Below are 72,089 nucleotides of genomic sequence, written 5' to 3' on the forward strand. Positions count from 1 at the left end.
GCAATGGCTTAGGCACCGCCCAACTTGGGTTAGGAAAAGGGCTAGGCGCCGCCCAACCTGTGTTAAGTAATAGGTTAGACGCCGCCCAATGTGTGTTAGGCTATTGGCTGGGTGCTATCCAATTGGTGTTTTGCGGCTTAGGGGCTCCATTTTTGAGATATATTAAGGGCAGCCAAGTTTTTTTATGTTCCATAACCATCCCTAAACATCTTATCACAAAATTAAAGTCCCTTAATACATTTTAACTCAATCAAATCCCCAATTCATTTTCTAGAACATAAGTGGAGAAAAACAAACTTAGGGTTTGCACATTAAAGCTTAAAGGGTCAATCTTTTCACGATTTCTTCATCATTAAGGTATGTGGAGCTATCCTAAAATCATTGGGCATAAGATTTTATGATTTTTATCAAGTTTTGAAGATTTAAAATCATGTCTACAAAGTGGGTTTTCAACATGGTTTTGAATAGTAAGTATTATGAACCTGTTTGATGAAAGTAAACGTTTGTCTTGAACTCCTTTTTAAAGAATTGAACTATAATCATGTATACATATGCATTTTTATTTTTCCAAAGAATATATAGAGAGTATGAATGATGAAACCCTTCTCTTCTTATGATACCTCTTGATTTTACATGTTATGGGTTGTTAAATTATATGTTTTAAAGCATGAGATAAAATTTTACTTTTGTTATGGACTTGATATTGATTGTGAATTAAAGAGAGGGTCTTTAATTGTTTAAAATGTTCAATGTGACAATTTAAAGAAGTGCATGGATTGTTATAAGGAAAATTGACCATCATGTGTTGTAACGCCCTGAGTCTGTACCCCGGATGCTACTCTATGCTTACGACCCCGAAGGACCACAAGCTAACCCATGACTGATATCTGTTGTGAGCACTGAATAATCACATATTAGTAATAATAAAACTAAAATGAAGGCAGAAACTAGGCTGAAGTTGCCAAAAGGTTGACAACTTAAACAAATACAGAATACTGATAAATGAATATTGAAAACTAAATATCTGTCTAAAATACTCTAGTCTGAAAGCCTGTAATTGTCTAAATATGGAGTTGATGGGACAAGACCCCAACTAAATCTATCTACTGAATGTACTGAGCTACTAAAATACTAAAAGATAATATCATCCTCGAATTATCAGGACTTACCACTAAATCTACTGCTGATAATCTGGGATATTAAGTGTAGTCAGGAGCCCCTGCGTCTGAACCTATGATATAAGACATCATAGAGAAAAAGAAAAGTATGCATCAGCACTTTGAATGTAATGGTATGCTAAGTAAGGTGGGATAATATGCATGGGTTCATATGCATGAATAATAACTGGCTGAGTAACATAATCATAACTGAATAAGAGTACATACATGAATGCATAAAATATAACTGAGATCATGATAATACTGAATGCTGAGTACTAAATATTGGTTAAATTTTATCTGAGTTTAATGATACTGTATTACAGATAGCTGAATGACTAGTTTTGACTGTCCCAATTCTGAAAAACTAATCTAAGTCCTACACTTAACTAGGTGACTTTATCTAACAGTCCTAAATTTTGTAGAACTGAACTAAGTTCTATACTGAGACTAAAACTAAAACTGAAACTTAACTGTGAAAGGTTATTATCTAACTGAGATGCCCTTCTCTGAATGGATTGGAGTCCAACCTATAACCCCAGTTGGAAATGTGTCATTACCGTGCCATGGGTACTAACACTGGTTGTGTGGATCCACTATACTGATGTATTGTATTGTACCGAAGCACTAAGGGTGTCAATCCTGAACTAACGGGTGACCCCTTTAAGATAGTCAAGCCTAAAATGTTGGGTGACTTCTTATATCATACGCTGGCTACATAGTTCTAGAGTAGAGGGAATGCAACTAACTGATGTGCGAGCTTGATGCTAGCATATTTAAGGCTTTTAATTCGGAATAATTATAAATTCTTCAGCAACTTTTGTTTTTTATGATTGTTTTCTCTGTGATAGTACAGGTAAGCTTAGATGTATAGAAACCAATGACAACTGAGTCAAAGGAGATAGATTTTGAGTAAGCAGCCATGAAAAGTACAGTTGACAACTTTTCTGATAGGTCGTCAACTTTGTGAATAGCCGTCAGGAATATCGTCACCAAAGATAGTGCATGGGAGTTAGAATGGAGAAGTGACGACATTTTCTGAAAAGCCGTCAAAATCCTGATAAGCCATCAAGAATACTGTAAGCCTAAGGCAGTGTGTAGAAGCTATAGTGAAGAGTTGACGACATCGTCTGATATGTTGTCAGCTTCCTGATAAGCCGTAAAGACTTTTCATCAGTCGAAAGCAGCAAACATTGAATTTGAAGAGCTGTTGGCAACATTGTATGAGAAGCCATCACATTTGGTGACATATGTGCAAGAGATTTTTTGTGATCTATAATTTGATTTCAGAATTAGCCTAGGTATTTAAGGACAAGTTCTAGGTTTTTATTGGGGAGGGAGGAAACTCACGAAACACAACAGCTCTAACTAGTTTTGCTCTATATTTTTGCAAATTAAGGTTGAGAATATTTTTTTTGAACTTGGAAGAGCATCAACCTCAGATTTCATGTTTTGTAAGTTCAATTGCTCTTAATGATGAATGCAATGGTTGATATCTCTTTCTTTCTCATGTAGAACTAAAACCCATAACTAGGGTTATGGGATCTATGATTATTCCTCCATGGTTTTAATAGTAGGTTAGGGTTTGAGTGATTGTGGAACATCTTAATAATTCTTTTGTAATGATTGTTTTCTATTGGTTGCAAATAATAGATCTAGCCTTATGTTTGTTTGCTCGTATTAAGAAATAAGCTAAAGGTATTGAAGTATCAACGAGGATTTGGGAATGTTAATTTTCAATCTAATGATTAATGTTGTAACAAGATTAATCAACTCGAGATAAAATCAGTGTGAATAGAAGGTTTTCCTAATTTTGAGAGAATTAGGGAGCACAACATCTAGGTAGGTTGAAAAACACTTAGATTGACTGTCGATACTGATAATTTGGTATTTTCCATAAGTCATAAGAATCTAGTACTACAACTATTATTCACTGAAGGGTTAATAATCATAGTGATCACAACGCTAGTTTCTCTCTATCATTGATTTAAACCATTAAAATTTTAGCTTTGAGTTCTGAATAAAGTCAAAACTTTAATCATCATTTGATAGATAAAATCCCTAATTAAAGGAAACCATTAACTATCAGTCATTTTAATCACAAATAGACTTGATTGACACCTTATTCCCTTTGGGATTTGACCCCAATCTAGTTGGGTTATATATTTGACAATGACCGTTTACTCTCTCGTAAGAGAGGTTTAATTTGGGATTATCAAATTTTGGCACCGTTGCTGGGGAATACAGTTTCAAATTGAGCATATCTATGATAATTGACTCATAGTAAGTTTCTTGCTTTGACTTTTATTTGTTGTTTTTGTTCTCAGCAGGGTAGTTAGTGTGTATGCTAAGTACACAAAGTTCAGGTGAACTGTTATGACCAATACATCAGGAACCTTAGTTGATCGGTAGAATGGCAGACCTACAAGAAGCAGGAAGACTAGCTGCCTTGGCTAAGGCTCAGTTAAATCAACAGAATATAGATAACCCAGGTCGGGCACCAAATCCTGATGAAGAGGACCTGGGAGATGATGATCTGTTAGGAATGGGAAATCGTAGGCCTGCAGAAGATATAGTGGCACCGGTTGACAAAACTGTAAATAGAAATTGCCCATTAAGAGCGAGGCGGCATCGTCAACCTCTGTAGTATGATCTTAATGATGATAAGGATGGAATGGATGGAGCAGGTTCAACTGGATCTATTATTCCTCCACCTTTGGCACCTGGAGCTAAGTTCCATATTACAAGTATGAAGATTCAACTGCCCCATCTTAGGGGATTATTTGGTGGACTCCCGGGTGATGATCCCAACATGCATTTAGTGATTTTTTTCACTATTTGCTATTTTTTCTAATAACCCTAGAGTAGAACAGAATGCCATTTGCTTGTGCTTTTTTCTATTGTCTCGGTCTGGGGAGGCAATATTATGGCTAAGTGAGCTGACGCCCAATTCTATAACCAACTGGAGACAATTGAAAGAGGCTTTCCTAGAAATGTTCTTTCCACATTCCAAGAGGGTACAACTGAGGGATGAGATCAGAAACTTTAGGTAGCTCCCAGGTAAAGCCCTCCACGAGACATAGGAGAGGTTAAAAAAGAAGTTGATGCAGTGCCCGAACCATAATATGTCGAATATACATCTGATGGAGACTCTTTATTGGACGTTGAACTCTATTACGAAGCCAGTTATTGACAATGCTGCAGTGGATCATTTGTGGATCTCACTTTTCAAGAGGCTTTTGAGATGCTTGATCGGATGACCAAACAAATTAGTGCTTGGCATACTAGGCATTTTGTAGTAGCAAGCACTACTGTTTCTACTGGTATGACTCCTGAGCAACGTAGAAAGAAGGAGAAACGGGATTAGGATATGGCGCACTTGAAAATGCTGATGGACTTATTGACCAAGCATTTATTATTTGCAAAGACAGAGAAAGTGAAAGTCATCAAGTCCCAAGGAGGGGTTGATTCTGATTCTGAAGAGGAAGCAAACAATCTAAATAACTAGGGAGATTCCTGATGCAGTATCCAAGGGAATCAAGGTCGAACTTATCAGGATAAATCAGGTTATGGAGATCGTGACCAAAGGACTTAGAAGAATAAGAATGACAGGAGAGGAATTTATGTCTCTTCTGGTAATCGAGACAATGCTGCTACTAGCTTAGGCAAAATGTCCATGGAGGACATGATGGAGAGGTTACTAAAAGGAGTGGAGGCCACCAATGCAGGTGTGACAACAATATAAAGTGAATTTTTATCATTGAGTCAGTTGGTAAACTGTAATACCCATACTTTTCCTAACTTGAAAATTTTTCCTAAGAATGTTAGAAGCTTTCTTTGAAATATGAATCCACTATTGTACATGAGTTATTTTTAAGATTTTCACTTTTTATCATGTGGAAAATTCAATAAGATTTCCATGATATCAAATTTGCCCAAATTCGACTCCTAGGTGAAGAGTAAAAGCCTTTTTAGTGATACAGTGTATCACTTGAGTGATCAACGCATCGCGGAGATAGCTCAAATGGAAATTGTCAATTTCCAGTGTTGCTCCGTGATAGTGGCATGTCGCACCAAACTTCCAGGTCTCAAAAAAGGTGGCAACACGATAGCTCCGCATCACGCCACCATGCTAATTCCCAATTGTTCAGTTCTAGTGACTTAGCGCGATAGTGGCGTGTCGCGCCAAGGATGAAAATTGGGAAATTTTCACAAGAATTAAAATATGTGTCCTAGGATTAAAAGTGTCAATTTCTCTGCCCTATATAAGCTCAAAAACATGGATTTGAGCCTCCATTACACCAAAATATAATCTATTATCTCAAAATCCTCTCAAGACCACATTAGGGTTTTTTTATAGAAGATTCAAGTTCAAGAATTTCCTCCATCAATCATTCATGTTGGGTTTATTTTGTAATGTTGAGAATGATTAATTGAATTCTAATGCATGTTGGGTGATCAATTTTATGTGGAATTTATTAGTACAGATGTATATTCATGTGAACTAACGATTAATCCCTATAATGATGAAATTAGAATTGAACCATGATGTCTAATTATTGTACAGTGTTGTTTACATATACCATGCCTACCATCTGTTTGACTGAATGCCTATATGAAGGAAAAGTGCCCAACTAGCATGATATAATGAAATCCTTATTTCTGAACAAGTTTATGCATATCACATATTTGATGAAGTGCTTCAGTATATGAATTATGAATTGTGTTATTGGTCATGTGTTTAAGTAAGTCATGTTATGTCAGTTTCTTTCCATCGAGTCTTAGGGTTACTTCTACCCGAAAACTTAGTTGTGTGCCTAGATCCATGTCATGTTTTCACAATACTCTCAGACAATTCATGATCTATAGAACTCAGTCAGTCATGTGACTCAGGAAATCACAAAAATCTCATTAATCTTAGTAGTTTAGTAACCTCCATGATCTCAGTATTCCCAGTAAGTCTCAGTACCTTCAGTACTCTAAGTCAGTCCTCAGATCTCAGTAGCATTCCATCGGTCAACAGAATTCAGTAAATTCAGTTTTAGCTCCACTAAATGATACCATCAGTTAATCAGTTCAGTTCAGTTAAATCAGTTTAGCTTATTTAATCAGTTCAGTGTCTATTCCGTTGGAAGTAGGATTCAGCACCGAGTGAACCCAAGGATGGGCCCTCACCTATTATTTAATGGAGGGTATGATCCTTAGAAGCAATCCTTATTTTCTAGAACTACGTAGCCAGCGTAGGCTGAGAGTCACCCTATACGTTTAGGGATATATATATATATACATCTAATTTAGGTGACCTACTAGGAGGGGTTGACGGAAGAGCTCCCTGTCAGCGAGGGTATACTCACAACAGGTCTATACCCATGGCACGGCATTGACACCCTTCCAGCTGGGTTACAGGTTAGACCCGACCAGTTTAGTTTCAGGGCATGTTGGTTAGATGATTACCTCCCATAGTCTTAGTCTCAATCTCAGTAAAATAACTCAGATAGTTCTTCATATTATAGGACTATCAGATACAGTTAAATTTAGATACAGTATGGAACTCATCTAGTTCCATCAGATTTAGGACTATCAGATACAGTCACTTATGTTATCAGTTATATTATTTCTTAGAACTCATGTTATTAGTATTCAGCTTTAGGACTATCAGATACAGTCAACCTGACCAGTTCTTTATCATCAGGACTGTTAGAAATAGTTATTCATGTATTAGTAACATAGTATTAGTCCCTCAGTATTCAATAATATAATATCAATCTTTCTTACTTATCAGCGAATCAGGGGTCAATATCAGTAGACTTAGTATTCAGTCCTATCACGATCTTAGTTACAGTTAAGTAGTCATTTATGTATTCTCACGTTCATATTAGTCAGTCAGTTAGTATTGTTCATGCATATGAATTATTTGCATTCATCCTACCACACTTTCATAACAGTATATTCAAAGTACTAATGCATTTGTGCTATGGTGTCTTATACCATAGATTTAGAAATGGGAGCTCTAGAGCATCAATAGCATCCTAGTTCAGCAGTCAGAGTCAGCTGTAAGTCCTTATCCTTCTAGGACATGATGATTACATTACTATTTTAGCTTTCAGTTTAATTCAGTTAGCAGAGTTAGTTGGGGACATGTCCCATCAACTCCTTATTTAGACTGTTTAGACGCTTTCAGACTATAGCATGCCAGACAGTTACTTCATATTTGTTTTGGTATTTGTTATACCATTTTCATACATTGTTTTATCAGATGTTTATTCATTTTAGAACCTTATGGCGGTATAGCTTTTACATATTCCACATAATTTCAGTATATTATTTAGTGCTTAGTTACAAATATCAGTCATGGGTTAGATTGTGGTCCTTCGGGGTCATAGGCACCGGGTACCAGATTTGGATCATTACATAAAATCACACTCAACTTCAATCAAACAGTTGGAGAAGAAGATGAGCCAACTTTCAGCAGCATTAAATTAGAGAAAGAGCAGAATGTTGCCTAGTGACTCAGTTCAGAATCCTTGCAATGATGGTACTTGTATGGAAATTACCACTTGGAGTTGTAAGATATTACCAAGCCCTTCTGTGGGCAAAATTGTGAGCTAATATGTGGTTGGAGAAGATTGTAAGACTAAGAAAAGTAATCTAGTGGAGTCTAAAAAGCTGGATGGCATTAATATCCCTTCTAATCATCAGCAGAGTGATGAGTTGGAAAAAGAGAAAGACCAAGAAAAGGAAGTAGTGCTAAACATTCTCCTAAAACCACCTCCGCCCTTTCCTCAAAATTGAATAAAAAGGCCGATGACATAAAGTTTAGTTAATTTATGGAAATGTTAAAGCAGTTGATAGTCAATGTGCCTTTAGTAGAGGTACTTGAGCAAATGCCAGGATATGCTAAATTTATGAAGGATCTTGTGACAAATAAAAGAGCAGTGAGCTATGAACCGGTGGATAATCTCCATCATTGTAGTGCTATTTCTACAAGGTCCTTGGTTCATAAGAAGGCAGACCCAGGAGCGTTCACTATTCCTTGACTTTTGGATCTCTGGAATTTTCTAAGGCCTTTTGTGATCTGGGAGCGAGCATTAATCTGATGCCGCTAGCTATTTAGAAAAAGTTAGGTCTGGGAGACCCCACACCCATCAACTTGAGACTAATTATGAAGGACAGGTCTATAAAAAGGCCGATCGGTATGCTACATGATATACTTGTAAGGGTGGCTGATTTTATATTCCCGACTAACTTTGTGATCCTTGATTGCGAAGTAGACTTTGAAGTGCCCATAATTTTGGGCAGACCATTTTTAGCAACTAAGAGAGTGTTAGTTGACATGGTGCTAAATAAGTTAAAGTTCAGGCTCAATGGGAAAGAAGTTAGGTTTGAAGTACATCAACCCATGAAACAGCAAAAGGAAATGAGTGTCTTCTCGATCGTTGATGTATTCTATAAAGATGGGAAAGATACATAAGCAGGACTAGGGATGAAGCACTTTTAAGGTATTTTGATGAATTCTGAGTAGTTAAGATAACCTAGTCATGCTGCGACATAAAATCATGCACTTCTTAGGAGGCAACCCAAGGTATTTTGTTGTTTGTATTTGTATTATGTGATTGACATCAGATCTCTACACCTATGGTTCCATAAGTGTGTTTCTAACTCTCTTGTTTTAGTTTGATGCATTGGGGACAATGCATGATTTTAAGTTGAGGGTGAGATTGCTTATGGGTTGATGTCCTCTTGGGGTTTTTGTTGCCGTGCCTCTTTCGCCTGGATTCTTGTTCCTAGTAGATCCGGATTATTTAGGCGTACTATGTTTTGTTTTGTGATGTTTTTTGGTTAATTGGGAGAAAAATAAGTATCTAGGGCAGTTGACGTATTATTTTTTGTGTTGATTTTTGGGAATGATAAATACCTCTCCAATTGTCTATTTTGTAAATGGGTGATGTGCATCTATATGTGAATACTATGAATCTTTTTATGGAATTGGTATTATGGATATGTGATAACACTCAACTTACACATAAATTTAGTGCAAGCCGGTAGTCTTTAATATGTTTACCCAACTTTAGAGTCGGGTTCGAAATCACGAGGAACAATGTGAATGGCGATTAAACTAATTTGAAACTATAGCTATAAATTAAATTCAAAAAAATGATACGAAAAGATAAAGTGGGGATTTTTAATGATTGAACAAAAGTTATTAACACTTCAATTCGCCTTAGAACTCAAATCTTAAACTATAATATTTCAAATCAATGATATAGAGAAACTAGAGTTGTGATCACTATTATTAGTAATCCTCCATTGAATAATAGTTGTAGTATTGGATTATCCTGACCTATGGGAAACATCAAATTATCAGTATCGACAGTTCATCTAAGTGTTTCTCAACCTACCTAGATGTTGAGTTCCTTAATTCTCTCGAACTTAGGAACCTTCTACTCACACTGATTTTATTTTGAGTTGATTAATCTTGTTACAATATTAATCATTAGATGGAAACTTAACCTTCCCAAATCATCATTGATAATTCACTACCTTTAGTTTATTTCTTATTTCGAGCAAATCAACATAAGGTGAGATCTATTGTTTGCAACCAATAAAAAATAATTAATACAAAAGAATTATCAAGATGTTCCTAGAATCACTCAAACCCTAACCAACTATTAAGACAATACACGAGTAATCATCGATCCCACAACCCTAGTTGTGGATTTTAGTCCCACATGAAAGAGAAAGCGATAACAGTAACTGAATTCATAATTCAAAGTGATTAAACTTACAAAAAATGTAGTCTGAAATTGATTTTGTTCCCAAATTCAAGAAGAATATCCCACAACTAAATCAAAGAATTGAAAATTGAAATATAATTTTAGAGACCAAAGAGAAATAAAGTAGTTTCTGAATAGGTTCAAGATGTTACGCCTCCCCTTAAAGAAACCCTAAAAGCTGTTATTTATATCCGTAACTTAAGGAAAATTTGAAATTAAAAATTCAGATATTTCTCCTTAGCTGATGACATGTCTGACAGCTTATTAGAGATCTAATAGCTTATCAAACCATGTCGTCAGACATAATTCCCATTTCTTGCCTTCTGCTTATGTGTGACGATATGCTTGAAGGCTTATCAAAGTTCTGACAGCTTATCAGAATATGTCATCAGGCATGCTTTAAATTTTTGCCTTCTGCTTCTAAGTAACGACATGCCTGATGACTTATCAGAGATCTGATAGCTAAGCAGGACATGTCATTAGAAAATATTCTGCTTCTGAGTGATGGCATTATTGATGGCTTATCAAACACCTGACGGCTTATCAGGGGATTTCGTCACACTTCTGCTCTAACTTCCTCACACTATCTACAGTTGACGATAACTCTGAAAAGTTATCACAAATTTGATGACTTATCAGACAAGTCGTCAACTACATTTTCATGGACACTTTTTCCAAATTCACCTCTTTTTATCTTATTGTTTTTTATTTTCTTGTTTCTTGACTCTCCTGCATTATCAAAGAGAAAGAAATCAAAAGCGACAAAAGTTGCTTAAGACTTTACAATTATTTCTAGTTAAAAGCCTCGAATATGTTAGCATTTTTCATAACACTCAACTTACACATCAATTTAGTGTAAGGCGGTTATCGTCAATATATTTTTTCAACTTTAGAGTCGGGGTCGAATCCACAAGGAATAATGTGAGTGGTGATTAAATTAATTTCAAAGTATAGCTACAAGTTAAATTTAAAAAAATGATACAAAAATATAAAATGGGGTTTTTTAGTGATTTAACAAAAGTTATTAACACTAATTCGCCTTAGAACTCAAAGCTTAAACTGTAATATTTCAAATCAATGATATAAAGAAACTAGAGTTGTGATCACTATGATTAGTAACCCTCCATTGAATAATAGTTTTAGTATTAGATTCTTGTGACTTATGGGAAACACCAAATTATCAGTATCGACAGTTCATCTAAGTGTTTCTCAACCTACCTAGATGTTGAGTTCCCTAATTCTCTCGAACTTTGGAACCTTCTATTCACACTGATATTATTTTGAGTTGCTTAATTTTGTTACAGTATTAATCACTAGATGGGAACTTAACCTTCCCAAATCCTCATGAAAATTCACAACTTTTTGTTTATTTCTCAGTTTAAACAAATCAATATAAGCTGAGATATATTATTTGCAACCAACAAAAAATAATTAATACAAAAGAATTATAAAAATATTCCCATAATCACTCAAACCCTAACCAACTATTAAGACAATACAGGAGTAATCATAGATCTCACAACCCTAGTTGTGGGATTTAGTTCAACATGAAAGAGAAAGTGATAACAATAACTGTATTCATAATTCAATGTGATTAAACTTACAAAAGATATAGTCAGAAATTGATTCTCTTCTCAGAGTTAAGAAGAATATCTCACAACTAAATCAAAGAATTGAAAATTGAAATCCAAGTTTAGATATAAAAGAGAAGTAAAGTAGTCTCTGAATAAGTTGAAGATGTTAAGTCTCCCCTCAATGAAACCTTAAAAGCTGCTATTTATATCCATAACTTAAGAAAATTTCAAATTAAAAATTTAGACTTTTCTCCATGGCTGACGACATGTCTGATGGCTTATCAGAGATCTGATAGCTTATCAGACCATCTCTTCAGACATGATTCCCATTTCTTTCCTTCTACTTATGTATGACGACATGTTGATAGCTTATCAAAGTTCTGATAACTTATCAGTACATGTCATCAGGCATGCTTCAAATTTTTGCATTCTGTTTCCGAGTGTCGACATGCCTGATAGCTTATCAAAGATCTGATAGCTTATCATGATATGTCATCAGAAAATCTTCTGCTTTTGAGTGACGGCATTCTTGCTAGCTTATCAGACACTTGAAGGCTTATCAGGGAATGTCATCACACTTTTTCTCCAACTTCCTCACACTATCTACAACTGACAATGACTCTAATAACTTATCACAAACTTGACAACTTATCAGAAAAGTTATCAACTACAGTTTCATTGCCACTTGTTCCAAATTCACCTCTTTTGCTTTTATTGTCTTTGTTTTCTTGCATCTTGAATTTGCTGTATTATCAAAGAGAAAGCATGAAAAATGACAAAAGTTGCTTAAAACTTTATAATTATATCTAGTTAAAAGCCTCAAATGTATTAGCATTAGCTTACACATCAGCATGATAATCATTGCGAATAATTGCATGAACCATATAGGTAGTAGATTGTGATATACCTTTGTGCCATGTGCTTGTGAGATACTACCTAGTTCCCACTATGTGTTAAATCCAGAACCTGCCCGATTGGTCTTGCCTTGGTTGTAGGAGAGTAGTTAGGAAAGAATAATAGGGCATTTTTTTATATTAATCCACTTTTAGCTTGAATGACCTTCTATGTTTGAATAATATCCCTTGAATCTGATTTTGAGCCTAAATGCCTATATATATTTTGTTGTTATACCTATCACCTTCCCACTTGAATTATAACGAGGCTATTTTGGTCTTACTCCTCCTTGGGTATTGTGCACTTTAACCTAGGCAAATTGGCTAAGTTAAAGGTGGCTATCATAGGGGTGCGTGATGTAAAGTGAGTATGAAGAAGGGTAAAATAAAATAAAAATATATAAGGATGGGTGTGGTAGAAAAATAATAATAAAAGAAAAATTGTGAAAAAGAAAAAATAAAATACTAAAGGACCACATCCAGCCTAAATTTGCTTCAATAAAGAAAGGGAGAAATAAGTTAAAGGTTGATAAGTGAGACCCCAAAAATAGTGTAGTGACAAGGAGGTTTAGTCACTTTAAATATCCTTGCATATCCTACTAGCCCCAATCCCACATTACAAGCTAAATAAAAGTCCTATAGTGATCCTAGCTTAACTGTCTGAAAGCCTTAGTAATGAAAATAAGGGCAAGCTTATGGTATTTGGCATACATTGACTGAAACTTCTTACTGAGAGTGAGTGTCTCTTGACCGTCCTTGCATTTACGTGCTTGATTTCATATATGAGTGAAGAGTGACTTCTTTGTTGTAAGGGCACATCGGTTGAATTGCTAGCTGCTTACTTATTTGGGTAGTGTAACTTGTACATATGCTTTGTTATTGTTGCTACTTTGATGCCATATCTTGATTCCTTTGTGTCACATTGTTGATCTTCATTGATATACATACTTAAGGTTAAAGTGCTTGAACTTGGAGAGTGTGATATGTTTTGAACTAAAACTAATGATTGACTATTATTTGTATTTTACATTCTCTTGGTTAAACACTGTGGTACTATAATGTGTTAGTTTCTTGAGGACAAGAAATTGTTTTAATTTTAGAGTGTTGATGTGCGAGCCTTATGCTAGCACATTTAAGGCTTTTGACTTAAAATAATTGTAAATTCTTAAGCAATCTTTTTTGTTTTTGATTTTTTTCTCTATGATAGTACAGGTGAGATAAGATGTATAAAAACCAATGATAACTGAGTCAAAAGAGATAGATTTTAAGTAAGAATCCATGAGAGTACAGTTGATGACTTCTCTAATAGGTCGTCTACTTTGTGAATAGCCGTCAGGAATATCGTCAGCCAAAGACATTGTGTGGAAGTTAGAGTGGAGAAGTGACGACATCTTATGATAAGCCAACAAAATCCTGATAAGCCTTCAATAATACCGTCAGCCTAAGGCAGTGTGTAGAATCTATAGTAAAGAGTTGACAACATCTTCTGATATGTCAGCAACTTCCTGATAAGGTATCAAGACTTATCATCAGTCGACGTAGCAAATATAGAATTTGAAGAGAAGTTGACGACACTATCTGATAAGTCGTCAGACTCCTAATAAGCCATCACATTTGGTATCACATATGCGAGAGATTTTATGTGATCTGTAATTTGATTCTAAAATTAGCCTAGGTATTTGAGGACAAGTTCTAGTTTTTTATTGGGGAGGGAGAAAACTCACGAAACACAATATCTCTAACTAGTTTTGCTATGTATTTTTGCAAATTAAGTTTTGGGATAATCTTTTTGAACTTAGAAGAGCATGAACCTCAGATTTTATCTTTTGTAACTTAAATTGCTCTGAATGATGAATACAATGGTTGCTATCTCTTTCTTTGTCATGTGGAACTAAAACCCATAAAAATGGTTATGGGATCTATGATTATTCCTCCATGGTTTTAATAGTTTGTTAGGGTTTGAGAGATTGTGGGAACATCTAGATAATTCCTTTGTAATAATTGTTTTTCTATTGATTGCAAACAATAGATCTAGCCTTCCATTTGTTTTCTCGAACTAAGAAATAAACTAAAAGTAGTGAATTATCAACGAGGATTTGGGAAGGTTAATTTTATTTCTAATGATTAATGTTGTAATAAGATTAATCAACTTAAGATAAAATCAGTGTGAATAGAAGGTTTTCCAAAGTTCAAGAGAATTAGGGAGCACATCATCTAGGTAGGTTGAGAAATACTTAGATGAACTATTCATACTGATAATTTGGTGTTTCCCAAAGATCATAAGAATCCAGTACTACAACTATTATTCAATAAGGGGTTAATAATCATAGTGATCACAACCCTAGTTTCTCTCTATCATTGATTTGAACCATTAAAATTTTATCTTTAATTTCTGAAGAAAATCAGAACTTTAATCATTGCTTGGTTGATAAAACCCCTAATTAAAGAAAACCATTATCTATAAATTATTTTAATAACAAATAGACTTGATTTACACCTTATTCCCTGTGGGATTTGACCCCAACCTAGTTGGGTTATATATTTGAAAATAACCGCTTACTCTCTCATAAGAGAGGTGTAATTTGGGCGTTTCACTAATGACTCTGCATATCTGGTGGGGAAGCCATCATCCCTGCACTCACTCAGTGCTGAATCCTACTCCCAATTGAATAGACATTGAACTGATTTCTAGACTGCACTAGGCTTGACTAAATTATTACTGATCATTCTTTCTAACTAAACTAAGTTTACTGAGCTCCGTTGACTGAAGGAATGCTACTGAGTTCTATTAACTGACTGGGTTTACTTGAGGTCTGAACTGAGACTGTGACTGGGTACTGAGTGCTCCTATTCGTGAAACTACTGATACCATTCTATAACTACTTTAGCTCTAGGTAAACAGCTAGACTTTCAGGTATTGAATACCCTCAGGACTCCACAGCATAAAAAGTAAAGCATACTATAACTTGAAAAGCATAACGATGTGCACCTTTTTCTAACTCATTCATAGAGATATTTTATCAAAAACTTTTAAGATATGAACTTGCACATAAGCTAGCATGACATGATTTTTCCCTTTTAGTTCACATGAACAATTCATCAAGAACTTGGGGAAATATAATCTATACACGTTATACTAAGCAACATGTAGGCATCATAATTTCAATCCCCAATTTACAATTTCAAGGGTTCAACATAAATTCACATGATACTAAACACTTTATAAATAATTTCACATGATACTTGTAATAACCCATGGATTAGAAATCCAAATAACATTAAAATAACGAATACCTTTAAAATCCAACATGGAATTCACAAAATCATTTAACTTATAGTTTAAAAGAGTTTCTTTAACTCCAAGGGTAGAAGGAAACCCTTGGATGAACACTTCACATACCTTGAGGCTTGAATTAGTGAAGATTGATGGTGCTTCCTTAAAGTTTGAATCTTAAATTGGAAGCCCTAGGGTTTTGTTCTTGAGTAATTTGAGAATAGAGAATGGATATTCCCTCTAAAATGGCTTAATCTCATGTTTTAAGGGCTGAAATAAGGTGGGAAAAAATCCATTTACCCATCTGGATGTGGGCTTCTAATGATTGAAAATGTGCCCAGTGACGTGCAGCCCAATGCGCTGCATCGATGGGATCGACCCTATGGTCGGCGCACTGCATCGAGTCTGCATCGGCTTACTAGAATTTGACATTGGGATCTAGAAAAAATATTTATCAACGTGATAGGCGATGCAGCGCGTTGAGATCGCATTGATCCACTTGTTTGGACTTCCAAACGTGCCTCAAATGATGTTCAAAAAATCCAGAACTCGCCTGAGAATGCCTACTGATATTCCAAATCATGAATCAACATAAAGATCGATATTTTAAGGTCATAAGGGTCATAAAATAGGATCGCCAACTTATGAAGGCTAAAATACTTCTAAGTATAAACACTTAGCTAAAATGACTAAGTCTAGGATCCCTTTTCTACCATTAATGGACTGAATTAAGCTTAGGATTTTGTCGGGTCTTACATGTGTTAAAGTATTGAAAAGAGAGAAACATGGCAAAGGTTTACACATGTTTTGAAATAAGAACTCTCTTGCACTGTATAAATGTTTTTGGTTGTCAAATGATTCAGTTGATTGAAAAATCTAAAGCAGAATGATACATGGCTTAGACATATGACTTAAAAGTCTTTGTATGATGATATAAAAACAAATAATTCCATGACAGACTTAGAATAGAACAAAATATAGATTTTTACTTAAATTATTAGAATTTGATTTCAAAAAGATGCATGTTTTGAAAAGACTAACAATGGGGTTAAAGAGAGTTAGGTGGTTACCCAAAGAAGGTGTTTGAGTGTAACGGCTCATCACTGAAAATTATGTTTTGCTGATATGGGTTTATTATGTCCCAAAAAGGGATTATACACTGGCCTAGTGCTCTGTGGCATTTAAGAATCAGAAACTCCAATCCTCATAGCAAACTTGGGTTGGGGGATTGGTAGTTGAGTCTAGGGAAGATTCCATATAGCCCATGTGATTGTAGAATTGTAGGGTGTACCACCTATCTTAGAAGTAAGACAAAAAGTTGTCATGATTTACAGAAGTGTTTAGAAGCTTAATGATTATGCCCATGTATTTTCAAATGTCTTATGTTGACATGTTTTTATGAAATACTCTCATCTATGTTGTATAAACATATATTTATATTTGGATTGTTCTACGTACTAGTACATTTGTATTGAGCCCCTATATTTCAGGTTCTAAGGCTTAGTCTATCGGTTCTGCTAAATAGTAGATTGTTTTCAAACATTCAGAGTTGGTGAGCCTCTCTTAATTTAAAAGCCATCTTGTTCACTTATGTTGATCTTATTTTGTTTTATTTCATGGTTCGATCGGGGGATTTGTCCCGGTTTCAGACAGACTGTTGTTTCCAGTTGTAGTAGAGATTTTGCATACTAGTATTAGATAGTTTGGGTTTTTCTAAACTTATGCCCATATTGATCTGTTGAAATAGTAAAATGACCATGTTTTCTATTGTTTTCTATATTTTGATAATAGATAATTATTGCATATGATTACAAGTTGAATGGCTTTCGGCCTTCATGGTTTGGGATGCCCGTTACGGATAGGGCCTCAGTTTGGGTAATGGAAAACTTTGTATCAAAGCACGGTTCATGGTCCCAGGGTATCTCCAAAGTCACGTCGGGTAAAGTCCTATTTAGGGGTGTGTAGCGCACCATACTTATATGTATGAAGCTACTAGGCATTTAGGAATGTTTCTTTTCTTCATGTTCCATATTATGCCATTGTATTGTCCATTTAGAGGTTATCCAAATTACTTCTTTACTCTTATTTCATTAGCTATATCTCATTGTCGACATGATGGAAGTGCCAAAGCTTAGAGTCTAAATGATGGGGTCCTTTCTAATAGAGTCATAAAAGATTATGTAATATTATAAGGACTTGAGAGTAGTTCGTTACTACTTCATGGTGTATTGATTCGAGTGTATACTTTATCCTGATAAAATTATGTTTTTCAGTCTGAGGTATGAGGAGTATTCAGTCCCTTTTAAAAAATGTGTTGCAGCTATCATGCTTAAGGGAAATGAGATGTAGCAGAATGTTGGAACAATATTTCGACCCTAGTAGTAGTATATGATAAAGTGTCATAACCTATGAGCTGTAAAATGGTCTAGAAGTTAGTGATATGTAAGACCCCGTAAAATCCTAGTCATTTCTGTCCTATATAGCATGCCTAAAGAGGTCCCAAACTTAGAAAATTCTAGCTAAGTGTCATGACTTAGAATTATTTTATCTTTTGAAATTGAAGGATATTATTTTCAACCTTTCCAACCTTGGTATGTTGATTTTCAAGTTGATTCACGATCAGGGTCACATGTAAGTCATGGGTGAGTTTTGAATTTTTTGGACTAGCGTAAGGGTGAGTTTAGATGTCCAAAATAGTAAGGGGTTGCGATAAGGCTGCACTGCGAGGACCAGTTGACCCAGGCTTAGGTTCATGCCGCGATGGCTGCTTGACCCGAGCAAGGGTCATGTCACAAGGGTCACTTGACCCAAGCAGGGGTCGGGATGCGATGACGACCCTATCCAACAAATTTTATCCTGGTTTGTGGGGGCAAGTGGATCATTTTCCCCTCACATTATTTATTTGTGAGTAGATGCTAACACATTTGAGGCTTTAACTGAGAATAATTGCGAAGTCTTAAGAAACTTTTGTTGTTTTTGATTATTTTCTCTTTTTTATTGCAGTAAAATTCGAGATGAAAGAAAACCAACAGCTGAGATAAAAGAGTTGAATTTTGAGAAAAAATAAGAAGGGAAGTGTAGTTGACAACTTGTTTGATAAGTCATCAACTCCCTGATAAGTTATCAGACTCATCATCAGCCTTAGATAGAGAATAGACTTCAACTGGAATCCATGATGATATCTATGATAGGCCATCAAAAGTGTGATAAGACATCAAGCTCATTGTTAGTCTTAGATAGAGAATAGGCTTCAGCTGGAATTTGTGACGACATCTGTGATAGGCCATCAGAAGTGTGATAAGCCATTAGGGTTGGGTCGTGCTTGAGAAATTGAACAGAAAATGTGATGACATTCATGATAAGTCCTCAAAGGTATGATAATCCGTCACACCTCATCTTCAACCTAAGGCAGAGATTGTCAAAAGTGAAGAGGAGCTGACCGCATTAGTGATAAGTCGTCAGACTCCTGATAAGCTGTCACACACGTCATCTCCTGTTTGAGAAAATACTGTGATCTATGATATTTTTTCCATAATTAGTCTAAAGTATTTAAAGCATATGTTATGGTTTTCTAATAATTAGAGGGTGGAACTTATTCCAGGAGAGTTTTACTTTACTTTTTTGCTCTCTTAACTTAGAATTCAATTTTTTCAACTCTTTGATTGGTTGTGGAAATTTTCTCTTGAACATAGAAGAGAATCAACTTCAGACTTCATCTTTTGTAAGTTTAATTACTTTGAATGATGATTAAAATTTTTGCTATCTCTTTTTTTCTCATGTGGAACTAAAACCCACAACTAGGGTTGTGGGATCTATGTTTATTCCCCCATAGATTTAGTAGTTGGTTAGGGTTTGAGTGATTGTGTGGACATCTTGATAATTCCTTTGTTATGATTGTTATTTATTGGTTGCAAACAATAAATCCCGCCTTATGTTGATTTGCTCAAAATGAGAAATAAACTAAAGGTAGCAAATTATCAACAAGGATTTGGGAAGGTTAAGCTCCCATCTAATGATTAATGTTGTAACAAGATTGATCAACTTGAGATAAAATTAGTATGAATAGAATGATTTCCTAAGTTTGAGAGAATTAGGGAGTTCAACATTTAAGTAGGTTGAGAAAAACATAGATGTAATGTCGAAACTGATAATTTGGTGTTTCCCATAAATCATGAGAACCCAATACTGTTGTCATTGTTCATTAGGGATTAACAATCATAGTGATCACAATCCTAGTTTCTCTATATCATTGATTTGAAATATTGCAGTTTAAGATTTGAGTTTTAAGGCGAATTGAAGTGTTAATAACTTTTGTTCAATCATTAAAAAACCTCATTTTGTCTTTTCATGCCAGTTGATTGAATTTAACTTGTAGCTTTAGTTTCAAACGAGTTTAATCGCCACACACATTATTCCCTGTGGATTCGACCCCTACTCCAAAGCTGGGTAAATATATTGACGACGACCACCTTACACTAAATTGACATGTAAGTTGAGCGTTATCAATTATTCAGCTTTAACACAAAATTTGAAATCCTAAAGGACAAAATTCATTCTTTATTCAAAAAATCCACTCAAGAAAGAAACCCTAGTTCATCAAGCTCAAGATTAAGTTCCAAGAAATCCCCAACAGTCTTCATGAATTTCATCATTCAGGTATGTTAGGTGTTCATCCTTAGGTTTTCTTCCACTCTTGGAGTTCAAGAACCCATTTTAAAACTACAAGTTTACTGATTTCAGGATTTACATGTTTGAATTGAATTGTGTTCATGTATGTATTTTTTTATTGTTTTCTAATCAATATTCATACAAGTTTCAAGTTAATTAATTAGCAAGTATGTATAATCTTGTGATCCTAATGTTAAACCATTGAATTTTCAAGTTTAATGTTGTAGCCATGATGTTTATATCTTGGTAATTTTTATGCGCATTAATCATGCTCTCCAAGAGTTTGATAAAATGCCTATGTAAATTGAATAGTGAATTCATGAAATGTTATCATGTGGTGATATTCTAATTGAATAAAATAAAATCTACTCATCAATGAAATATTAAACAAAATATACTCATGCAACCAAAATCTAATGGCCATTCTAAAATTGCACAAAAGAAAATCAGTGATCAATAAAAATTTTGGCCTCTGCATCTTCTCCCTCAAGTGACCACCAAGTATAAGAAAAAAAATATATAATAAATGTTAGCCTCCTAATTTTATGTTTTAATAATGACAAACTAACGAGTGGATCTTTACAGAAAATTGGAAGACTGATAATAATGAAAAGATAAAGGAAGCAAGTAAGGTAGCTAGCTCCAGGAATAAAAGGAAATCAAATCATGATCCACGGTATCAAAATAAATCAATCAAATGGAAAAAAAATCTGAATCCTAATAATTGAAACAAATTAGATCAGTCATGAATATCATAGCAAATCAGATCAACCACTATAAGACCGAAAGAAAGAAAATATCATGGACATATTTGATATGTACGTGAGTAAAAGACGTATATAGAGATATCTGATATGGACATATCAAATGACTACATTCCTCAATCAAGGAATAAATTCAAATCCTTTATTGAGGAGAAATATCTTGGGTTTCCTTATGAAGAGTAGCATCCGAAGACTATAAAAGAAGAAGATTGAAGATAGACATTGGTTACACAACTTTCAGAAGAATATCCAAGTGTCTCAATCATAGTCTCACAGAGCTTTGTAACTTTTAGTTTAGAATTGTTGTATAATAAGTAGGATTGAGTCAACTTTGTAACACAAACTGATGCTTTTTTACAAGATCTGAAGAACAAATATGTCTTCTGAACTTGTTTCTCATCATTGTACTCGAGACCGACATTGAACGATCTAAGGAAATATTGAAACCCATGGGGACTTGAAGTAGACAACTTATTATTGTTCCAAACCAAGATAAATCTCAGTGTCTTTACTTTATGTTTGATTATTTATTTGCTTAATTATTTCAAATCTAATCTATTTTGTGAAGTGTACGAATCTACAGGTGCGTCAACTATGAAAAACCAATAGTCTATTCACAGAAAAATTTTAATATACCCCCCTTTTGAAATTCAATTGGTATCATAGTAGGTCTCACTAACAATGTTGCTTAACCAAAAATGACCAAAGATCAAATGGCAAGTTATCAAATTCCTGGTGATCTTCTTCAAGATGGTCACTCCTTCACAAGACCATCATACTTTAATGGACTACACTACTCTTATTTGGAATGCCAGAAAACTACCCCCTGAATGTCAGAATCCTAGGCAAAATGGTATCATAACCAAGAGTTTAAGTTCATTTGCTCACAATTGAGTATGAATTTATGAGAAGAGTTTTTAGGAGTTGAAAACTCAACTCACTACAGCCCTAGTTCTGACTTTACCCAATGGTTCAGACAGATTTTTCATTTAGTGTGATGCTTTGAAAGTTGGTTTGAGGTGTGTTTTGATGCAGAAGGGTGAGGTTATGGCCTATGCCTCTAGATAGCTTAAGCCCCATGAAAAGAATTATCCCACCCATAATCTTGAGTTAGCATCTATTGTGTTTACCTTAAAGATTTGGAGGCACTATTGTATGGGATGCATGTCGATATGTTCACAGACCAAAAAAGTCTGCATTATGTGTTTTCTCAGATATACTTAAACCTACGTCAAAGGAGGTTGTTAGAGTTGTTGAAAGATTATGACATGAGTATTATGTATCATCTCGAAAAGGCCAATGTAGTGGTAGATACTCTCAGTAGATTGTTCAAGGGTAGTGTTGCTTACATTGATGATGGTAAGAAAAATTTAGTTCAGAAAGTTCATCAGCTTGCCAGACTAAGTGTCTGGTTGGTTAATTCAGTTGAAGGTAGTGTTTGGGTGCAGAACAGTTTGAAATCATCTTTAGTTTTTGAGGTAAAAGAAAAGTAGGACAGAGATCCCAGTTTAGTTAAGATGAAAGAGTCAGTCAAAGATAATAAAGTAAAGGTTTTCTCCCAAGAAGGAGATGGCATTTTACGTTGCAAGGGTAGATTATATGTGCCATGTGTGGATGGTGTGAGGCAGAAGATTTTTGTAGAAGTGCATAGTACGTGCTACTCGATTCATCCAGGGGCTACTAAGATGTACCGCAACTTGCGAGAAGTCTATTCGCAAAATGGGATAAAGAGAGACATTGCAGAGTTTGTTGTTAAGTGCTCTACATGTCATCAGGTGAAGATTGAGCACTAAAAGCCTATTAGGTCTATGTACGAATTTAGTATCCCCACTTGGAATAGGAGGAAGTAAACATGGACTTTGTGATGGGTTTTTCTCATACTCGTCATCAGCTTGATTTGATTTGGGTCACTGTGGATAGGATGACCAAATCAGCCTATTTCTTTCTAGTTCATACCTCTTACTCAGCCGAGGACTATACCAAGATCTATGTTAGAGAGTTGGTCAAATTGCACGGTGTTCCATTTTCTATAATTTTAGATAGAGGTACGCAGTTCACCTCTTATTTTTGGAAAGCCTTCCAAAAGGGTCTTGGTACCCAATTTTACCTCAGTACAGCCTTTCACCCTCAAACAGATGGTCAAGCAGAAAAGACCATTCAAAATTTAGAAGATATATTGAGAGCGTGTGTTGTTAATTTTAAGGGCAGTTGAGATGACCACTTATACTAGATTGAGTTTGTGTATAATAATCTCTATCATTCAAATATTCAAATGGCTCCATTTGAGAAACTTTATGGAAGGATATGCAGATCTCTCATTGGTTGGTTTGAAGTTGGTGAGGCCACAGTAGTAGGGCCTGACTTGGTGTCTAATGCCGTAGAGAAGGTGCAGTTGATCAGAGAGATTCTTAAGACCCCTTAGAGCCAACAAAAATCATATACATATATGAGAAGAAAACATCTTGATTTTGAGATTGATGACTTTGTGTATTTGAAGATCTCTCCCATGAAGGGAGTTAAGAGATCTGGCAAGAAGGGGAAGCTTAGTCCCCTATATGTTGTTCTTTCTAGAATTCTCAGTTATTTTAGTAAGGTAGCTTATAAGCTTGAGTTTTCTACAGACTTAGCATCAGTGCACTCAGTGTTTCATATCTCCTTGCTAAAGAAGTGCATTGGTAACCTAGCAGCTGAAGTCCCTATAGAAAGTATATATATTCAAAACAGCCTTTCTTGCAAGAAAGTCCCAGTCAAAATCCTTGATCATCAGATTCACAGACTGAGGAACAAAAAAGTTCCTTTTGTCAAAGTTATTTGGAGGAATCAGTCAGTTAAGGGAGATACTTGGGAAGCAGAAGCAGATATACGAACCAAGTATCCTCACCTCTTCTTCGCAAACTCAAACTCAGACTGAGGTGACAGTTTTCCTTATATTTACTTTATTCCATGTTTAATTATAGTTGCATAGCATTCTTATATCATTCATGCAATCATGAGAAAATTCAGCCATGTGTCATGTTACCAGAATTCAGTCATGCTTCAGTTACGCATGTCAGTGTAAGTACGTACAATTTCTTAGTTATTGTCAGTTCAGTCAGTCTCATTCGAGGAAGAATATTCCAAGGGGAGATATTGGATGACATTGTAAAATCCTAGTCATTTCAGTCCTATATAGCATGCCAAAAGAGGTCCCAGATCTAGTTCAAAGAAATCACCAACAATCTTCATGAATTTCGTCATTCAGGTATGTTAGGTATTCATCCTTGGGTTTCCTTCCACCCTTGGAGTTCAAGAACCAATTTTAAAACTACAAGTTTATTAATTTCATGATTTATATGTTCGAATTGGATTATGTTCATATATGATTTGTTGTGTGGTTTTCAAATCAAGATTCATATAATTTTCAAGTGAATTAATTAGCAAGTATGTAGAATCATGTGATCCTCATGTTTAACCCTTGAATTTTCAAGTTGAATGTTGTAGCCATGATGTTTATATCTTGATGATTTCTATGGGCATTAATTATGCTCCCCAAGTGTTTGAAAAAATGCCTATGTAAATTGAGTAGTGAATTCATGAGATGTTATCTTGTGGTCCCATTCATGTACAAGTTCTACTTCTCAAATGTTTGACAAAATGCCTAAATAAATGCTTGGTAGAAAAATAATTAGTGTAATGCCTTCATGTTTTTGCCATGTTTTACTATTGGTGTTATCGATTCCTAGGGGTATTCAATTCCCGACAATCTAGCTCTTTACTTAGAATTACAATAGCTACAAAATAGTCTCAATAACACCACAAATAGTAGTACTCAGTCAGTTACAAAACTCAGTTAACACAGTCCATTTCAGTCAATCAACAAGTTTAGTAATAGTTTAGTCAAGCCTAGTACAGTCTAGTGACCAGTTTCGTGTTTATTCAGTTGGTAGTAGGATTCAACACCAAGCGAACCTAGGGATAGGGCCATTCCTGCCAGTAGAGGGGTTGAACCTTAGTAGCAGTCTCTACGTTATAAAACTACGTAGCCAGCATAGGGTAAGTTATTCTCCTGCCAGATTAGGGTTGATGCAACCATATATATAATTCATGAGTCTTCCTAGCAGATTAGGGTTGACACAACATTATTAGTATCACTTATCAAGGTGCTAACACCCTTCAAACTGGGGTTACAGGTTGGACCCCAACTCAATTTATAATTGGGGTATGTCATTTAGATGAACATTTCCACAGCTACAATTTCAGTATTTAGTACTCAGTAATCAATATTCTTCCTAAGCATTCAGTAAAGAACTCAGATAGTTCTACAAAATAATGTCTATCAGTTATCAGTTACTTAGCCATTAGAATTCAGTCCTTTAGTATCAGTCTAAACCTCAGTTATCAGTATTCAGTTACCAGAACTAAGTACTTTAGTTTTAGTCTAATTCAGACAAAGGTTATATGCACAGTATTGCATAGTCAGTATGATCAGAAGTTACAGTTTTGCATGCACTCTTATTCAGTTATATCATGATGTTTAATCAGTCAGTTATCATCTCATGCATATGAAACCATGTGTATCATCCTACCTCACTTAGTATACCAGTATATTCAAAGTACTGATGCATACTCTCTTTTTTGTGCTATGATGTTTCATATCATAGGTTCACGGGATCCTAGTCGTACATAGCAGCTCAGGTTATCAGCAACAGTTATGGTGGTAAGTCCTCATATTTTGAGGACAGAGTTATCTATTTCAGCATTCCAGTAGTTTAGTATGTTTAGCAGTGAGAGTTAGTTGGAGACTTGTCCCATCAACTCCATATTCAGACAGTTAGAGACTTTCGAACTAGACTATTTTAGATAGATGTTCATTTTTTTAATATTATTATCCATATTTAGTATTTTTAGAAACTTATGGCATTTTCAGTTATACTTCTGCATATGATTTTCAGTATTATTATAATTATCCAGTGCTCACAGAAGGTACCAATCATGGGTTTGCTTGTGGTCCTTCTGAATTGCAAGCACTGTGTGATGCCCAGGGACCAGTTTTGTAGCATTACATACTTGATATTAGAGACTAAAGTTCAACAGAGTCCTAGAAAGTCAGAAAGACACGTCAAGTAAAGTCTTATGCATGGGTGTGTAGCGCTCCACACTTATGGGGAAGAGGCTATGAGGCATTTTAAAGAAAAGATCCCTTCTTTCAGTATTTATTTCATGCGAGTAAGAAAGAGCTCTAGTTAAACTCTCATTCTAATCATAGTTTCCCTTCCATGATAAAATATACATCCCAAAAAGACCAACGAAAAAAGAACTGAAAACTAGCCAGCACCTATGCCCGTTTAGGAAGATCCCCTGGAAGAGCATGTCTGTCACACAAAATTCAAAGCAGCTTTCACCACTCTAGCTCATTCTGTGGAAGCCTAGAATAAACTCCCAACTATTTTTTATACACTTAGACAGCATAATTTATAGACAGAACACTAGTATAGATTTTAGAACTAAATTTTATGACTCACTAGATTTATAAAGAATGATTTGCTACTCATAATTATGATTCTCAGCTTATAGATATTACAGCTTATATGAGTCATCTACATTTAGCATGCATTATTTTACAAATAATGATGATGTTGAGACATTGTTTTACTTATACATTCACTCCTATATACTCATTATATTCTCAAAGTACTGATCCACATATATCTTTATGTGCTACATTATCTCATAATATAGGTTCAGGTGCTCAGTTTCAGCAGCATAAGTGATTTAGAGCATCTTTATCAGGATTTTGACAATTAGTGAGTCCTCATAGTCTAGGGATGGCCTGGTACTCAGGTTTCAGTTTATTAGATTAGATGATTCAGTATTTTCATATAGTGCAAGTTAGCTGGGAGATTTTCCTAGTGACTCTCTAGTTATTAGTAGTAAAGACTTGTCAGACTACTAGATATGATTATGATTATTAGTATTGATTGTTTAGAATATTGAGTCTATTATTTTTCAGAGATTATATTAAGATATTCTCAGTTGGATTAACAGATTTCCACATTTAGTATGATTTTATATCTATATTCTCTCTTTATGAGATTCAAACTTAGTAGAAGGAAAACAAGGTTAGCTTAAGGCTACTCATACTCTTGAGTACTGTGTGACATGTCGGGACCCATTTTGGGGTGTTAGAAACTTGGTATCAGAGCCTAAGGTTTATAAGAGTTCTAGGGAGTCAGACAAGCTGTGTTATGTAGAGTCTTGATCATAGGTCTGAAGCGCGCCACATTTATGAGCAAGAGGCTACGGGACATTCTTAGGAAATCATCTTTTTCTTTTATGATCTATCATTCTTACAGTATCTCTAGCGTTGTAGTTATAGATTTGATGAGGGGATATGTCCACAGGTCTAGGATTGTGACTTTGGTCTAAGGGGGAGATGGTGAATTAAGGTAGTTCCCAAATTTTCTGAAGGTGGAAAGTTATGGGGAGGAGTCATGATAAACCTTATATTATTCAAGCATATTCCTCCTACTTTAGTTTAAGAGGTCATTCTACCAATGTCTTCTGTTTCAAGTCCTGCCTATGTCTAAGGTTTGAGTTCTCTATATAACTCATGTAATGTTCCAACCTCCAAACTAGAAGCAATGATGTCTCAGTAAATCCAGTCTTTCTTGTATTCAAGCTCTATATGATGATACTCATGATCCACAAAGGAATCCATGTCTTATATCATATATGATACTAAGGAACTATGATTTCTATATGTTACCAATACATATTTTGTATGATCTATCCCAAAGATACAAAGTTTATGCTAACTCATGGAAAACTCTAATTCTTTAAATGAGGAACAATAGCTCCAAGTAGAAATCTTTGTCTCAATCGTTGACATTATGAACTATGGCCTTATGTTATACAACTCTTGATATGTGCACTCATATTTTCACACTCTACCAAGTTCTAAGAATCCATGTTGTGTTGTGTTTATCCAAGAACTACTCTCTACTAATGATCCAGACACTCGATGTATGAATAACTTTGTGTATATTGTATCGTATCTTCAGCTCATGGTCAACCTTGTATAGTTAAATAAGTATAAGTTATAATTAAGTAGTGTTACTCCCTTACATGATGCTTATGCATTGGTCCTTCAATGACCCTCTGTATGTTAGTACGATGGGGGTTGTGGAAGCGTAGTAATGTTTTATCCAGGGGAGTAGATGCTCTTAAAGGTGAAAATTTGATGTGATTTCTTGATCTATGGTTTTAGGAGAAGGGGAAAGAAGGATATGAACTCTCATTGTGTGAAATAGTTAGGAATGAGAGATATGTTTAAAATACATGAGAGAGTGATTGAAATTTGCTAGTCTTAGTGGGGGAATCCATGAAATAGGTGTGGAAATGATAGGCTTGAATATTGTGATTGATGAAAACTCAAACCAATGTGGTATGTGGTTAGTACTCCCTGAATTAAAAAAGCTCAAGTGTGTTTGATGGTAGTGATAAAGTGAAGTAATATTCTTAATGGGATGTAGAGTACAGGTGTAATACCCCAAAAAATCCAAACCAATATTAGAGACATGTACTAAGCTCATGCATAGTACATTATGATTATTTTATAGTTTTATGAGTAGGTTAGATGTATATTAAGGCTTCAAATAACTCCCAGCTATCAGACGAATCAAAATATTCCCCACCGATCGAATTCTTGAGAAAGATATTGTCATAGTCAGAATCAAATGATAATATCTCTCATTATACTTGGAATTCTTAAACTCATGACCTATCAACAGATATATAATTGAATTATCTTTCCAACGATATGAATTTTGCCTAAATTCGATATCGGAGCAAAGAGTTATTCCTATTTTACTCCAGCATGTCAGGCTGGAAATAGTGTGACAACATTCGTGGTAGCTTACCACATTTGTGATGCCATATCACGAAGGTCATCAGCCTTAGGCAGAAACCAGCTCCTAAGTGATGACATTTGTGGTAGCTTACCACTCTTGTGATGCCCTACCACGAAGGTCGTCAGCCTTAGGCAGAAACCAGCTCCTAAGTGACGACATTTGTGGCAGCTTACCACATTTGTAATGCCCTATCACGAAGATCGTCAGCCCTAGGCAGTATCCAGCTTCTGTGTGACGAAATTTTTGATGGCTTAACATATTTTTGACGCGATGCCACAAATGTTGTCAGCCTTAGGCAGATTCCAGCTTCTGTGTGACAACATTTTTTACGGCTTACCACATTTTTGACGCCTTGTCACAAATGTCGTCAGCTATGATTTTCAGCAACTGAGAATTTATTTCATAAGGGTATTTTGGTCTTTTCCCTTCACTTCCCATGACTTATAACCCTAAAGAGGAGTAATTTTTCCCATTTTTTTCTTCAGTTAAGCATCTTAAAAACCCTCTCTTACACTCTCAACCACAAGATTAAGGTTTTCTCTCAAGATCATCTCCTCAAGAGCAAGCCTAAGGAATTCTTCAAGGACCTTCAGAAACATTAGATCTCTTTCAAGATTCAATCACTAAGGTATGTGTTCTGTCCATCTATGGATTCAATTGTTTCATAAAGCTCATGAACCATGTTTTAAATATTATTTTGTAAACTTTTTGTGGTGATATGAGTATGTACATGTTGACAATTGTTGTTTAAGTTTCAATGTGATGTCTAAAGGTGTTTTCATGGAATATATATGTTTGTTAATTGAAAACCATGAACTTTAGGTGGTTTAATAGGGTGACCGTATGAAACCCATCTATGCCTTAAAGAATGCATGCAAGGTGTTTGATAAAATGCTTAAGATGCTAGAAATTTATGTTTGTATGGTTCTATGATGTCTAAATGACAAGTTCATGTTAGCTATATACTTTAATATGAATTCCATGCTTTTCATGTGTTGCTATTGTGGGGATATAAAGCATGCAAGATAATGGAGATATACAATATGTGCACGAAATATATCCATGCATTCCCTACAATGTTTAAGATGTTGAATAACTATATGAAATATAATATCCCCTACTTATGATATTATGAATTGTGGACTCAAATCTTGTGATCAAGTCATGTCATATATGTCAGTTTCCTTCTATCGAGTCCTGGGGTATTCGTACAAAAAAAACATAGTTGTGTTCCTAGAGCCATGTCATGTTGTCCCGATAATCTTAGTCAAGCTATAATCTATAGAACTCAGTCTGTCATGTGAATCAGGAAACCTCAGAAATCTCATGATCTCAGTTAACTCTTAGATAATAGTAATACTCTGTCAATCAATGGAAGTCAGTTAATCTGTTCATGTACAGTCATTTGAATCATGTTTAGTCTCTTCAGATGGGAGTAGGAGTTAGCACCGAGTGAACCCAAGGATGGGGACTCACCTACTAGTTTAGGGTGTGTTTCTTTGTTGCCATCCTTGTGTTCCAGAACTACGTAGCCAGCATAGGTTGAGACATCTTAGCCTATCAGATTAGGGTTGATGAGGTGGCTTAACCTACCAGTTTAGGGTCCCACCATTCTCACTTTGAGTACCTGCCAGATAAGGGTCACTCACAACTGTCCCTACCAGTGGTGCGGTATTGACACCCCTCCAGTCGGGGCAGAGATTGGACCCCAGCTTAGCCGTAATGGTATACATGGGGTATGTCAGTTAAACAACTAACTCCCACAATTTTAGTATCAGTCTCAGTAAATAACTCAAACAATTCTTCAGATATCAGTATACCAGGACTATTAGATATGGTCAAATTCAGTTATAGCACGGAACTCAGAGAGTTCAACCAGATTCATGACTGTTAGATACAGTCATCCATGTTATCAGAACTACGATTTCAACCATGTATTAGCATATAGATTTAGCCATTACGTACTCACGATCTTAGTTACTATGTATGTATGTTTGCACTCTTACATTCATATCAGTCAGTCAGTTAGCATTCTTTATGCATGTGAAACTTGTTTATATTTAGCCTACCTCTCTCGTATACTCAGTAAATCCCCTCGTACTGAGACATTTATGCTATGGTGATTTATTTTCATGTTACATCATTGGTTCAGAGACACGAACTCCAGATCGGCAGTAGCCGTAGCATTTCCAGTCATAGAGATTCAGTGAGTCCTCTTCATTTGAGGACAATATGATTGGATTTATTCATTATTATTTTAGCCAGTTATCAGTTTACGGAGTTAGTTGGACACATGTTCCTTCAACTCCTTATTTCAGACAGTACTTAGAGGCTTTCGAATTTACGCTCAGATTTAGATTTCAGAGTCAATTTTCAGTTATTTTTGGTCCATATGGATGTTATATTATTTCAATTGAACCTTATGACCTATTGTACATTTTTCCGCATTATTATGTCATGAATTGCAGTATATAGGTACAGATATCAGTCATTGGTTAGCTTGTGGTCCCTCGGGGTCTAAGCACCATGTACCATTCCAGTTCAGAAAATTGGGGCATTAAAAACTTAGTATCAGAGCCTAAGGTTCAATAGAGTCCTAGGAAGACTGAAAGTCGCATCTAGTAGAGTCTTGTACAATGGTGTGTTGTGTGCCACATTTATGTACAGGAGGCTATAAGATATTTTAGGAATAGTTTCCCTTCTTTCAGTATTCATGTCATACTAGTGAGCATAATCTCAAGTTAAACTCCCAGTCTAATCCATTCTTCTCTTGTTTCAGAATATGGCCCCAAAGAGAAGAAAGCAGCCAGCTCCTCCGCTCGAAGATCGTTTAGGCAAACATGTTTCTCATGTGAAGTTTAGAGCCACATTCACCACACTTACTCAGTCTGTGGCTGCCTAAAATAAAATACCACCAGCATTTATTCCGGCTAACCCAGTGGCCAATTCAGCAGCAGCTAGGATTCAGGACTTCACCCGAATGAACCCTCTGTCCTTCTTTGGATCTAAGCTAAAGGAGGATCCTCAGGAATTCATTGACCAAGTTTAGAAGGTCATTGATATCATGGGAGTCACTTCTTCTCAAAGTGCTGAGTTAGCCTCATACCAATTGCAAGATGTCGCTCACACTTGGTACAAGCAGTAGTTAGTAGAAAGGTTTGAGGATGCAGATCCTATTGAGTGGGAAGAATTTTTCACGGCTTTCTTAGACGGATTCTTTTCCCAAGAGATAAGAGAGGCCAAAGTTATTAAGTATTCTCTTAGATTTACTCAGCTAGCTAGATATACCCCTCATATGGTTGCAGACAATAGGGCTAAGACGACCAAGTTCGTGTCAGGGGTAAATGATAGCGTGGTAAATGAGTGTAGGTAAATGATGCTGAACAGTGATATGAATTTAGCCAGGCTCATGACCCACGCTCAACAGATAGAGGAGTAGAAGGTTAATACTAGAGAGAGGCAAAACAAGAGAGCAAGAGCAGGCAGTTTCAGTTTTGCTCAGCCCAAATCAGAGGGAGCAAATCATTCGTAGTTTTGTCCTAAGCCAGCAGTTCCAGCCCCTCCCTCCACTAGTGCCCCAGTGATGAAGTTTAGGGACGGCAACAAAGATAAAGCACCAGGATCTAAATCTCAGGGCAGTGTTAGCAATGCCCGAACAAACCCCCTTTGTCAGACTTGTGGAAAGAACCACAAAGGTATTTACAGAGCCGGTAGTGATGTATGTTTTGGTTGTGGTAAGCCAGGCCATAGGATTAGGAAGTGTCCTCAGCCAGGCCCTCAGGGTCAGCAAAATTATTCCACAGCCCAGTTCGGTCGCCCGAACCAGCAGGGTACCACTTCCAATGCTACTAGTGGGCAACTCCCAAATAGACTCTATGCTCTTCATACCCGACAGGATTAGGAGAATTCTCCTAATTTTGTTACTGGTACGTTACAGATTTTCCATATTTATGTTTATGCTTTGCTAGACCCAGGTGCATCCTTGTCTTTTGTCACTCCATACATAGCAGGCGATTTCGAAATCAGTCCCAAACTTTTAGCAGAGCCCTTTTCAGTCTCTACCCCAGTGGGTAAAACCATCATAGCTTGGTGGGTATACAGGAACTGACCTATTATGATATTTCAAAAATTCATGTCAGCAGATTTAGTCGAGTTAGGGATGACTGATTTTGATATCATTCTCAGCATGGATTGGCTTCATTCCTGCTATGCCATATTGACTGCAGAAATAGGATAGTTCAGTTTCAGTTCCCGAATGAGCCCATCCTAGAGTGGAAGGGTAGCACTTCATCTTTCAAGGGTCAGCTTGATTCCTACCTTCAGGCAAGGAAAATAATTTCTAAGGGGTATGTGTATTATCTCATGCATGTTAGGGATTCCAGTTCTGAATATCCCAGTCTCAAATCAGTCCCAGTGGTTAATGAATATTCAGACGTCTTTCCTGAAAATCTTCCAGGCATTCCTCCTAAAATAGAAATAGACTTCAGCATAGACCTTATCCCAGATACTCAGCCTATTTCTATTCCACCAAATAGAATGGTACGGTAGAACTCAAGGAACTGAAAAATCAGTTGAAGGATCTCTCAGATAAGGGATTCATCAGGCCCAGTGCATCCCCATGGGGTGCCCCAGTATTATTTGTGTGCAAGAAAGATAGTTCTCACAGAATGTGTATTGATTACCGTCAGCTCAACAAAGTCACGGTCAAGAATAGGTATCTGCTGCCTAGGATAGACGAATTATTTGACCAACTTCAGGGTACCAGTTATTTCTTCAAGATAGACCTCAGATCAGGCTATCATCAGCTCAGAGTTAGAAAATATGACATTTTGAAGACAGTTTTTTGTACTCGGTATGGTAACTTTTAATTTCTAGTCATGTCCTTTGGTCTTACCAATGCCCCTGCAGCTTTCATGGACTTAATGAATCGGGTGTTCAATAAATACTTGGACACATTCATCATAGTCTTCATAGATGATATTCTGGTCTATTCTCACACAGAGCGTGATCATTCAGACCATCTCATAATTGTTCTTCAGACTCTCAGGGATCACCCGTTGTTTGCCAAGTTTAGTATGTGAAAATTTTGGCTAAGATCAGAAGCATTCCTTGGCCACATTGTTTCCGATGATGGAATTAGAGTAGATCCTCAGAAAACCGAAGCAGTAAGAAACTGGCCTTGCCCTATCTCTCCATCAGATATCAGGAGTTTCTTCAGTTTGGTTGGCTATTACCGATGGTTTGGCAAGGGATCTTCTTCTGTTAGATCTCCTATGTCTGGATTGACTCAGAAGAAGGTCAAGTTTCAGTGGTCAGAACCTTACGAGAAGAGTCTTCAGGAGTTGAAGACTCGACTCGACTCACCTCAGCTCCAGTTTTAGCACTTCCCGATAGTTCTGATGGATTCATAGTATATTGTTATTCACCTAAAGTAGGTTCAGGTTGTTTCCTCATGAAGCATGGTAGAGTCATAGCCTACGCCTCCAGACAGTTAAAGCCCCATGAGAAGAATTATCCCGCTCATGACCTTGAGTTAGCAGCAGTTGTCTTTGCCTTAAAGAATTTGAGGCATTATCTATACGGTGTTCATGTAGACGTCTTCATAGATCATAAGAGCCTTCAGTATGTCTTTTCCCAGAAATATCTCAATCTTCGTTAGAGAAGGTGGTTAGAGCTCTTGAAGGATTATGACATGAGTGTCCTTTATCATCCTATCAAGGCCAATATAGTGGCCGACGCACTTAGTAAACTGTCCATGAGTAGTGTTTTCCATGTTGAGGATTGTAAGAAGAAATTGGTTCAGGAGATTCATCAGTTTGCCAGACTAGGCATTCGCTTAGTTGACTCTTCAGAGGGTCGTGTATGTGTTCAGAGTAGTTCAGAGTCATCTCTAGTTTCCAAGGTGAAAGAGAAGCAAGACAGGGATCTTAGCCTTGTCAAGCTGAAAGAGTTAGTTCAGAGTCAAGAAGTAGAGGTTTTCTCCCAACGGGGAGATTTAGCTAAAGAGTAAAAATACTTTTTTAAAAAATAATTTTTGATCCCAAAAAATATTTTTTTAGGGTGTGTTCGATATGAAGGAGCAAAATAGTTTTTTAGAAAAATAAGTTGTTTCTTACTTATAATCATGTGTTCGTTATGCAAATCGGGTAAGTATATATTTTATAATAATATTTGTATATATTTAACAAAAATAATGAGAACGAATAGGATAAAAAGGGTGGGATGAAAAAATATTTTGAATTTCTTTTTTAAGAAATAAATTGAAAAAATATTTTTTTGGAAAGGGGGGTTGGGGTTGTCAAAATAGGTAGTAGGGGTGCGGTAAGAAAAATATTTTAATTTTTTTTAAAAAAATATTTTTTTCTTGGGGTGGGGGTGGGGTGGGGTAAGAAAAAAAATATTTCTCTAAACAAAATAAATTTAATAAATGTAAATTTTTTTTTAGGGGGGAGGGGGTGAGGAGGAGATTGGTTATGGGGAGGGTTGGGGGAGGGGGTAAGAAAAAAGTTTGAAGTCTCTTGAAAAAATTAAACTTTTTTTTGGAGGGCGTAGGGGTCTGAGTTTTGGGATAGGGATAAGATAGGAAGAAATTCTGAAATAATTTTTTTGAATGGGGGTGGTAGTGGGGGACTTGGGATAGGGGAATAAGAATGGGGTAAGTAAAAAAATTAATTTTTTTTTAAAAAATAAATTTTAAAAATTGAAATTTTTTGGGGGGGTGGGCGAGGTAATGAGTTGGTAGGCGTTGGGGGGAGGGGATTGGGGGAGGGGGGGGGAGGGAGGGGGGGTGCGATGGAGTTGGTAGGAGTTGGGGGGAGGGGAGGGGGTAAGAAAAAAGTTTGAATTTTTGTTTAAAAATTAAATTTATTTTGGAAGAGGGAGGTTACAGGTATGTGTTTTGGGTAGGGGATGAGGTAAAAAAAAATTTGAAATATTTATTTTGAATGGGGTGGTAGAGGTGGGGTGGGGTAGGATAGGGTATTGGGGGTCAGAGTAGGGGTAAATGATTTTGAGAGTTGTATGAACATTTCAACTTAAGCATAAGGTTGGAAGAGTATTTGAAAATTATTTTCCTGGCTTTTTAAAGTAATGTCATTTTACTTAGATTTGAGGAAAATAAGCTAATCTGTAAAATATTTTTCAGAACTCTAAAGAACGTGGGAAAATTGAAAAACATTGCCACACACACCAGAAAAGGAAAAAAAATCGGGAAAGAAGTGATTCCAAGTTTCCCAATAAATAGTGGGAGTTGGCGGGAAATAACTCTCGGACCTCTTGTTTGCTCTAATGTCAAAGGTTTCAGAAATAACGTCACTCTTGGTGTCACTAGCATCTCAACTGAACTCCATTAATTCTGCAACTGGAAATGAATCTACGAATGTGGACCTCACTATCGTAAATCTCAACCGTTCGCTTAACCTCTCCGGAACAATTCCTAGAATTAGGGTTTTGGACACTTCCCTTTTTGTTATGTGCTTCACGTCGTCCCAGTTCATCATATATCATCACAAAATATTGAAAGCAAAAGAAGGAGATAGTTATGAGTCTTTTTTTGCTTTTTCACTTTTGAATATTTAATTTGAGATATTTCTGCATATTTTGTTGTATTCTGTAGGTCTTTAATTGTACAATTGAGTACTTGGTGAACGCAATTGCTGCAATTCTATCTTCATCGATTGAATGTAAGGTTGTCAAAACTTCTGAAGGGGGGTTCTTCAAATTGGTGGATTGATTTTGGGTCAGGGTTGTACCCGAATAGTCGAATGTTGTGCTGATTTTTTGCAGAAACTTAAAAGTTTTCAACGTAATTGTCTCATTCAACTATATATATTTTAGGTGTCTGGTGATATTTTCTATTTAAAAGTTGTTAAATTTGTGTTGAGAGGATGCTAAATGAATAAATTTCATGTATACCTCTAGATGCAGCTGTTATGAACCAATTGTTCCATATTGGAAAAATAGAGAAATGTTATGGGATTATAAACCAAATGGGTTCTCCCACCTATTAGACTAGTCTTTTGGGTTGGGCTCTTCCGTTTGGTTTATAACATAGGTGCTTTCATTAAGAGTCCTACGCATTGGGTCGTGACTCGAAGTGGTGGCCTGCGCGCTAGGAGTGGTGGCCTGGACCCAAGAGGGGTGCCAGCCGTGACCAACTAGGCGTAGCCGTGACCAACGAGATCGATCCATGTGTGGGGAGCTGCACGTTGGGCCGTGACTCGTAGTGGTGGCCTGTGTGCCAGTAGTGGTGGCCTGGACCCAAGAGGGGTGCCAGTCGTGACCAATTGGACATAGCCGTGACCAACGAGGATCGATCTACCCGTGGAGCCATGACTCGGAGTGGTGGCCTGTGCGCCATGAGTGGTGGCCTGGACCCAAGAGGGGTGCCAACCGTGACCAACTGGGCTCAGCAATGACCAACGAGGTCATTGGTTCTCAAGCGGAGGTGATTGTTATGAACCAATTATTCCACATTGGAAAAAAAGAGAAATGCTAAGGGGATTATAAGCCAAATGGGTTCTCCCACCTATTAGACTACTCTTTTGGGTTGGGCTCTTCCGTTTGATTTATAACAGCAGCGGTGAGTGAACATGTTACTAGGAGACTAGGTTGATCTACGATTACATGGACGGAAATGGTCTCCAACTTAGCAAAAATAGGACATAATGGAAGAAAAAGATGTACATAGGTGATACTAATTATTTTAATCAACGTTTGGTCATGTTAGTATGCTTACTTAGGTCCTATATTCTGTGGGAGTCTTTTTTTTTCATGCCAGAGATTTGTTTTTCAGATCAACATTGAAATACAAAAAGATGCTAAAGAGTTTGTAGAATTTACATATCTGCTTTGCCGTTGATTGTAGACTTTGTTAATTATAATTGAAGCTTATTTATTGAAATGTTTGGCATGTTTTATTTTATTCCTGCTAATCTTTCTCCAATCATTTTGTATGCTGTTGTGAGGGTGGCAGTACTAGCATCACGAGTTCACTATTTATTTAAATTGCCTCCTATGCTTGACCTAAGATCCGTTGATGGAAGACACTGCGCTTTGCTTAAACAATTACATTGTCAAAAGGAATTTTACATTGAAAATGGAAAAATACCGCTAAGGTTGGTTAAAGAAGATTTAATATCATTCATGGATTTGTTATTGCTGGATTCTCTATTGTTGAACCTACTAGCGGGTTGGTATACCTACTTCTATTCCTAATATCCGAGCTTTTTTTTTAATAACCTTGGTTTCCGAGCCAGCTTGCATGCATATCGACTAATTTCGCGGGATACCTGCCACCTCCCACTAGCAATAGGTATCCAGTAACTCTATCTACCAAGGCTAGAACGGTTGGGAAGAAATCACCTTGTGTTTGTCTCTGTTGGGAATTGAACCTGCAACCTCACGGTGCTCTACCCAACTTCATTGAACCACTAGGCCACACCCTTGGGTGCAATATCGGAGAAAATTTTAAAATTCTCTGTCATTTAATTATGGTGACTTTTCTTAAAGTTCTGGTTTAACATGCTTAATGTTGCATCATGTCTCTTAGGGGTCACTTGAGACAAAAGACAGCTTGAACTGAAGTTAGAAAAAGAACAGTACTCTGGAGTCTGGATTGTTCTTTTTTTGTTTCCAGGACTGATATACATATCTATTTTATATATTACAAAAATGATAGTGTTAATTTCCTGTCTTAGTAAATGGGAAATGCAAAAATGCTGGTTTTGTCCTTCATGATAAAAATATGCTACTAAGATACATTGCAGAAACTATTGTGTTAATTACATGAATTTTTTAATCTCGTCAACCTGCGCACCCCATTCATATGAGTTGCTTCTTAATTTGAGTTGGTGTAACCTATCAAATGATATACTTTCCCATAATAACTTCCTTTGCTCTGCAGGTTGCCCTCATGGCAACTGGATCACATGCTTATGAAGTACGATGTATCTCAAATTTTGTAAGAGATCATTAAGAGACCTTTCCTTTGTTTGGAAATGGAGTTTCATGATTGGAAAGAATGGCGTTCAATTGTTATATGTTTGGTACTTTCTCCTGTCATGTTTGCTGAGACTAGGTCCCTGCTTCATAACTGGTTTCTACTAACGTAAGTCCCACACTTGTTTTTCTTTTCTTCTTTTCTTCTTTCTTGTCGTCAGTAAGGCTACTGTACTGATAACTCCAGTAAATTCTAGAACTTTTTTATTCATATGCTTGCATGGATATTTTATACTGCATTATAATTTTTTTAACTCATTTATCATTTTCTCCTCAGATTTCTCTATTGAAGGATAACCTTATGTCTCTCTGTGATGCTAATATGCTGCGTGAAAACTCCAATGAAGAATTCTCCTGTTGTAAGGTCTTTTGGGTTCCTCGTATTGTTTCACTGCTATTTTGCAAGGGTTTGGCTTCAATTCTAGAGCTTCAGGTTAAGTTGGTCTCCCTGTTGCTAGATATTCTTTCCAGACCAATGTGTTGGGGCATAACAATGGATCTTGGATCAAAACTTCCATTTTCACATTCTTACTTTCTATGCAAGAAGAAGATTTTGAGGGTTTTGACTAGACCTTTATCCTTGGAATCTTTGGAGTTTCTAGTTCATGAATTTTGCAAGCCAGTTGATGCATTTTCAAAGAAAGATGTAAATGTTGCCAAAGTAAATCAGAGTTCTATATGGTATGTTTTTGTTTCATGGCGTTTCACACAATTAGTTTGCACTTTCTGAGTTTATGGCTGCTATGGTTCTGTTTCTGCTTTTACTTTCAGGGCAGCAACAATAGCATTCCCTTCTTGGTTCATTTTCGCCTCTATTTTGCTCTTCTCATAAAAGAGTTTGAGGGGCACCTACTACTCAACATGGAGTAGATAATCTTAACAATTCACAGGACGTTAAAGCTCCTTTTATTTCCAGAGAAAGCACATGCATTTTCTCATAAAAGAGTTTGAGGGGCACCTACTACTCAACGTGGAGTAGATAATCTTAACAATTCACAGGACGTTAAAGCACATGCATTTTCTCCTTTTATTCCTTGATCACCAAATTTTCCAATTTATGGACCATTAAGAAGTTTGGCTCTGATGTGGGTAATCAAACCACTCTTTGTCGTAACAAGGAAGTCCGGGGATTTCTGTCCTTTAAGAAGGAAATGGTCAATACCCTGGATTCCAATTGCCAATCACTTGCTTTCTGGCTTAAAGAATTTCAGGACATGTACATTGGACACTCAAGCAAATTAAGTGAAAGCTTTGCTCCAGATGAAGAACAAGCACCAAGTGTCAGTTTCCAGAAGAACACGCTGTTTAGGAGGATAACAATAGGCATCTTGTTCGCAAGCTTGAATCATATAAGTGATACTGAATGTGAACTGCTTTTACATTATGGTGCAACTGGTACTTTCGTGCATTTCACTGGAGGACAACTTGGAACACAGAATAGGAATTCTAACCATGAAAGGCAAAAAGGCTTGATAGCATGGGCTGAGACATATACGGGAAAAGAAGCTACAGCAGGAGCACGTATTGTCTTTGACATAACTAATGTAGCTGAAAGTATATCTGTTTCTATGTTTGAAACTGAGGAATGTGGATTCAATTTTGTGTGTGACGTGAAACTAAAGGTTGGGAGATATCTAGTCAAGTGTGTGAAAAGGTTACTCCAACTCACACTGGAGAAGAACAACATAAAACTGAACGTGAAGGATCTCTATGACAGAATGCTCCGGTGGAAACACCAAGGGCGTGATATTTTTCAAAATCATAAGGAATTTGATGAAATAATAGATGCATGTGCTTCAGCAGCCTTTTGAAGGACCCATACAACATCAATCGAATATGGCAACCTGAAAAGGCATGGGCCTTAAGAAATTGTTTTGATGGCAAAGTATTATCCTCAAGTAAGTAATCTTTATGTTTTGAAGTTATGTTGATACTCCTACATTGTATATAGGTCTTCTATGCTGATGTCCAATTTTTAGTGATATAGTGCAAGTTTGCTGCCCATGCATTTCTCATACATCTTACTATTGACAGTTCTTCCTCTGAATGCCATCATTTGTCATCTCTTTGAATTATCCAGTATCCACAGCTGAAGTTTCGAGCTGTTTGATATCTCCTGGTAGTGAATGCTTTTCTCTCCCCGAAAAACAATAAATATTGAACAACTTGAGATATTAATGATCTTTATGAGATTAAGTTCATATTGGCAACCATCTTAGTGAAGCAAGTGAACGTGTTGTAAGCATTAAATACTAAGCAAGCACACAATGATGTAAAGTTGTAGCCATGTGACCAGGAGGTCACGGGTTCAAGCCGTGGAATAGCGCCTTCCAGAAAATGTAAGGTGAGGCTTTGTGCAATAGGCCATTGTGGCCGGCCCTTCCCCAAGACCCACGCATAACAGAAACTTTAGTGCACCGGACTGCCCTTTTTAAAAGGACTAGTTTCTGGGCACATGCTATAATTTTTTAAGGATCTGTTAGAATATAAGTTCTATGAAAACATGCATCAAAATAAAATGCAATAATTACAAATAAATCTTTTAATAGCAAACTTCCAACAATGTTAGAAATGGCTAACCTGAGCCCCCCCCCCCCCCCCAAAAAAAAAAAAATACAAATTTACGACAGTGAAATTCATAAAAAATTTAATCAAAGTCTAATAAGAGAGAAAACCAAAAATAAAAGAGAAGAAAAAAATGCAACATACACGTCGTTCTAAAGACTTTATTTACAGCAATATAAATGGAAAAAGATATAGAGTCAGTACATAACTTGTCGTGTTCTTGTAACACCTCCCATAACCAATTAAAATTAGAGACGATTTCATCAAGTCAAACTAAAATATAAATCAAATAGTACAACAATAGTAGTTTCACTAAATCTATATATAGTTTTAACTAATAGACCCCTGTGATCCCAAATAGCGGTTATTAAGACTATAAAACTTTAAAACATGACACCTTTGACATTCTTCTACATTATTATGAGAGCTAACCTTCCATGATCAACATTTAGAAGAAGCCTAAGCAGCATACCTTGTAGTCTTGCTATAAGTTAGTCTTGCTATGCGAGCTACTTAATTACCATTAAGTTGATTCATTGTACTACATTGTTTATATGTTTATCTTTACTTTTGACTTAACACCTTCCCACTTTTAATATTTAGTATTAGTATAATATGATATGATTATTATTTAATATTTAATTAATTACTGTTTTGTAACGTTTTTAATTTAGTGTAGGGATAAAATGGTAATCCAATTTTTGCACTTTTGAGCTTCCCAGCTGTAGATGTAAGCTAACCTGCTGACATAGTTTTCTACAATAATTCTATTACAAAGAAAGATGGAAGTTGGCGCCCTTACAACTTGTATTATTTCACGAGAAGCTTTACTCCTCTCCCCAAACTGGTTTTCAGTCATTCGGTGGAAGGGCCGCTGGTGACCTACAAATTGGTTTTTATACGCATACATATTCCCACAATGTGGGGTATGGGGAGGGTAAGAGTACGCAGTCCGTACCACCTGACCTAATCTGTTTCCGATAGACCCCCAGCTCAAGACAAAAACAGTTCATAAAAATCACAGTGACTAATTTGTAAGGTATACTTAAAAGTCATAGTGACCTATGATATACAAGATGCTGTAGAATTTCTTCAATCGATAAATGTACTAGCAGTTTTTGTGGAACTTGTGATATTAAAGCTTGCGGAGAAGCAAAGATTTACAAAACTATGCCCTCTGTAATCCGAATATATCTGTACTGAAATGAATTAGGCATTGCTCCATTAGTTGCCTGTAAAAGTCTTTGCCACTGTCAGCTGCAAATAGCTTCTACAGCTAGTTTCTTAGATGTATTTGAACATGGATCTACTCCCAAGAATTAAGGCACTGCATTTACTGAACAAGATTGCTGTCCAATGCAGTTCTGCGATATCCCAATTTAAAATTCAGAGGAAGTACAAATGAACGGGTTAATGACACTTTATAGATTAGCCAATGATGATAAATGAATGAGATCAATGCAAAGTTAAAACTCATGCTTCTAAGGAACAAACTAGAATACACAAGTTTGAATGACTGCCAGAAAATAGCAGCCAACAGTCTGCAGGAAAACCATTATTCCTTGGTCTAAATGAAGTCTAGATACTTGTAATGCGAATACAGGAATTGGCAATACCTTTCCCAATGCAGGATATAACTTATGGACATAGCAAGGACCTTCATGATAGTTTCCACAAGTTCCTTGTGGTAATCCATACCTTGTGAACTGTATGTCTGAGATTTTCAGCCCAGCTGGGCACCATTAATGAGCTTTTGGTTGCAGAATGTTAGATATTCCAGAAGTTGCCATATGCCAATTTTTAAGTCTTGGCTGACCTTCAAAATATCAGCACAAACTCTGGCTGTTGCTCTTCTGGCCAAAGAAACTCCTGCTGGGTCACCTCCCCATTCTTCAAACACTACCAACAGATTCCCACTTGGTTTCAGCCATGATCGTGGGACATGATACCTGAAATTAACAGGTTTATAATGATAGTTGCATTTTCTTTCAAACAAGAAGCTAAGTTATAGTTCCATATCTCTTCAAGCTTCTTGTGTTTGTCTTTTCTTGTTAGCACCTTGTTTGAAATAGGCTAATATTAGGCATTTCTCGGTATATTTGACTTTTATCCTAAGGAATATGAGACACAAAATGTCTCTTTCGTCTTTTTGGTTTTTACTATTGCTCTTAGTAAGTGAGATTGTCACGTGAAACTTCCCACCAAAAACTGGAACTACTACACGAAATAACAAAGAGAAAAAATTGCCCCAAAAACTGGACTTGTGGAAATCGCTTAGACCCTTGCCATCTTTGAGAAGGCTGCTCACAGTTGGCCTGACACTTCTTCTCACTGTAGATTCCTGCATAACTGCATTCACCGCAGATGCCGCGTGCTATGTATCCAGGCCATTGGTGACCTATGCCTTCACCATTTATCCATATCTGACCTTTTCCCATACTTCCCATATCCAAAGTCAGTGGGCCATTTCCTTCAGGTGCATCGAATGTAGCCTGGAAAAGATATTAGTGCTACCGTATCATTTTCAGGATCATAAAACAGATAAATTCATGTAAACATCTTGTTTTTATGTTATCAGGATCCTGTCTTACAGTGATGTGTACCCCATTAGTAATCTTACCTTGTACCAAGTCACGGGCTGCTTTTGAGCCAACAACAAATCTTTAACCCATTTAACAGAGGAACTCCCATTTAAGGTGCAAAGACTTAATGTTTCACCTTTCAGACCAACCTGCAAAAATGAAAATCACCAGGTTTTATAGATATCAAGGGGTAAAAATCTTATCCTCATGGTTGCAATTGATTTTCAAGGGGAACAGAAACTAGAACAGAGAACAAAACATAGATTGTGGAAGAGGGAGGGGGTCCTTTAGCATTATCTCTCCTCAAACATTACGTATGCAAAGCTTCTTCTCATCTTCTTAAACGAGGCTTGGGAATCTAGACTGAACTCTTGGTAAATGAGAGCAATAGAGTAGTGAGCGAACCTTGTTGGCCCATCGTTGTTTTGTCAAATCTCTTGTCCCCTCATTGAGACCACTTAATGTGATTCGACCAAGAACTCCAGCATTCCACGTCTCGAAATGCAAGCCAACATTCTGGATTGGACTTAAACAACATAAAAAGTAGAACTTTAATTTCTAATTCCATAAAACAGAGAAACAGGATGTAGAAAACTCACTGGGAGACCAACAGCAACACTGAGCATAGAAATTTATTAATACCAGCTCTTAGTTTCACATTGCCACTATATGTCAACATTGGGTTGTCCAATCCTCTCCATAAACGGCTCCTACCACATGGAAAAATATAAAAGCCAAATGGTGATAAGAACATACTTTTTTTGAATAAAAGAGCAGACTTAATAGATGCATCTATCAACAGCACCATTGTGCCAAGTTATCAAACAGGCGGTAGGTCCAAGCACCTGATAGTTTGCCATTGATGAAAACGTGCAAGGCATGATTAGCAGACATAAGTGACAAGAGGTCCCTTTTCATTCTTTAGAAATCCTTCATCAGATGCTATAATTATACTGAAGGAAGCACGCATAATGATTATTGTCGATATCCAAGTACCAAGTGAAACTGGAACATGATTTAAGAAGGCAGTACTTACTTTGTCATGTACCACAAATAGTCTGAGGAAGTAACATTTATCTGTTCCCATAGTCCACTGGTTGAAAGTGTATCACTATCGTCAGCGTCAGCGGAGGGAGTTTCTTCAGTGTGCGACTCCCAAGATAATCCACCACCAACAGGTATCATCTTCATCTGCGAGCTTTGGGAACTAATCTGCAGCAGTTCATAGAGGATGTTAAGACTTTTGGTCCCAAATGTTTACATATCTTTCAAATACATTTATTGCAACTGCTTTCAGGATACATTAATCTGGCCTGCATAATACTATCATGTTTTCTAGGTTACAGACCTAATATCTGCAATACTAAAACTTGAATTTGATAAAAGCACTGGTTTTCTTGTATGTTCAAAGAATGATCCTGTTTCATTACCCTAGCAGTGTTGTAGACAGCAGTTCTGCAATCAGGAAGAATGCTGATGGACCATGGAGGCAGGTCATATTGCATCTTCTGAAAAGTGACTCTAACTGAATAAGTTGGGCCGTAGTTAGACAAAAATGCGGCACAACCTCCTGAGCTTATAGCTTTATGCAAGTCTCTCAAGTGCCCATATTTTGGTTCATTCAGCAGCCCTGTCACACCATAGAGCAAGAAAAGCATGTAATAGTTATTGCTTGCTAGAGAACTTTTCATGCCTTTTGGTTGCTCAGATTATAAAATTTGAGAAAACATAACTCTTTTAATTGGTTATTTGTGTTTCAGGTTCATACCATATTCATCCAATGGAGCATCATAATCATAACTAGTGGCAATGAAACGACCTGCAGCTATCCGGCCAAATTTGTTCCCCCGTGATATTGAAGCCAAGACAATTGAAATATATGAAAAAAAGATATAGTTCTTATCATTTATAAAATCCTCACTCTGATAAATTTTCGTAAAATAAAAGGATTAACTAACCATGTAATCATTGAAGAATGAACCATTATTCTGTATAAACCTTGAAACTGCAAATGCCACATCTTCAGCAGGTCGCCAAGGAAATGAGGAATTGGACCACCAAATTTTTGTATACCTGAGCATAGTAGATCAGAAAGATCGATAGAAATTCGACTGAACATAAAGCAGTTTGACTCGTGCAGTTGAATTCGTGAATTTACTAGGCAGTCCAGACTTCGGTCCACATTCTAGGTTCGTACGGCGTATTAGGTTTAAAATTTTCACATTAAAAACCATTGCAAGCATCTATCTGTAGCTGGGAAAAGAAAATTAGCTCTTAGTATATTTGAAGAAACCCCAATTGGGCCAAAATACTGTCAATAAATACAGATGATTAAGAGAAGAGTGAGAGAATAGCTTACGACAGGATCAGGGGCATCTTCTTGCTTACACATTCCATGGGACTCCAGTTTCTAGACCCACAGCCATTTCAGCAGCCCATTTCGCGTAAGGTTTACCACGAGCACCAATTTCCCATTCTACTGTTCCATATTTTCTATCTGCCACATATCATCAAGTACCAACGATGATTTTTAAACATGATTTCCAAGCACCAAAGAAGTTGCTGGGCACAGAAAATCAGGAAACAGAGAAAAGAAAAAACACCCATGAATAGAAATTACAACAATAACTACACAGCATAATTATTCCTCAGTCCCAAATAAAATCGAAATTCGTTAGTTAATGAGTTCCGGACCATAAAATCTTTTGCTTACTTGACTTTTGGATAAATATTTTTACATTTTAAATTAATCTTTTAGCACGAATACATAATTGAGCCAAAGTTATTGAGTTGTGCTGAACAAGTAACTATAACAGCAGCACCACCCCTGCAATTACGTCAGAGTCGGCTATATAAATCTTCATTGTTTATGTGTCTTCAATTAAAGTTCATTGATGAAACTAACATTACAAACTAAGAATAGAAATAAGAATGTAAGTTTTGTGCACTGTTAGTTTACAAAATATTCTCATTATTAGTAAACTTGACCTGTGTGAAAATATTCAAATATTCAAGTAGATTTTTTGGAATTATAGATTTCTAGTTAAGTTTCTAGAATAGTCTAGTGTAATTTCTAGAATAATCATGTTGAAGAAATATCTAGATATTTTAGGTAATTCTAGGTAGAATAATCTAGAAAAGGATAGTATAGTTATTTGATATGTGTATTTAAGAAAGATCTAGCTATTAGATGGTGCTAGATATTTAAGGAGGATTTTTGTGGAAGAACACAGAATACTCTAGATTTGTAGTATCTAGAATCATCCCTACACAAGTATAAATAGGGGATGACATTAGGCATTTGTAACCATCCAGAAAAATAGAAAACACTCAAAAAGTTTCAGCTTCTCCTTCTTCACTGCAGTTTTTTTTTGTAGCAATCATTTTCATTGTTTCAGCTTGCTGTTTTCCAATCTACCTTCTTTTGACATGGTATCAGAGCCCATTTCTTAGGGTATCTGAATCTGTTTTTTCTTGATTGGCTCATCTTCTATAAGCTCTTTTTCTTGGATCTGTTTGCTGGAAAATATGGCACCAGAAAATCAACCAACGACGGGTCCTCCGATTTTTTCAGGCAAGAATTATCATATTTGGGCCATTAAAATGAAATCTTATTTGAAGGCTCTCAACTTGTGGGATGTTATTGAGAAAGGAGAACCTGCTGTCCAGCCATTGAGAGACAACTCAAATCTCAATGATATCAAAACGTATGATGAGTTAGTGACTAGATCTCCAAGAGCTCTCACTTGCATACATTCAAGCCTTATGGAAGTGATGTTTACAAAGATTATGGCTTGTGAGACAGCCAAAGAAGTATGGTATAAGCTAAAGGAAGAGTTTGAAGGCAACAACAAAGTGAAGTTTGTCAAGGTCTTAACCTTGAAGAGGGAGTTTAAGCTCTTGAAGATGAATGAATCCGATAGTGTGAAAGAATACTCTCCCAAGCTGATGGATATTGTGAATCAAATAAGAATACTTGGTGAAAATTTTTCAGATCAGAAAGTTGTGGAGAAGATCATGGTCAGCCTTCCGGACAAGTTTGAATAAAAAATCTCAGCTATTGAAGAGTCTTGTGACTTGACTACTCTTTCAATAGCTAAGATGATCTCTAAGTTGCAAATCCAAGAGCAACGAGTAACTATGAGAAGTGAAGGGATAGTCGAAGATGCCTTTCAAGTAAGACATAAATTCAACCAACAAAAGGAAGGAAGAAAAGTCTCTTCAGACCACTTTGGAGAAGTGAAATCTGGTGGATACCAAAGGAAGAAAAGTCTCTTTTACTCAAAGAGTTGTCTCTTCGAGCATCCTCAACATCGTTTCTACATGCAAAAGCATTCACATTAATGGAGGTTCAAAAACTACAAACAAACTGGTTGCATTTTTTTCCTTTATTTTTTTTTAGACTGTTCAAATAAATTTTATCCAAAAAGATAGATTTCATCGATCGATCGTTTGACAAATACAAATCCAAATCTGAAGTTGAAGCCGAAGCTGAAGTCAAGCCGAGCGAGCAACGACAACGATGACGCAAGGCACCTCTCGGTTCTTGCCTCATTTACCATGTGGTGTAAGTGTTCCTCAATATAAACAATTGAAAGTTTCCTTCTCCCACCAATGTGGAAGAATTTGTAGACTTTTCCATTTTGAGTACTTTTTCCATTTTGAGTGTTATCTCAATTTTCCCTCCACTTGGTTCCTTCCATTTTCCATTCACACTTTAATATTGAACCCAACATATTACCCAAAGTTCCATTCAACGCATATGCAAGGGCCAATGCGGAGATTAAGATAAAGTCCAACTTATTTACTAGTTTAAAGAATTTAACCAGTGTTCAGAATATAATTAAATTATAAAAGTATGTTCTCTCTGATAAGATGGTCATACACTTCAATAACCAAATCATACCTCCCCTCAAAATTAAACTGAAAAAGGAATTGAATGAAGCAAAACAAAAAAGAGTTTTAAAAAAAATCCCTGTTCATGGACTTTAATAAACTGTAAAGTTAAAAAGAGCTGAAACCATTTACTTTTCCACGAAAAGGTTCATGCCCGTTCTAGAACATGTAAGTCTCAATAACATCTAAGCCTCCATATTTAGCCTTTTGTATAAGATCAGGCCACATCTTCAATTACTATTTTTGTATAAAAGATTTTTAATTAGGAGACAAGAAAAGAAATAATGGTAACAAATATTACTGTTGGATATTTTGGGTCATGAGTCACCCATGTGAACTGATCCGACCCGACCCGTCTTTGTTTTTTCAGTTTTTTTGAAAAAAATAAGAAGAAAGAATCCTACTTATTTGAACTTTTGGAGAACAGTTACAAAGAAAACTGCTCTTACCTTATATATTTCAAATGCTTCTTCATCAGAAAATGGGCAACTGAAAAACAGAGACAACAAATTGATTATTATACAAAAACACCAAAAGATAATTAGTCCATGATTATTATACTTTGATTTCAAGATATTCAAAGCAGACTAGGGTAGATTCTTTCGGTAGCAAAATCAACTTCTTATGTTGCAACATATCAAGGTACATTAATTTTACTCCGCATTATCTAACAATGGCATTAGAGCCAGACCATGTTTGCATGATAATTTCTTGTATTTTAAGTGTAAGAAATTCATGAAGCAATAACTTACCTGTTACAAAGAATTCATAATCGAAGATAGATCGGGATTTTTGAACCCGATGTGAATCTAATATACAGCTTTCTAATTTGAAATCAGTGCGCTACAACTGCGCGACGGACCCAAATATAGATCTGTAATTTTTTTTGTTTCTTCAATTTTTTTTGGATCTGTACTCTTATATTTCTCCTAATATTTGATGAAAATTGTGTTAAAAGGTGTTAACTGAAGATGCTCTTTAGTGTAAAGGAAAATAAGAAAGATTTATTTTTTTCGTATAAAAATTCTCTGGACTTGTGTTCATGATCTTAATAAAGAGGAAGAGATAATAATTGTTAGAATGGAAACGTGCACTTTGTTTTTGTGGGAAACATTCATAGTATTTTTCTCTTTCCTCTATAATTAAAAGTATTCCTTCTCTTTAATATATTTATAAGATTGATAAGTTTTTTTTTTTTATGAAATGATAAATCTATAAAAAAAAAACAGTTAGCCCTTATATTTTTTTGGGGAAAGGCGATGAAACAGTACTCTACTGTTTAAAATTTTTATTGATTTTTTTGGTGAATTTCAATAATTTTATAAAAAAAGGATTTGTTTGAGTTTTTTTTAACAAAATCATTAACATGATCTTATTTTAAAGTGGAGTTGTGTAACCACTTGGATCATTATTTATTTAACATGTTTATGATTTAAATAATTGGTTAAAATTATTATGATATTTTTTTTTGATTTAATTAGTCTCAATTTTTTATAAATAAATTTTGCCTTCTATGATAAATTGTGACATAAAAGGTCACATTGAGTAGTTCCACCATTCTTATTATTTCTTGGTTCCTATTTCAAACATGTCTAAATGGGAAAAACTTGAATCACTCTAAGTGGGAGTTCTGAATGTCGAACAAAGAGACAAGGTGGAAGAGCACGTCGTCAAAGGATGTATTTTCGAGGTCATGAGATCATACGAAATGGTGTCCCCAGGATGATACAAATCTGTTACAAAATGAGAGGGCTATATAAAGGGAAAAAGAGAAGAAGCTAAAAGAATTCAAGTCTTTTAAGATATCCCCTAGTATGACAGTTCCTAGTTTTATACATTTGTTTGAATTAAAACGTGTATAACAAGAAAACTATGTAGAAATCTCAGATTTGGAAGCTTTAGCTATTTTAGAAAATTCTCTCTGTGATTATTGGGGCGAGAGATTAATTAATTTTTACCATGAGATTTGGCCTAGCGAGCCTTTTTTAGTGTATATAAGTCGTCTCAAATATTTGTGGGATGACTTTTATCTCTAAATTGATTTGTAACTTGAAGTTCTTTATTAACTTTATATTAAAAATATATTAAGTTGTTTCTCTCTTTCTATATGAATTTTATTCATTTATTTGAGTTTAGAAAGACTTAATTGAAAGCTATCAGTCTAATACACATTACGAAATTAATTTCTAATTTTGGTCAAGTATTTAATTCGTAGATGATGATTGAATTCTTAACTGTCCTTCAATTTTACACGAAACATGAAACCTCTATGTGAAATGATTTGCTTGAACGTGTAACTTGTATGCATAATTGAGAAAATAATTGTGTGATTGTCTCTTAATAATAGATATGACATCAAAAACTATAATTGCCGACTTAAATGAAGGAGAAAAATTAAATGGCAACAATTACGACATTTAAAGTCGTAAAATATGGTATGTGCCGGAAGAGAAAAATGCTCGTAAAGGTATTAACCATGTATTATATATACCAAAAGAGAGTAATATTGCACAACACAGAAGATAACTTGAAGCTTATAAGGCTTGAAAAAAGGCTGATTCCATTAGACATGGAATCATTGTGAGTTTCATGGTTGATGACCTCATTCATGAGTGTGAGAAATTTCCTACTGCTAATGCTATCTAGGCACACTTGCGAGGAACATATGGGAGTACTTCTGTCACCCGCCCCAGACAACTGACTATTAAGTTTGACACTTATAAGAAGCGTCGTGATTAGAACATCAAATAAAACCTTAGGGCGATGTCCAATATCATAGCTCAACTTAAACTGCTGGTCATGTTCTCTCAGATGAGCAACAACTTCAGGCAGTGATCCGATCTTTTCCCAACAGTTGGATACACTTGAAGGTTTGTTTAACCCACAATGATAGCATCAAAACTTTTTCTGATGTTTCCCGTAATGTTGAACCTGTAAATGAGTGGCTTGTAGCTGCTAAAGCTGCTTCTAATACCTTTGTGGAAGAATTAAGTGTAATAAAGTATTCAGGTTTCAAGGACAAGAAAAATTGAAAAAAAATGTGAAGGATAAAGAGACTGAAGAAAGACCCTTTGAGAAAAACAACAAGTCAAATTTCAAAAAAGGAAAAAGGGTTTTCAAAAAGAAAGACAAAAGCAAGATGAAATGCTACAATTAATAAGTTTTGGGCCATTTTGCTCATGAATGTCCTGATCAAAAAAAGGTCGCATTTCTAAACATATCTCTAAGTGTTATATATGTTTCCAGCACTATTTTATTAACTAAATCTTATCCTATGTGGATTTTAGACTCAGGAGCGACCGACCATGTAGGTCGAGATCGAGCAGCATTTATGGAGTTCCATCGAGTTTCACCTAGATCAAGGTGGATTTATGTAAGAAATAATGTAAACCTTGCAGCCAAACGAATTGACACTTTCAAAGTAGAATTTCGTGAAGACGGTCTTTGATGTTGTATGACATCCTATATGCTCCAGAAATTCAACAAAATTTAGCATCTGTGTCTGTCCTTTTAGATGTTGGTTTTCATTTGTTTTTTAGTCATAATAGTATAAGAATAACTCTAGGTAATGTTTTCTTATGGTTTTGGACATCGTTATGATCGTTTTATTATTTTAAATTATAATCCTTTAACTTATGACTATTATGTTAACCGCTATGTAATGTCATGTTATTCTAGTAATAGTGATGTTGATATACTTACATGGCATGCTAGATTGGGTCATATAGGGAAAGATCGAATGAATAGATTGGCAAAGGAAAGATATCTAAGCTCTTTCTTCAAAATTGAAATGCCAACTTGTAAAAATTTTCTTGCCAAAAATATTACACATAAACCACCTGGGGAGGCTAAAAGAGATAAATTCCCATTGTAATTAATCCATTATGATATCTGTGGTCTAATGAATGTGAGGTCAAGGTCTGGTGCTTTATATTTCATTATATTTATTGATGATTTCCCGCGCTTTGGTTATGTCTATTTTATATCTCATAAATCAAAATACTTGAATACTTCAAAAGATATATGAATGAAGTTGAGAGTCAATTAGACAAAAGTATAAAGGCATTAAGAATAGATAGACGTCATGAATATTTGTCGAAACAGTTTGAAGAACTGTGTATTGAAAAAGGCATTATCAGACAATTAACTACTCCTTATACACCTCAACAAAATAGTGTAGCTAAAAGAAGGAATATAACTTTGTTGTATATGACAAGGTCCATGATGGTGTAGGCAAATTTACCAATATCTTTCTGGGGAGATGCGTTATTAACTGCGACCTACATATTAAACAAAGTTCCTTATAATTCAATATCTTCTACTCCTTATGAACTGGTAATAAACCAAACTTTGATGATCTAAGAACTTGGGGTTGTGTTGTATATATTAAGGATCGTTTTGATAAGTTTGAAAAACTAAGTCCAAAAGGAAAGAAATGTATGTTTATAAGATACTCGGAACACTCCAAAGGGTATGTGTTCATTGGTGAATTTGAAGATGGAAGTACTGCTGAGATTGAATTACGAGATGTCACATTCCTAGAAAATGATTTTTCCAAAATGGGTGAAATAAAGGAAAATGAGCCTCTTTAAAAAATGTTGAATTCAGATGATCAAATAATATTATCGGACATGCTTGATAATTCAATAGATCAAGAAATGATTCTTGGTCCAAGTGGGAGTTGTGAATCCCAAAATCCTATTGAGGAAAATGAACTTCAATTATGTAAGAGTACTAGAAAAGGTGTACCCAAGTGATCTTATGAGATTGAAGATTATGTTTTTCTGGTATCTCTGACAGAATTGGATGAACCTAATTCTATGACTGAAGATATATCGAGTCCAAAAAAAGATGAATGGATAAAAGTGATGAAAGAAGAATTAGAATCCATGAAAACCAATAAAGTCTGGATCTAGTTGACCTACCTTCTGTCCATGAAGCTATTAGTAACAAATATACCCTCAAAGTTAAACACGAATTAGATGGTTCAATATAAATGCACAAATTACGATTGGTGGCAAAATATTTTACTTAATAAGCTGGAATAGATTATGAGAAAACTTTTTCTCCAGTTATGAAATTTACCTCAATTCGCTTACTTTTGGCTTTAGTTGCATGTTTAGATTTAGAATTACACCAAATAGATGTGAAGACCACTTTTCTCAATGGAGAACTAAATGAGAAAATCTACATGGAACAACCTATAGGTGTTGTTGTTAAAGGCCAAGAAAAGAAGGTTTTTAAATTAAACAGATCAATATGTGGCTTAAAGTAGTCTTCAAGGTAGTGGTACCTGAGATTTTATAAGGAGATGATTTCATTTGATTTCACTATGATCGATGAAGACTATTACATCTATGTGAAAACTTCCAATGAAATATTTGTGGTTGTTTTTGCTTTATGTGGATTATATTTTATTAGATGAAAATAATTTCGAGTATGTGAAAAATGTTAAGTCATGGCATTCAAAGTCATTTGACATGAAAGACATGGGTGAAGCAGATTATATATTGGGTGTTGAAATTCAAAGAGACTGTTCCAAGAAAATTGTAAGTCTATCTCAAAAAACACATATAATGAAAATTTTACAATATTTTTGAATGAATAGTTACAAATCCATGGATACTCATACAGCAAGAGGTGAAACTTTAAGCCTTGAAATGTGTCCAAAGACTGAAAAAGAAAAAGAAGACATGTCTCGAGTACCATATTCTAGTGTAGTTGGGAGTTTGATGTATGTTATGATGAGTACTCGCCCAGACATTTATTATGCCTTCGGTCTAGTTAGTAGGTATCAATACAATCCTGAAAGAGATCATTGGAAAACATTAACTAGAATTTTTCCATACCTAAAGGGTATTGCTAATTATTCACTATGCTATAGTGGATCCAATTTATCCATAAGAAGTTATACAGATGTTGATTGGGCTGGTGACCGATATGATAGAAAATCAACCTCAGGTTATGCCTTCTTATTAAATGTTGGTGCGATTTCGTGGAAAAGTAAGAAACAAACTTGCACAACCCTGTCAACTATGAAATCGAAATTTGTAGCTTGTACTTCTGCTGTACAAGAAGTTGTTTAGTTGAAGAGTTTCTTTGAGCATTTGAGCATTGCATAGAATTCCAAAGGTCCCATGATTTTATATTGTTATAGTCAAGATATTATTGCATATACGAAGGATCCTAAATATGACAACAAGACCAAGAACATTGACATTAAGTATAATTTTGTAAGTGACATAGTAGCAAGGGGAGAAATAAATTTACAACACATTTCTACACTAGAAATGATAGTTGATCCCTTTACAAAGGCGATATCTAGAGACTTATTTGAGAAACATGTTATGGATCTAGGATTACGTATGATATGACTATGTTTCTGTATTGTAGGATGACTTGATTGTAATTATTATCAATATAAGAGTCTTGAATTTATGTTCAATCTCATATGCATGTGCAAATGTATTTTATTGATATATTGTGTCGAACAAGTTATGAGATTGACTCTCTCACACGAGCAATCATCTCTTATATTGAGAAACGTAAAGAGATAAGTTTCACTATCCTATTATGACTTATTTTGTAAAGCCAAATATGAGTTTCTTTAAGAATATTTATTTGAGGATTATCAAAGAAAGAAACTCTGGTTAGACATTTAGAAATGTCTAGATCTAGATCTATACAATGTTGAATGATAAAAAATTGAGACACACGCACAAATATTATAACCCCCTGATTTTTTTCTGAACCGGAATGCTACACAATGACTATGACCCCGAAGGACCACAAGCTAACCCATGACTGATATCTGTACCTGTACATTGCATAATATACATGAAGAATGCAAAAAACATGAACAATAGGCCATAAGGTTCAACTAAATAAAGAATCTGTCAAAACATAACATCCATGTAGGGTAACGAATATCCAAAACAACTAAATCTGAATCAAAATTGAATACAAATCTGAACTAAATCTGAAAGCCTCTAAGTACTGTCTGAATAAGGAGATGAAGGAACATGTCTCCAATTAACTCCGTAAAACTGAAAGATAACTGATATAATAAATGAATCAAATCATATCATCCTCGAATGAAAAGGACTCACTGTAACTCTATATACTGGAATACTATTCCTACTACGAATCTGGATCTCGTGTCTCTAGAGCTATGGTGTAATGATGTGTGAGCCGATGCTAACAAATTTAAAGCTTTTAATTCTGAATAATTGCAAGGTTTTAAGAAACTTTTGTTATTTTTGATTGATTTTAGTGTGTTAATATAGACATAAGTGATCGGGGAGGAAACCAAAGAAAAAAAAGAATAAATCGGATGACATCTGATATAAATAAGCTGAAGTGTAGCTGACGTCAATTCTGAAGCGCCGTCATACATGGGACAGGCCGTCAAAGTTATCGTCAAGCTTAGACAGAACCTGAAGAGTTGAGAGGAAATGTGACGGTGATTCGGAAGGGCCGTCAAATATGGGACATGGCATCAAAATCGCCGTCAACTAGAGACAGAGTATGCTGATTTCCAGTGAATATATTACGGCAGTTTTCACGTGCCGTCAGGATTTTTGACACGCCATCAAGATTTCCGTCTGAAGAGGAAGAAGATAAAAATTCACTGGAACCTTTGAAGACATCTCACACACGTCGTCAGGAATCTGACACGCTGTCAAAAGCATCGTCATCTAAATCGAAGAGAAAATTGAAACTTTAATTTTATTTCCTTATTTAGGATTTACTATTTAAAGACTTGTTTTAGGGTTTTAGTGAGGATGATCTGTTGTTATCTATCAGACATTAACCTAGGGAAGCGAGGCACGTAACATTGCTCTCTTACATCAATTATTCTCCTTGTTTTTACCAACTATTTTTGGGTTTCTACCTGGTGATTCAATCGAAGAATCTACTTTTTATTTTCCATCTAATCGTAAGTTATCCTTATAATTATGAATTCAACTTGTGAGTTCGTTCATAAAATCATGAGTGGCTATTTCCATTAGCTCGAGTTATGGGATCCATGGATTAGGGTTTGATATGATGCTAGGTGTTTAACAAATTCTAAGAGTAGTAGAACATCCTAAAATTCTATTGTTTGAACTGAAATCTAGTGGTTGCAAACATTAATTTATTCCTTAGGTTTTATTTGCTTCTAACGGAGAAATAGACTAGAGGACATGAATTATCAACAGGGACTCAGAAGCTACCAACCTTCTGTTTAATGATTAATACTGTAACTAGATTAATCTACCTGAGATAACATCTTATTGGAAATAGATAAGTTATCTAAGTTCGAAAGAACTAGATAATAAATTGTCTGGTGAGGTCGAGAGATAAGTCAGATAGTATAATTGTCAGGTATATTCTGTTGTTCTACTCATTCCGTGAATCCCAAGCATTACCTAGTATCGTCAATTCCCAAAACCCGTGGTGAACATAACTTTGGTTTCCCATTTATATTGATTGCAAACATTAATATTGAAGTGACAACATTACTTGATACTTTCAAAACCCCCATCTTAATTTTATATTTTCGTACCATTTATTTGCATTGAACTTGTAGCTATAGCTTTAAATTAGCTTAATCGCCACTCACATTGTTCCTTGTGGATTCGACCCTGACTCCAAAGTTGGGTAAATATATTGACGATGAACGCCTTACATTAATTTGAGGTGTAAGTTGAGTGTTATCAAAATGGCGCCGTTGTCGGGGAACAATTTGGCGTATTGAGTTATTTTGGAATTTTAGCTTACTTGTGTGAATTCAAACTTGTAAATATTTGTTTGTGATTTTCCTTTGTTTCTTGTGTTAGGTAGATTTCTTTATTTTTATTTATTTCTTACTATGGCATCATGGAATTAATATAAGTTTGATGGTTGGAAATCTTATCTGGATGATCCATGTCTATATTGTGATGGACCCCACTTTTGGCAAGATTGTAGATATGCTCCCCGGAGAGAGATGTGTACACCATCTCCATCCTACTGGGAGTATAATTGTTCTTTATGTGGTGGTCAAGATGGACATTGGAGTTATTGCCCAAATGCCCCCTCCCCATATTGCGCTAACCTAATTTCTAGTTCTTCTTATGAGTATGACAGGTCTTATGGTCAAGAAAAGGAAGAGCGCAACACTGGAAAGAGTGACATTGAAGCTATGCTTCAACTAATGTTGGATCGTATAGACACAATGAATGATACCATATGTGACATACGTCAAGACATTAGGGCATTTAACAAGGAAAGAAAAAGGATAGAAGAGATGGATATCAAGGTGAATCATCCAAAATACTTTTCTACATTATGTTTAGATGATATCTTGTCTGTGGAATTATTTAAAATAATGGAAGAGTGTAAGGATGAAGAGCAAGAATCCGATGTTGATGATAAGATTGATGTTGATCAACCCTCGATAATTTCTCAACCAACTGAACTATTCATGAATGAAGATGCCAAGGATAAGGAAATGGTATTAGAGTCAAAAGAAGAAATCAAGCACAATCTTTGTGAAGACTCTAGTCCATTTCGGGGTAAAAATACTAATAGGAAAATTGTTCCAAAATTGAGGGTTAGTCCTCATTCGAATCACTTTTCAACATTATGCATAGTGGATGTGATGAAAGTTGAATCACCCAAGCAAATGAGGAATTTTGAAAATGAGGTGGAAGATTCATACATTTTGGAGTTTGTCCTTCCAAAAGGGTATACTACAACCCCAATATTGAAGGCCAAGGAGCTTAAAGATCAATTTCCATTTAGTGTTTATTTAAGATTCTCACCGTTTCCAAATGAGCCCACACGAAAGTTTGATGCAAAATTGGGTAAGCAGTTCAAGTCTTTGAAGTGGTGTGATAGAACATTCCTCATCATTCCCTCACATTTGACCAACACACCCCAAATATGTATTGATCAAAAGTTGGGCCGATATTTCAAATCCTCTAAGTGGAGACATAAATAATTATTAACAAGGTATCTTGACGAAGTTTGAGTAGTCAAGATAACTGAGTCGTGCCGCGACACTAAATTAGGCGCTTCTTGGGAGGCAACCCAAGGTATTTTGTTGTTGTTTGTATTCGTGTTATGTGATTGACATCAAATCTTTGCACCCATGGTGCCACAGGTATGCTTCTAACTCTCTTGTTTTGGTTTGACGCATTGGAGACATTGCATAATTTTAAGTTGAGGGTATATTGGGGATACTTGTGGGTATTGATGTCCTCTTGGGGTTTTTGTTGCCGTGCCTCTTTTCCCCGGAGTCTTGTTCCTAGTACAGCCAACATGTTTAGGCGTATTGTTTTTTCTTTGTGATGTGTTATGGTTAACAGGGAGAAAAATAAGTATCTACAGCAGTTGACATATTTTTTGTTAATTTTTCTTGGAATGGTAACTACCTCTCCTATTATCTATATGGTAGCTGTGTGAAATGCATTCATGTGTAACCACTGTACATCTTGTTATGGAATTAAGTTTTAGTTGCTTGATAATCACTGCTAACAATGGCACAAATTGGATGAGTAGTAGCTGGTAATACAGTTGTGTGCCATGTGTATGTGTGAGATCTTACTCTGTTCCCTTTGTACTGTCTAATTTAGAAATTGCCCAGTTCGTCTTACCTTAGTTTAAATATAGGGGTTAGGAAAGGATCATAGGCCGTTTCGACTTTTAGCTACTTTTAGCCTAAATAACCTTCCTTATTATGTATGATATCACTTGATCCCTGTTTTGAGCTAGAATTGACCATTTCTTTCTATGACACCTATGACCTTCTCGTTTAAATCATAATGAACCTGTTTTGGCACTGTGCATCTGGATACCTTGGTAATGAAGATAAGGGCAAGCATATGGTATTTGGCATACACTGAGTAATCTGATAAACTGAGTTTCTCGAGATGAGAATGCATAGCCGATACATGATCTTATAACTGAACTGATACATGAATTCATAACTGAGTATGCAATGGTAATAGATACCAAGTTTTATGATAGGATCATGAACGTGAAACTAAATAAGCTTAAGGAGAACTATTACCTTGAGCTTGATCTGAATTGGCAGAGAAGAGCTGAGGATACTTGGTACACATATCTTCTTCTGCATCCCAAGTATCTCCCTCATGAGACTGATTTTGCCAAAGAACCTTAACTAGAGGAACTTATTTTTTCCTTAAACGATGAGTCTGTTAGTCTAACATTTCAACTGGAATCTCCTCATAAGAGAGGCTGTTCTGAATGTCAATGCTCTGAATAGGGACTACAATTGCTGGGTCACCTATGCACTTCTTGAGCAAAGAAACATAGAAGATTGGATGAAATGAGGCTAGATATGAAGGCAATTTAAGCTCATAAGCTACCTTACCGAAGCGACTGATAATCCTGAAGGGACCGATATATTGGGGACTGAGTTTCCCTTTCTTGCCGAAACTCTGCACTCCCTTCATGGGAGAGATCTTAAGATAGTCGTAATCATTGACCTCAAATTTGAGATCCTTTCTATAAACATCCACATAAGACTTCTGTTGGCTCTGAGCAGCCCAGAGTCTCTCTCTGATCAACTGAACCTTCTCTAAGGCGTGGAATACCAAGTCAGGACCTATGAATGAGGCCTCACTAACTTCGAACCAACTAATTGAAGATCTACATCTCCTACTATAGAGAGCTTCAAATGGAGCTATTTGAATACTGGAATGATAGCTATTATTGTATGTAAACTCAATCAAAGGCAAGTGGTTATCCCAACTTCCCTTGAAATCAAATGCACAAGCCCTTATCATATCTTTAAGAGTCTGAATGGTCCTTTCTGCTTAACCATCTGTATGAGAATAAAATGTTGTACTGAGATTGACTTGGGTACCAAGACCCTTTTGGAACACTTTCTAGAAGTAAGAGGTGAATTGGGTACCTCTGTCTGAGATGATAGATAATGGAATACCATGTAATCTGACCAACTCCCTGATATAGAGTTTGGAGTAATCCTCGGCTGAATAAGAAGTATGAATTAGAAGGAAGTAAGCAGACTTGGTGATTCTATCTATAATAATCCAAACTGAATCATGCTGATGACGAGTACGATGCAAACCTATCATAAAGTCCATGTTCACTTCTTCCCACTTCCAAGTAGGAATGGTGAACTCCAGTATGGACCACTAGGTTTCTGATGCTCTATCTTAACCTGCTGACATGTACAACACTTAGCCACAAATTCTGCAATATCTCTCTTCATCCCATTCCACCAATTGATCTCCCACAAGTCGCGGAACATCTTAGTGGCCCCTGGATGAATAGAGTATCTAGCACCATGCACTTCTGCAAGAATTCGCTGCCTCAAGTCATCTACACTGGAACACACAGACGACCCTGACAATGAAGAATACCCTCTCCCCTTGGGAGAAAACATCTACTTTTTGATGCTGAACTGGCTCTTTTAGCTTGACAAGGCTAGGATCCCTGTCTTGTTTCTCTTTTACCTCAGAAACTAGAGATGACTCTAAACTACTCTGAACACATACACTACTCTCTGAAGAGTCGACTAAGCGAATGCCTAGTCTGGCAAGCTGATGGATCTATTGAGCTATCTTCTTTTTGCTATCCTCAACATGAGAAATACTACCCATGGAGAGTCTGCTGAGAGTGTTGGCCATAATGTTGGCCTTGTCCAGATGGTAAAAGAAACTCATGTAATAATCTTCAAGAGCTCTAACAAACTTCTCTGACGAAGATTGAGATCTTTCTTAGAAAAGATAAACTGGAGACTCTTATGATCTTTGAAGACATCTACATGAACTCCGTATACATAGTGCCTCCAAATCTTTAAGGCAAATACTACGGCTACTAACTCAAGATCATGAGTTGGATTATTTTTCTCATAGGGCTTTAACTGTCTGTAGGCGTAGGCTATGACCTTACCATGCTGCATGAGGACACAACCTAGAGCCACCTTGGATGCATCATAATACACTACAAAATCGTCTGAACCATCTAAAAGAACTAGAACTGGAGATGAGGTAAGTCGAGTCTTCAACTCCTGAAAACTCTTCTTGCAAGAATCTGACCATTAAAACTTAACCTTCTTTTGAGTTAATTTGGACATAGGGAATGTAATAGAAGAAAATTCCTTAACAAACCGTCTGTAATAGCCAGCCAAACCCAAGAAACTCCTGATATCTAATGGAGATATGTGGCGAGGCCAGTTTCTTACCGCTTCATTTTTCTGAGGATCTACCCTAATGCCATCATCGGAAATAATATGGACAAGGAATGCTACTAATCTTAGCCAAAACATGCACTTACTGAACTTGGCGAATAACTGATGATCTCTAAGAGTCTGAAGAACAATTTTGAGATGGTCTGAATGATCACGTTCTGTGAAGGAATAGACCAGGATATCACCTCTGAAGTCTATGACGAATATGTCCAAGTACTGCTTGAACACATAGTTCATCAAGTCCATGAAAGTTGCTAGAGCATTGGTAAGACCAAAGGACATGACTAGAAATTCAAAGTGACCATACCCAGTATGGAAAGCTGTCTTTGGGATGTCACGTTCTCTAACTCTGAGCTGATGATAGCCTGATCTGAAGTCTATCTTGGAGAAATAATTGGCACCCTGAAGTTGGTCAAATAAGTCATCTATTCTAGGAAGTTGATACTTGTTCTTGACCATAACTTTGTTGAGCTGATGATAATCAATACACATCCTGAGAGAACCATTTTTCTTGCACATGAATAAGACTAGTGCACCCCATGGGGATACACTGGGCCTAATGAATCCCTTATCCAAGAGATCCTTAAATTGATCTTTTAGTTCCTTGATTTTTTCTTGTGCTATTCTGTATGGGGGACTAGAAATAGGTTGAGTGTTTGGAAGCAGATCAATGCCGAAGTCTATTTCCCTTTTGGGAGGAATGCCTGGAAGATCTTCAGGAAAGACATTTGAATATTCATTAACCACTGGGACTGATTCAAAGCTAGTAGATTTGGAACTGGAATCATTAACATACACGAGATGATACACCCCCCCCTTAGAAATTATTTTCCTTGCCCGAAGGTAGGAAACAAGCTGAACCCTGAATGATGAAGTACTACCCCTCTATTCTAAGACGGGTTCATTCGAGAATTGAAACTGAACTATCCTATTTCTGTAGTCGACTGTGGCATAGTAGAAATGCAGCCAATCCATGCCGAGAATGACATCAAAATTAGTCATCTCTAATTGGACTAAATCTGGTGACATAGATCTCCAAAATATTATAACCGAGCAGTTTTTGTATACCCGCCGAGCTATGATGGTTTTACTCACTAGGGTAGAGACTGAAAAGGGCTCTGCTAAAATTTCAGGACTGATTCCAAAATATCCTTCTGTGTATGGAGTAACAAAAGACAAGGATGCACCCAGGTCTAGCAAAGCATATACATGAACATGGAAAATCTGTAGCATACCAGTAATGACATTAGGACAATTTTCCTGATCCTGTCGGGTCTAAAGATCATAGAGTCTGTTTGGGTGTTTCCCACTAGTGGCACTAGAAGCGGCACCCTACTAGTTTGGGCAATCGAACTGAGCTGTGGAACGATTCTGCTGACCCTGACGATTTGGCTGAGGACAGTCTCTAACTCTATGGCCTGGCTTGCCACAACTGAAACAAATGCCACTACCCGCTTTACACACACCCTGATGGTGCTTACCGCAAGTCTGACACCAAGGATAAGTGCGGGCACTACTAACACTACCTTGAGATTTAGAGCCTGGTGCTCTATCTCTGTTGCCATCTCTATATTTTGGCACTAGGGCAATGAAGGAGGAAGGGGATGGAACTGCTGACTTAGGACAAAACTGTGAATGATTTCTTCCCTCCGCTTTGGGCTGATCAAAACTAAAACTGCCTGATCTTGCTCTCTTATTCTGCCTCTCCCTAGTTCTAACCTTGTGCTCCTCTATTTGCTGAGCATGGGTCATGAGTCTGGCTAAAGTCATATCTCTGTTCAGCATTATAGACCTACACTCATTTTCCATGCTATCATTCACCCCTAACACGAACTTGCTTATCTTAGCCCTGGTGTCTATAACCACATGAGGGGCATATCTGGCTAACTGAGTAAATTTGAAAGAATACTCCTTAACCATCATATGTCCCTATCTGATGTTGATGAACTCAAGAACTTTGGCTTCCCTCAGATCTTGGGGAAAGAATCTATCTAAGAAGGCTGTAATTCCTCCAACTCAATAGGACCTGCATTCTCTACTCTCTTAGACTTCCACTGTTTGTACCAAGTATAAGCCATATCTTCCAATTGGTATGCGGCTAACTCAGCACTCTTAACAAAAATAACACCCATGATGTCAATGACCTTCTGGACTTGGTCAATGAATTCCTAAGGGTCTTCATCAGACTTAGACCCGAAGAAAGATAAAAGGTTTATCTGGGTGAAATCCCAAATCCTAGCTGCGGCTGAGTTGGCCAATGGATTGGTCGGAATAACTGGTGGCCATTTATTTTGGGTAGCCACGGACTGAGTAAGTGTGGTGAATGCTGCTCTAAACTCCGCATGAGAAACATGTTCGCCCAAAAGATCTTTAGGCTGAGGAGCTGGTTGGTTTCTTCTCTTTGGAAGCATATATTGGAATAAGAGAAGAACAGATTAGACTAGGAGTTTAACTTGAGATTATCCTCACTATCACGACATGAATACTGAAAGAAAGGAAACTGTTCCTAAAATATCTCATAGCCTCCTGCACATAAATATGGCACTCAACATACCCATGTACAAGACTATACTAGATACGGCTTTCAGACTTCGTAGGACTCTATTGAACATTAGGCTCTGATACCAAGTTTGTAATGCCCTAATTTTTTTATGAACTGGAATACTACACGGTGCTTATGACCCCGAAGGACCACAAGCTAACCCATGACTTATATCTGTACCTATATACTGCATAATATACATGAAGAATGTGGAAAATATGAAAAATAGGCCATAAGGTTCAACTAAATAAAGAATCTATCAAAACATAACATCCATGTGGGGTAACGAATACCCAAATCAACTGAATCTGAATCAAAACTAAATACAAATCTGAACTAAATCTGAAAGCCTCTAAGTACTATCTGAATAAGGAGATGAAGGAATATGTCTCCAACTAACTATGTAAAAATGAAAGCTAACTAAGATAATAAATGAATCAAATCATATTGTACTCAAATCAAGAGGACTTACTGCAACTTTGTATACTGGAATGCTACTGCTACTGCAGATCTGGAGCTCGTGTCTCTGGACCTATGGTGTAACATGAAAAGAAAGCACCATAGAGCAAATGCATCAGTACGTGGGGATGTATGGAGTATACGAGTGAGGTAGGATAAATGCAAAAGGGTTTACATGCTTGAGCAATGATAACTGACTGACATAAATGTGAGAGTGCAAACATGCATGCACAGTAACTGAGATCGTGAATGCGTGATAGCTAAATCTGTATGCTAATACATAGTTTACTGATAACTAATCATGACTGATACTGTAGTTTTGATAACATGGACGACTGTAGCTGACAGTCCTGAATCTGATTGAACTATCTGAGTTTTGTACTGTAATTAAATTGACTGTATCTAAAATTCCTGATATACTAATATCTGAAGAACTATCTGAGTTTTTTCTGAGACTGATGCTAAAACTGTGGGAGGTAGTTGTTTAATCGACATGCCCCATATGTGCCATTATGGCTAAGCTGGGGTCTAATTTCTGCCCTGACTAGAAGGGTGTCAATACCGCGCCACTGGTAAGGACAACGTGTGAGAAACCCTCATATAACAGGTAACTCTAGTGAGAATGGAGTGAACCCTTATATAACAGGTTAACCCGCCTCATCTATCCTCATATAATAGGTTGCGATGTTTAAACCTATGTGGCTACAAAGTTCTGAAATGCAAGGATGACTGCTAAGAATCACACCCTCATATAACAGGTGTGTTCCCATCCTTGAGTTCACTCGGTGCTAACTCCTACTCCCATATGAAGAGACTGAACATAATCTAACTGAATGTACGTGAACTGAACTTACTAAATTTCCGTTGGCTGATGGAATACTACTGATATCTAATAACTGACTGAGATCATGATGCTTTCCTGAGTCACATGACTGACTGATTTCTATTGAATCATGGCTTTATTTCAAATATCGTGAAACATGACATGGCTCTAGGCACACAACTATATTTTTCGGGTATGAATACCCCCAGGACTCAATAGAATAAAACTGACACACACATGACTAACTTGATCACCAGATTGGAGTTCACAATTCTTAATATCATAACTTGGGGAATTTTATGAAGTACATGATTTTCATACATCTTGTACATAATTAGGATTTGTAATTAAGCATATCATAATCTCGTAAGGCTAGTTTATGAACATTCCAATAATATTTACAAAGAACACTATCAACATGAAAGTCATTGGAACATAGGGGCATATCATGAATCCTTCACTTAGTCACAATTTAGCTACATTGCATGATTTCTAGTTCCTTAGGCATTTTATCAAACACATTGCATGCACTCTTTTAAGGCATAGGTATATTTATCAATTCGACCATCTTAATCCATCCAAAATTTATGGGTTTAAACTAACCTATTCACATGCTTCATGAAAACACATCAAGATACAACCTTGAATCCAAACAATAATCATCAACATGAATATAGTCATAACATGACAAGAAAATCACAATTTATAATTTAAAACATGATTCTTGAGCTCCATGGATTAACACTACGCGTACCTTAGTGATTGAATCTTGAAAGAGATCTAATGTTTCTAAAGGTTCTTGAAGAAATCCTTAGGCTTTCTCTTGAGGAGATAATCTTGAGAGGAAACCCTAATCTTGTGGTTGAGAGTGTATGAGAGAACTTTTTGAGATGTTTAACTGAAGAGAATGGAAGATAATACGTTCTTTGAGGGTTATAAGTCATGGGAATTGAAGAAAAAAGACCAAAATACCCTTACTAAAATGCCTCTCAATTGATGGGAAAAATAGCTGACGATATTCGTGACAAGTCGTCAAGCTGGTGATAAGTCGTCACGAATTATCATCACAAAAGGGTAAAATCTTGATTTTCTGGTTAAGGTTGACAACATTGATTTGATAGACCATCATGGGCGTGATAGTTTATCATAAAATATCGTCACTGGAGGCAAAAATCTGCCCAGGACTTACGACATTGGTGATAGGCCATCACGGGCATGACAGCTTATCATGAATATCGTCACTCAGTTTCCTAGCCTAACATGCCAGAGTAAAATGGGCATAACTCCTTGCTCCAATTTCGGATTTAGGAAAAATTGATATCATTGGAAAGATAATTCAATTATAGATCTGTTGATGGGTTATAAGATCAGATATTCATAGGATAGCTAGATATATGCTTGTTTGAAGCTGTCTATACCAATATTCATCTCAAGAATTCAATCGGTAAGGAAATATTTTGGATTCATCTATTAGCTAGGACACTTTTGAGGCATTAATATGCATCAACCTTGATCATAGCACTATCAAAGAAATAAAATTTATCACTCATGAGTTCGAAGCATGATCCTAAAAATGTCTAAACTTTTGGGGTATTACGAATATATGGTGAGAACATCGTAACATGTGTTTCATACCTCGAGTGCTTAATGACCATTGGGTTAGTGAAAGAATGAATCCATGTTTCTTCATTGTGTGAGACCCTCAAAGTTATTTTAACTTCTTACATAAATACCCTTTGACCTTTGACTGTTTCTTGAAGTTTTGATCAGTGTTGCTACTTTAGCATGTTACTAATAGTCATGAGAGATTCGGTAATGCACTGCGTGTCGTGGAAAACAGTTAATTTGGAACAGATAGATTAGAGTAGAAAAGGAAAACGATTAAAATAAATATTTTAACTTGTCTACACAATCCGGCTATTACACTAACCATATAGGAGTCAAGTGTAATTGTGTATATAAAGTTAATCATGAACTCGAGTTTACCTCTTTAATAGGATGAGTGATCGGATAAGTAACTACTGAAGTAGTGAATGATGCTTGGGTTACTATGAGTATTAGAATCCCCATATTTGTAGAGAATTATTTCCACATGTGATTGGATTCATATATGTATCTTGTAAAACCTTATAGGTAAAGCTTGTGATGCTCACAGGTCGCACGAACTATTTGTCATATGAATTGGTGTCTGGTTGATATCTTACTGACTCATGTCTTGTCCCCCATGTGAAAAGTGGGAGATGTTGGATATTTAGGATCATGGGTCGCCCATGTGAACCGACCCGACCCGTTCTTGTTTTTTTCAATTGTTTGAAAAAGTTAAGAAGAAATAATCCTACATATTTGTACTTTTGGGAGGAACAATTACAAAGAAAACTGCTCTTCCCTTTATATATTTCAAATGCTTCTTCACCAGAAAATGGGTGACGGAAAAATAGAGATAAAAAATTGATTATTATACAACAACACCAAAAGACATTTAGTTCGTGATTATTATACTTTTATTCCAAGAGATTCAAAACAGACTTGGGTAAGATTCTTTTGGTAGCAAAATTAACTTCTTCCGCTAAAACATATCAAGGTAAACATTGATTTTGCTCCGCTTTATCTAACAATTATAACTAAACAAGACAACTATATTTTAAAAACTATAAATACATGAAAAGGAAAATTTTCTTACACCAAAGAGACCAATGTTACAAGAATATTTGATATACCCATTGTCAAGAATTAAAACATAGAAAATGATATTAGTTCTTCCTCTATCTCAATTTATTTGTCTTGATTCTTAAGACAAGGACTAAGTCAAGCTTAATAATGTTGGATGTGAAGTTAGACATAGAATCTTCATTTGATTTGAAATAAATAAATTGAAATAGATGGAGTATTTATTTGTCTTGATTCTTAAGACAAGTCAAAGTCAAGCTAAATAATGTTGGATGTAAAATCAGACATAGAATCGTCATTTATTTTGAAATAAACAAATTGAAACGTATGGAGTATTTTACCTTGAGAGTGATTCTTGGATAGTGAATCGACCAAGAAATAACAATTCTTCTCTTCTCGTTGATTACTATGACTCTATCATCATATGTGATAGTGACTCTCATTGATGAAGAAAACAATGAATAAAATACTATAAAGAGTAGCATTGACACATTTATTCTCATTATTTAAAATAAAGAAATAATAATTATCTTGAGATTTTATTGAAACAACGTACTACAGTATGTAATTTTTAGCACTTGTTGTGTGAAGCATATTTATGTAGGTTTTAAAGGCAATTTTTGGTTTGTGAAGCAAATGAAGAACGAAAGCTACGTTCTGCCTTTATAGAATCATGAATTGGGGTTCATTTTCCTTAAAAGGTAGATGGGGATCACATTTTTCTATACAAAACTTATGTTATCGAAATGAAGTATCTTAAAGATATGTTATATTTTTTTATTAGATTTTGGATTGTAGTAAATGTTGTTTTGGAATATAATGAATAAATTTCAATCGATATATATATATATATATATATATATATATATATATATATATAAAGAAGAGTTATAAAGAAGGTGGTGTGACACCTAGCCCCATTCTAATTGTTTTTTCTCCCTTTTTACTTTTTTTTTTATTTTTTTTTAATTTTTTGCGCTTTTTTTAGTGTTCTAATAGTAAATGACACTACAATTAATACTCCACGTACTAATGAAATGGTTTTATTGTTCCAACCACTTAGATTACTTATTTTATGGAGAAAAAAGAATTGAAAAAGTCTTTAGTAATTAGAAGAATAAAATCACAAATAGCTACACTGACAGTGTCCAAGCGCACACGCAAGTGTACATGGTCTACCAAGTAATACAGTGGCCTTCAAGAAAGCCGAATATCGATCCCACAGGGACTTGTTCTAACAACTATTCAATTTTAGTTCACAAGTTAGATTCAATTGATGCAAGAGTAACTAAAAGAGAGTTTTAAAGTTATAACTAAATGTAAACAGTGCGTAAAGTAAAAGACTTGAGACATTCAACGAAGTAAAACTCAAGGTTAAATCACTTCGAACAATAATACTATGTTATTGAACTTCATTCGTTAACTTGCTTATCTTGGTGTTGATTAATAGGGTTAATTGCATGATCATGGTCTCCCAACCTCAAATCATTTACCTAACTTGGACATTACAGCTACATCGTTGAGCGGAGATGTAATAATTCAATTAAGTTCTTTAAGCTATCTTCCTAAGTGTGAATCAATTAATACTTTTAGGTACATACCAGTCCTAAACGCTAATTCAAATTCCTTATTTTATAAAAGAATAAGAACTCTACTTTGTCTATCCCTACGTTCTATCTCCCTATTCCCTCACGAGATCACAAGGTTGACAATATATGTATTCTAAAGGTGATCAATACTCAAAATAGTTAAAACAAGAATAAACAAGCAACCAAATATGATAAGCAAATTAAATGAAATCAATTCAAAATAAAAGTCTTTATGTTCTTGGCTTTAACCCAGAAAGGGAGTGTTTAGCCACTCATGTCCATAATAATGATCCGAAAGATTGAATACATGATATGAATTATTAAAAAAGCTAAATAAAGAATGATAAAACCTAAAAATAAGTTGCAGCAGCCTCCTACAATGTTCAATGATTTTCCAATATGATTTACAGTGAGTACAAAGTTGCATTTATAGTAGAAGGGAAAGCCCAAGTCGTGTAAGAGAAGATTTCACTTTTTGGCCGTGTATGGAATTTGATCCACGACGCGTTGGTTAGGACTATTAGAATAGTGGTGCATCACATAGAATATATCATAGAGGGAGATCCATGCCTCGGTGGTAATCTTGTGGGATAAGGGACGCATTGCATCTATATCTCGTAGCGCACTGGAAGTTGCATCTAAAATAAATTCTAAGTGTTTGGTCCATCCTTGCTTTGTGGTGTTATTTTGTCTTCAAATCCAGCTTATTCAACATCAAAATACCATCAACTTTAAATCTTAAAGCATCCTGCGTGATCATACACCACATATTAGAGCTCAAAACATCACAATATCCATAACAATGAACCAAAAACACGAGATAAGATTAGGCTAGTTCCATTGATCTTCAAATTATGTTCTGACTCTTCACTTAATACAATTGAACTTTCCACATTACAAACAAGTTGTTACACATATAAATACACTTATTAAACCATTTAGAAATTATTTAACACATTAGAATCCTATGAAACCAACTAGACACGCACCTAGCTCAAGCTAGTAAATCTAGTTTATTGATTAAACTCTAAATGACTCAATTAAGTACAAACTTTTTTTAAAATAATTTTAACCATTGTAATCCTATCCTTGAACTCTTATATGCTTATTTATATCATTACCACACATAAATCAGATGAATCATCCTCAAAACAAGATTGAACAAGTATAGAATTGTAACACTAGAGTGTATAAATACACCTAACATCACCACCCCACACTTAAAGCCTTGTTCGTCCTCGAATAACTCTTAACTATAAGCATCAATAGCTAAGAAGACTCTACACTTCTTCTACAAGCAAGACACTCAAGCTAGTACTATAATGACTACACAGAATGAAAGTTTCTATACTAAGCATGTTATATACACAATTGAAATCTCTGGAACACTACTCCAAAACATCCTAGCCTCAAGAATTTACCCAACAAGTAGCAAACTTATGAATATTTCTCAATCAAGAACATCATACAAATCACCCAGTTTCCTCAAACATCTGCCCTTACAACATGAGAGTAACCCATAATCACTCACATCAAAGCATTTTATAACATTATGGGTACAAGAATCAAATTTTGCTCACTCTCATAAGGAATTCACAAGATAAACATAATGAACCATAAGCTTGCCCTTTGTATAGTACTCCACTAATATAAAAATTTGAAACTTAGGATCAAATAGGGCTTTTTAGGTTGTAATGTAGGATAAGGGATGGGGAGGAACTATGTTGGACAAGAATAATGACTATTTTCCCTAAGCATTTTAATACG

At 35.9% G+C, this 72,089-nt stretch overlaps 2 protein-coding genes, 1 long non-coding RNA gene and 1 pseudogene across 3 annotated transcripts; 2 read left to right on the top strand and 2 right to left on the bottom strand.

Moving 5' to 3' along the window:
* The first annotated feature begins 36,162 nt into the window (after nucleotides 1–36,162).
* LOC107876722 lies at nucleotides 36,163–41,009 on the top strand. The gene is given in 5 exon segments (XM_047394091.1): nucleotides 36,163–39,101; nucleotides 39,154–39,178; nucleotides 39,270–39,707; nucleotides 39,764–39,828; nucleotides 39,999–41,009. Coding segments are annotated over 5 exon segments (1,512 nt in total). The 5' UTR covers nucleotides 36,163–38,922; the 3' UTR covers nucleotides 40,804–41,009.
* A 1,556-nt stretch (nucleotides 41,010–42,565) lies between these two features.
* On the bottom strand, nucleotides 42,566–47,585 carry LOC107876721 (annotated as a pseudogene).
* An 82-nt stretch (nucleotides 47,586–47,667) lies between these two features.
* On the top strand, nucleotides 47,668–48,186 carry LOC124885844. Its single transcript, XM_047394092.1, has one exon. The coding sequence runs from the start codon at nucleotides 47,668–47,670 to the stop codon at nucleotides 48,184–48,186; it is 519 nt and encodes a 172-aa protein (XP_047250048.1).
* A 1,295-nt stretch (nucleotides 48,187–49,481) lies between these two features.
* Nucleotides 49,482–50,285, bottom strand: LOC107878227. The gene is made up of 2 exons (XR_001676774.2): nucleotides 49,788–50,285; nucleotides 49,482–49,524 (listed from the first exon to the last, which is right to left on the bottom strand). It is a non-coding gene; the product is annotated as an uncharacterized LOC107878227 (long non-coding RNA).
* Between the last annotated feature and the right edge of the window lie 21,804 nt (nucleotides 50,286–72,089).

Source organism: Capsicum annuum, chromosome 7 (assembly GCF_002878395.1).
Source record: "Capsicum annuum cultivar UCD-10X-F1 chromosome 7, UCD10Xv1.1, whole genome shotgun sequence".
NCBI classification, from domain to species: Eukaryota; Viridiplantae; Streptophyta; class Magnoliopsida; order Solanales; family Solanaceae; genus Capsicum; species Capsicum annuum.

Coding starts and splice junctions, on each gene's coding strand:
- LOC124885844 (XM_047394092.1), top strand. CDS start 47,668: ATGGCACCAGAAAATCAACCAACGACGGGTCCTCCGATTTTTTCAGGC.